The 72,089-nt window shown below is 37.4% G+C and overlaps 3 long non-coding RNA genes across 3 annotated transcripts; 2 read left to right on the top strand and 1 right to left on the bottom strand.

Annotated features, from left to right (window-relative positions):
- Window positions 1-38,208: 38,208 nt before the first annotated feature.
- Window positions 38,209-39,024, top strand: LOC133821580 (uncharacterized). The gene is made up of 3 exons (XR_009887683.1): window positions 38,209-38,360; window positions 38,451-38,658; window positions 38,758-39,024. It is a non-coding gene; the product is annotated as an uncharacterized LOC133821580 (long non-coding RNA).
- Window positions 39,025-39,800: 776 nt separating this feature from the next.
- LOC133821579 (uncharacterized) lies at window positions 39,801-40,256 on the top strand. Its single transcript, XR_009887682.1, has 2 exons — window positions 39,801-39,889; window positions 40,085-40,256. It is a non-coding gene; the product is annotated as an uncharacterized LOC133821579 (long non-coding RNA).
- A 21,466-nt stretch (window positions 40,257-61,722) lies between these two features.
- LOC133821578 (uncharacterized) lies at window positions 61,723-63,214 on the bottom strand. Its single transcript, XR_009887681.1, has 3 exons — window positions 62,755-63,214; window positions 62,311-62,677; window positions 61,723-62,231 (listed from the first exon to the last, which is right to left on the bottom strand). It is a non-coding gene; the product is annotated as an uncharacterized LOC133821578 (long non-coding RNA).
- Window positions 63,215-72,089: the final 8,875 nt, after the last annotated feature.

Here is a 72,089-nt window from a genome sequence, read left to right as displayed (position 1 = left end):
CCCAAGTGATGCCTCTTGCATCTAGGGCACTCAGGATAAGACTTCCAAGCTTCACTACCCCCTGGACGACCCATAGAAAAACCACGGGGCCTCTTGTCAGGACCTGGAACTAGGAAGGTGTTAGGAACCTTCCTCTTCTAATCACTAGGTCCTACACCCTACCTGAACCCACAAATGGAGGACCTGGCCTCTTGAATTCCTTTCTGGCTGCACTGTCACGCAAGTTCCTGTTCTCTGAACTCTTAGCTGTGAGTGCCTTCTCAACCACCTGTGCATAGGTAGTAACCCCAGCCACAGTGGTGATACGTACATCTCGGGCTAACCTAGGTTGTAGCCTCTGCAAGAATCTCTCTCTCCTGGTCCCATAAATGGGCACCAGTTCCATGGCAAACTTTGCCAAACGATCAAATTTCAAGGCATACTCAGTGACTGATAAGTTCCCCTGAAGTAGCCTAATAAACTCCTCGGCCTTCGCCGCCCTGATCACATCATTATAATATTTTTCATTAAATAGAGTTTGAAACTTTTCCCAAGTTAGAGCATTAACGTTCTTGGTCTGGGTAATCACTTCCCACCGAATCCGGGCATCCTCCCGAAACATATAAGTGGCACAGGCCACCCTCTCATTACCAGATACCCTCATAAAATCAAGGATAATGGTAATCATGCTCATCCATTGTTCAGCCTTGGCAGGATCTGCACTGCCCTCAAATACTGGAGGTTGTTGCTTCCTGAACCTTTCATAAAGAGGCTCCCATTTATTTCCAACCTCAGGCAGCTGCCCAGCTGCTGGCACTGACACAGGAGGTGCCTCTGATCCATTGGCTACTACAGGCACTTGCTGTTGTTTCAGGAGACATAGCTTTTCTCCCTGTTTTAATATTGTAGCCTGCATATCATTGACTATCTGCTGCCAGTTTATAAGAGCTAGTTGTGGAATCAGAGACTAGTCATTTTCCTGACCCTGGCTATTATTATTATTTTGGCCCTGATCACTCTGGCCAGCTGAAGTGTCTGTCTGTCCTAGATTCATATTTCTATCACTGATACCTTGTTGAAATAATGATCAATACGACCAGTCAGGTAGTAATAACTAAACCTCTTGCCGCCTTACGGTCCAAGAACAAGCACACAATTATCACATTCCATAGTCATACAACATATATAGGCAGATACATGTCTATAGCATTTAGCACTCAGCATGTATCACATAATAGTTCACAATCAATCATACTTATAGGTATGTTCCAGCAATCCCAGTACTAATAAGCACACACTTGCTGAGGATGTAATATTTCAGGGCACAGGTTTAACATGGTGTCTCATGCATACAGGTAAAGCATTTATACCACATTTAAGCTGTTATACATATAACTACATAAATAGTTACCCAAACCATGAGTCGAGCTTGACTTCAGTGATGTGTGTACATGCCCAGCCAGTCTGCACGAACCCTAACCTTGGCATTGCTCTGATACCAAGTTGTAACGCCCTGGTTACCCCAGAACAGTTACGGTGATCGGTGAACCAGAAATTTGACCCGCTACCCGAGTCTTTTGGTTTAAAATGTGTTCTAAGTGTTATTAACAAGTTAAGGTGAAAAACAATAAAAAGGAAAGGATGTATTTTTCATTATAAACTGCTCCAGAGCAAATCAAAACATTTACAAGTTGTTCTCAGTACAAAATGGTCATCACTGTTTCAAATTTACAATCCCGCCGACCTAAGCGGAAAAAATAGGGTAAACCCCATAGTTCCTCTGAGAACGCCTTGGCCGTGGTGGTCAAGCGGCCGCATATGTACATATCACCACCTAAGCTCTCCACTCAAGGTTGGGCGAGCTTTTTTTTCCCTTTACCTGCACCACATAGCACCCATGAGCCAAGGCCCAGCAAGAAAAAAAAGTAAAGCATGATATAATATCAACAATGATCATAATAATCATTCAGAACTATCAGTCCAAAACAGATAGGTGACAATCGCAAAAGTCACTAAATTGGGAACAACTCCCTTCAGCCTTGTGACGATAGGGTCATTGGGGCTCAATAGGTAAATAAACCTTTCGTTAGCTTAACCAGGGTAGGTGCATGGTGACTGGTCACCAACATAACCTTCCTCATGACCAAAGAGTCATAACCCTGGAACATCGTTCCCTAGCCATGTGACAAGCAGTCACCTGGGCCTTATGCCCTGGCTCTCAGTAACTAGCCTTAGACTAACCAAGCGCTTATAACTTCATTAACCTTAGGGTTGGTCCAGTGTTAATGCCTTAGAGCCATTCAACACTAATATCGATTAGATCTAATCTTCATTCGGCCCTGCGTTCAGGACGCTTTATGCCGTTCCTGACTCTTAGGTTAGTGTCCCTGACTAGTCAGTGCCATATACAAGTAATCAACATTCAGTACCATTTAATATGCAATCCATGTCCACATTTATCAATCAACATGCCTAAATAACAATCACGCATGTTATATACATATACAGGGTGCAATTGTATTCTTACACTGTTTTCTTACCTCAGATTCGAGCTAGAATGATTAAAAGAACGACCCTTGAGAACGATCAACCTTTAGTCCTTTAGCGGTCACCTGATCATAACCAAACACGGGACATCATTAATAATAATGATCAACATAGGTTTCCAAACCAATATCTATCCTCCGGGACAACAATCCAAACTAATCCAAGTAGTAGGAACATTCCCGAGGCCTATAACTAAGTACCCGGGGTCAAAACATGCAAACGGGGTGAAAACTAAGCAAGGGCTGCGGCCCTAGCTCCTTGGGCTGCGGCCCTAGCTCCTTGGGCCGCGGCCCCCAGAACTTCTTGAAGCGAGGGCCGCGGTGCCTAGCAGGCCCAAAGAGCCCCACCTGCTTCTTCATGTGAGGGCCGCGGCACCCCAAAAACAAGGCCGCGACCCCCAACTTTGGGCCATTCCAAAACACGTTTTGAACACTACAAAGCCTCCAAAATCAAACCTAAACATTCCCCAATCATCAAATCAAAGTTCCCAAGCTGCCCAATGCTCCAAAACCCATGGTTCGAACGAACCGAAAACTCAACAATTTACAAAATCTAATTCAAAGCTTAGAAACTCAAAAAACTCAAAACATAAACTCCGATTACCTTCGATTGGGTTGTTTTCCGTCAAATCCTTTGGTTAAGAAGCTTCTAATCTTTCCTAGGATCGCTATGCCTCAATCCTCGCTTGATTCCTACTCCTAGAACTCGAGATTTCTTCGAAAAAGCTCAAACGGTAAAATGAACAGACGAAAGGGAGAACGAGGGTTTTCTAACATACGTTCTATCCGATAAGCTACTTCAAGCTTAAGTAACCTCAAATAAAACCTAGTACTCGGGGTCCCAAAAACCTCCCCGAGGACATTATAGTCAAAACTTCCAGAATTCCATCCTGATCTCAAATATTCCCAATTTATCATCAAATAAACATTCCTATTACCCCATAATTGACCCCGTTATGACAAAATCGCTAATCCATTATATAGGACCGTCTCATTCCAAATAGCTTGAATATATCTCCATAATAATGGGATCTCATTTGCAAATCACAATATGCACCCAAATATACAAATATACCCTTAACGGGCCAATTTACCAAAATATCATAATATTCAAATGTGGACCCACATGCATGCATATAACATCATATTATATTATAATATAATTCATATAAACATGCATATTATCATTTAATGGCATAATTAAGCAAGTAAGGCCCTCCCGGCCTACTAATCCCGCCATTAAACAACATCGGCGGAATCAGGGCATTACACTGGGATATTGGGCCAGGACAAACTAGAAAATAACAAAACAAGTCAAAGATATACCCTTGATCACAATAATAAGTAATTTTTCATCAAGGAAAGATAACTTACAATGAGGTTCATCCCTATAGCTGACTCCAAGACATTCTCCGGGCTGCGCTCCTCGATGGTCCTTAGATCCCTCGAGTTGGCCTTGTAGGCGTGCCCCACCATATGGCTCGTCGTCTCATAAATGATGCCCCGAAAAGCTTCTGGGATCTTTTCCAGATCCTAGGGATCTACTGAATTAGAATGGTGGGGGTTAGAGGATCAGCTTGTAGTACTTAGTCTTTAGGAGGCGCGAATCAAGGTGGAGGAGGAGGAGGAGGAACCCTAGCGGTAACAGTACTCACCCAAACTGATTCTCAGGTTGAGCTCGCGTCTTTTGCCTTGGGAAGGGATCTAGAGGTGTTACCCACAGCATGGGGTTTTCTTTGAGATCCTGAGCCTCTCTACGGCGGGGCCCAAGCCAGTTTTCTTTGTCTGAAAGGCGGTTTGGAGGCCAGGAGCTCTGGGTTGTTCCATCTCTTTGCCTGAATAGAATAAAAAGGAATTAGTTTGCAAATAAGGTTGTCAGAGATACACAGAAATAAAGAAAATAAACAAAGATCCTACCCTCCGGGTTGGGGGAGGAGTTTATTATCACGACCTCCGGCCTTGGAACTAATGGAGGAGTGGGAGAATCTATGGTTAATATTTCTGGGATCCTAAGGGGCTCAAGCTCAGGTCCTTCCTCAGGGCTATATTCATCTACATATTGTCTAAATCCAGGGGCAAAGGCACCCTGGAGCAGAGAGGACCAGATCCTACGGTTGGTTCCATGCTCCTCAAAAATGGCAGATCTAAAGTTTAAAGTATTGTCAACAACTACTATGACCTTAGGGTAACTACTGTCATGGCGTACCACTAGGTGTTCTACACATTGGAGCAAGGTTACATTACGATCTGGGTTATAAGGATGATGATGGATGAGCTGATTTGGGTTAAATCAAGCAAACCTAAAATCGGGAACAACCCTATCTAATTCCCTATAGGGGTATGGGTTACCTTGACCGGAGGGGCCGGCTGCTGCACATAACGCAACTCGTTCTAAGTCATGTTCTCGAGCAGCCTCGGGAGCCCAACTTTTCCTCACAAGAGGCACCTTGTCCTCTTCATCCTCTTCGCCTTCGGTGGCTGGCAAGGCCTTCTCTTGAGAGGATGAGAACTCCTGGATCACTGGAAGGGTAGCCCGGGTCCTTAAGGCCAACATTTGACCTTCGCCAATCGATTTACATGCCAGGATCATGACATAATTCATAACCTGGCGATAGTCCTTCGCGTTGGGTGGAAGCCCAAATAATTTCTCGTATTGACCCCCGAGGGTCATAGACTTCTCCATCCTCGTAAATATTCCTGCATGAGAAACAAATTCAGTTAAGACATGTACAAAAGAAAAACCTTGAAAGGAATAAAAAATGTCACGAGCTAAGATTTCGAAACCCATTCGACATAAAGAACAGTCTTTGTAGTCGTTGGGGTGACTAGGAAGCTTGATGACGGGAGCAGTGTTCGAAAATCTTGTCAGATAGTAGAACCCGTCACCTAACCCCCTCTATTCCGGGCTAGCTTTAAGGCCGAAGAAATATAATATATCTGATGGAGTGGGGACCTCCCCCTCATGCTTCAAAAGCAAGTATTTCAGTCCCGCCAAAAGCCTATAAGAATTTGGGGGGAGCTGTAATGGAGCCAACTTCACATAGTTTAAGAAGTTAGAAAAATATTGGTTCAGGGGAAGAAAGGCCCCGCCTTCAAGTGCTCGTCGCTCCAAGCTGCAAAGTCATCTTGAAGAGGGGAGCAGCTCCATTCCCATTCGAATGCAGGTCAGGCAAGGAGAGTTTCGGTCCCGACCTCTATGTTGTGGCTCAATATGATCTTGTTCACTCTCCCTTGGGTCATGATCTTTCACACAATGCGTTCAGCCTCGAAGTAGGCGTTGGGGTCAACCACCACCTCATTCTCCACCACCAGATCAAAGTGGGGGATGGGAGACTCTGGGGCGATCTTCTTCCCCTTGTTCTTTTGCTGAGCGGATGAACTTGAGGCATTCTTCTTGGGGGCAGTTTTCTTGTGAGGAGCCATCAGATAGCCTAACGAGTAGAACAACCTAGTTAGTAGGTGATCTAAGAGGGTTTAAAGACTGACGCAGAAGTACAAAGGGGGGAAGTTTTACTTTTGTTATACGAGATGAGGTTAGCCTCAACCCCATTGCATGATGCCACATGATACCCTAAGTTACGCGCCTCGGTTTCCTAACAGACGCCTGATATTTAGGGATCCGTGTGTCAGATTTCCAGACCACTACTTTCCTTGGGAGGCGGTTTATTGCAAAACCACCCAAGAAGCATGACCCCTAAGCTACTTGGTTTGAACCCTAAAAACCCTTCGTCTCCTTTATCGTGAATGTGTATTCTTTAAATTAATTCACCATAGAAATTACCTAGATTTCCCCAGATTTTTCCCAGTTTTATGAATGTCTTATTTCTAAAGATATTTTTGAACTCACCTGTTGAACCTATGTCGAAGAGTATTCGCTAAAAATTTTAGAAATATCTTAACAATGACTACAGTTAATATTACAGATGAACATGGTGAAGAAAAAAGTCTAAAATAAAAAAAATAAAAAATTCTTCAAACCATAAAAGAGAGATACTTACAGTATGTTCTTCGATGGTAAGACTTAGTCTTTGCAAAGGGAAGTTCTTAGAAAACTTCACAGAAATTGGGTACAATGAACGAGTTTTGAGGATTTATGGGAATGAAGGAAGTTTCAGAAGTGCAGAAGAGGAAATTTTTTAAATGAAAGGTGGTGAAGTCTAAAACTTGGCCATACCATTTATACGTAAGTTGTGTAAATTAATCTGGGCCATCCATTTGGGTTGGTTGAAGATCCAAGGGCCAAGGTTAAATAGACAAAATGACGGAAAAAGGTGACAAGACAATTATTGCAGTCCTCAAAACTTGAGTAGACGCCAATTGTAGTACACCACGTGTCTAGTACTGGAGTAGTTGGCAAGCATGGTTTTGTGTAACAGAAGACTAAAAGCCCCTACTATGTAGGTCAGAAAATGATGACGTCATACACGAGCAGGAGCTTGGGGGCCAAATGTTGTACCCTAATTTTAGCTCGAGTCATTCACTCAGTTCGGGTACTACTGACAAATAAATATACGGAGAAATAACCAAGGGAATGATATCTGCTTATTATCCATGTAAGCAACTCTAGTTTCACATGGGCACGTGTGGTGTTCAGCGTCTTGGGTTTAGCCCGAGCTACAGACACGAAGGTTGTGAAGTGTGAGCTCATAATATTCAAACGGCGTTCGAAATACGAGCTTGGAGGAGATGTTCAGCTTGTGCTAACGTGAATGTATTGCATACTCAAGGATCCCTGGAGACTCGGAATCCCATTATACGAATATTTATGACTAGGCTGTCGTATTTAATGTCCCAGATATTACGAGAACATTTACTGTATAATCAAATCATATCCCATTATAAATGGAAAATATACATATTAAATGTAATAAATATGTTTTTGCGTGATTGACTCACGCAGTTACCCAAACCTGTCCATGGAATTTCTCTATAAATACTTAGAATATTGGACAGGAAAAGGGAATGATTATTCTGTAATACTAAAACTCTGCCAAAATATGGAGTAAAACAGCAATAATATAGACTCGTTGACTAGGTTGATTTTAACCACTGAACCACGTAAAATATTTGTGTTCTTGTGAATTTATTTCATTTCCCATTACGGTTTATATTATGCACTAATCTACCTTTTTATTTCTTAATACACTGTTGGCGAAAAATCGCGTCAACACCATTAATAGAGGATTAACGTTGTATGTAATGATTAGATCAATGGACACTTTATTCTTAATAAAGTACTCAGTAAATATATGTCTATAATTATCAAGAGTTCAATCTCATATTTTTAGTGGAGTAATCATGAGATTAATAAATGTGAGTATTTAATCAAAGAGCGTTGATTAATAATGTAATATTTATTAAAGCTTGCTATTATAGGTTCATAGGTCCCCAAGGTGGCTCTATCAACACCATATCAAGGTAAGAGTTGATACAAGGGTATAACTGTAATTTTGGAATTTGAGAAGAATTTTATTCTTCGGGTGAAGTATGCAATTATATGATAATTAAGGTTGAATAATTAATTTAGAATTAATTATTAAATTTTGAAAATATATTTATTAATTTAAATATATAAATTTTCGAATTTCGTATATATAAATAAATAAATAAAATTTTGAAATTAATTATTTTATTCGAGTGAGAGAAAATAAAATTGGTATGTCAAAAATAGTTATTGATTTATTTAATCTTATAAGATAATGATAATGATGATCATCAATTTGAATTTAGAATTTATAATTTATATTTTGAAATATAGTTGTCATATTTTCCTTAGAAAGATTAACACCTTATTTTGTGGGAGATTGATTTTAATTAAATAAATAAATAAAATAAAAATGCAAAATCCCTGAAAAGGGAATAGCAGTACACGCCTGATGCAGTCCAAGGACTATGCCATGCATGTACCACATGTACCGATATTGTATCAGTATAGTTTTTATTTTATTTATTTAATTATTTAATAATTTTAAAATGGTATTTCAAATATGGTATGTACGATATTTACCTAAATCAAATCCAATCGTCATTATATTATTATTATTATTATTATTAGGTAATTGAAGAATCTCTATATATAAGATATACAAGAATAAGAGAAATATACTACAACACACAAGAAAAATACACATAACCCAAATCATTCAGAGCTTTTTGTCAAACAAAAAGTTTTTCCTTCTTCTTCTTTATTCTAGTCATTCTCAGATCACAATCCAATTTCTCATGTGTTGAGAAATACTTGTGATTCCTAAAATACAATCTCATGTTCTCTATGTGCCCACACACATCTTGAGGTGTAGAGAACACTCCAGAAGATCGTGGTTTGAGTGCTCAAAGCTTTGGATAGGAAGATCGTTAAAAATACGAAAAGACTCAAGGACACTTGATAGGCTTCACGAGGTAAAAGTTTAAGTTCTTGATTTTTTGTGTTTATATATTTTATATAAATATATTGTATTTATATAGATATATATATATATATATATTTGTTACATGATTAATTGTATTCTATGATAATGTTTCTAGATTGTTTTCTTGGTCATATATATTGTTTATATGATTAATGAATTTTTTTTTATTGTTGTTATTCTGTTGTTTATAAACAAAACAAATGGGTCCACCACACAAAGTTTTCGCTGCATGCTCTGAATGGTTTTGCAACAATTGGAACCAGAGCAGGTTATTAATTTATACATATTATTAATTTTTGAGAGGGGTTATATGCATTTTTCTATTATATGTGATATATGTTTGAATGGATGGATGTTTGTTTTCATGATGATAGATTCTTAAGGGTTGTTTATTATGGTGTTTTTGGGTTCAGGAATTGTTCTTATATTTGCTAGATGAAATGTGTAAGCCAATTTGGGGCATAGGATTTTTGTAATTTCTTGTTTCAAAATTCTGTTGTGACCCGAGCCAGAGCTGGAGCCTGAGCTCGCTGCCGACGCATGGACGGCGCCCCTGCGTGCTACCTCAGCGCACCAGCCACGCGCCCCTACGCCCAGGCACACTGCGCCAGGCTCCCTATTGCCCAGGCGTACCTCTTACGCACCTTAGCCACGGGCCGCCCCACTCCCAAGCAGACCTCCAGCTGTCACCGCCCCTTGTTACAATACCTAGTGTGTTGTTACCATAAATATACTTTTTTAATTATTTATTTAATTAAAAATAAGAACTTGAAATAAAATGATTTTAATTTGAAAATTTCTTTAATTTAAATAATGGTGATTATTTAACTTAATTAAAAATGTTTTAATTGTTATCTTCCATAATTAAAATTATTTTAATTAAAATGTCCAAATTAAAATTATCTTGAATTTTAATTTATTAAAATTAAATTATTTAATTTTATTTTTGAATTAAATTACCCAAATTCAAATTGGGCCTTAGAAACTATTGGGTGTTAAACCCTAAAGTTTAATTATTTTAAATGTTTGTTTAAAATAATTAAAAAGTTGTACAATTCAAAATGGATATGGAAAAAGGGTGGCATTGGCTCAACAAGACTACATCTGAAGGTTCAAGATCAAAGTATTCTTCATCAAGCCTTAATTAGTCTAGGTTACATTTTGCATGTATATTTTTGCAAGTGTTGTAATTTTTCTTGAAATACCAAATCGTTACCATACCCGCTTTTATTTTATTTATTTATTATAATTGTTTGAATGTGATTAAATTTTTTAGAAACATGCTATTAGAAATGTCCTATATTTTTGTTATATGTTTATATATGATAATTCATATAATAATAAATTTAGTCTTAATTAGTTAAGATGGTAAATCAAAATTAAAGGTTTTTAATTTGTTGTGTTTAATGAAAATGTTTTATTAAAATAAAAATGATATTCTCTTACTTAAAGAAAAATTAGAATTAGAATTAAGGGCCCAATTTTTATTTTGTGTTTTGCTTAATTATATTAGTAATTAATAGAATATCATTTGGTAAAAATAATTAAATTTATTTTTCCAACTAAATTAAAAAAAAAATTAATTTTGTAAAAAACACACTTTTTCCAAAATAGTGAGTGGGAGAGGGAGTTATGACAATCAGTTTCATGGTCTCCATTAGTGAGTGAGTGGAAGGGCCTCGTGTCGCCTCCGTTTGTGGCCTCCCTAAGGAAAGACTTCCGAATATGTTTATTTTATCTCAAGGTTGACTCTCTTATAAGAATATAATTAGTGATGTATTTCAAGTTTGACTAATGCTAAGGCACACTCTTGAGTTAAGTCATTCATTGAAAATCATGGGTTACACTCCAAAGGTGTATCTAGGATTTCGAGCACGAAATGTCAACTCCAAAGGTGTATACACTCCAAAGGTGTATCTAGGCTTCCAATGGTCGTCAACTCCACAATGAAAGTATTCTCCTTTCAGTGTTTTCTTTTTGGAGTTCTTTGCAGAATTATTCTTCTTGGAAGACTTGTTGGTCTTCTCTCTTTGTTTGTCCTTTTTCTTGCCCTTTCCTTGGCCACCCTTCTTCTTCTTTGAATTACCATTTGCAATGGAAGGCTTGGATTTAGGAACATTTTCTTCCTCAACTTTAGTGGATCTTTTGTTTAGAGATTCAAAAGTTTACAACTCATTCAGTAGTTGGGTCATATTGTACTCCAACTTGTTCATAACATAGTTGGCAGTGAATGCCGCAAAAGCTGGTGTGAGAGATTCAAGTATCACACTTACTTGAGTTCTCTCATCAATGGTCACACCATGGATTTCTACATCGTGCAATATGTTGATCATGTCTAGGACATGTTCTCTGACAGAAATATTTTTCTTCATTTTCATATTAATGAAGCTTCTAGTAGCATCATGTCTGCACTGATCAAATTGATGACCAAACATGCCTTGTAGAGATTCCCAAATCTCATAGGTTGTTTCAACAGTTTCAAACTTCTTTCTGAGCACATCGCTCATACTAGCAAGCATATAACATTTGGCCTTATTGTTAGATAAGATCCAAATGTCATACTTCTCTCTTGCAGTTTTGGTAGCAATGAGAGCTGGAACCTCAGGACATTCCTCAGTAAGGACAAACATGTGGTTTTCACATATCAAAACAATGTTCATGTTTGATTTCCATTTCATGGAGGTATCACCAGTTAATTTTTCATTAGCAAGTAAAGCAGTAACAAGGTTGGGATTGGACATATTGCTGAATATTAATTAAATAAAATATAATGAATTAATGCATATAATAAATATCAATTTATATTTGGAATATTAAATATGATGCATGAATGTAACACATAAAATCACACACAAAAATAGTTACTACTCCACGATAGAATAATTTGAATATTAATGGACCGCCTTAGGGTAGGTCATACTAATCACAAATTAATCTTGAGACAATATCTCAACGCTATAAGTGAAAACTTAAGAACTTATTTTTTTTCTTTTGACTTATGAATTATCGTTAGTTTGGTCAAGATGCACTAGTCACGCTCGAAAGCCTAGATACACCTTCAGAGTGTAACCAATTATTTTTCGATCAATGATTTAACTCAAGAGTGTGCCTTAGGGCCAGTCAAACTTGAAATACATCACTAATCTTATTCTTCTATGAGAAGTCAACCTTGAGATAAAATAAACATATTCGGAAGTCTTTCCTTAGGGAGGCTGCAAACGGAGGTGACACAAGGCCCTTCCTATGCCTCTCGGTGTTCAACCAATAATGGAGACCATGGGACTTATTGTCATAATTCTCTCTCACACTCTTTATTTTAAAATTGTGTTTTTCTCAAAGTCAATATTTTTTAATTTAATTGTAAAATAATTAAATTAATTTTACCATTTGATATTCTAATAAATTTGAATCCAATTATGCAAAATAAATAATCGCGCCCTAGATTTTATTTTTCCTTTTTTAATAGAATACCATTTTATTTAATAAAACAATTTTATTAAATAAGAAAATAAACAACTTTAAATTCTTTTTACCATCTTAACTAATTAAGACTAACTTAATTATATGAGTTATCAAATAAAAATATATAATCAATCCTAAGCATGTTTCTAAAAAATATCCATGCTTATATATGTACTATGTGAGTAATATTTATGGCATTTTATTATGAATGAGAAAGTATTAAATAATTAAATCATGTTCACGAAAATAAATAAATGCGGGTTTGGTATTTTTGGTATTTCTAAAAAATTACAACACTTGCAAAAAATACACAAAAATAATTAAACTAATTAAGGCCTAATAAAGAGCAATTCCATTGATCTTGGACATTATCTTTTAGTCTTTGGGTCATTACCATTTTAATTAACCATTACGAATTAAATAACCTTTTTAATTATTTTAAACAAATTTAAAATAATTAAACTTTGGGATTTAATACCAACAAGTTATTGAGGCCCAATTGGAATTTGGACTCACCAAAATTAACTCAAAATTATAATTAAAACATTTTTAATTATATTGGGCTCAAATAGGATCAAATAGATAATTACACATCCATTAGGGTTTGCAAGACACAAACCCCAATGGGTGCGTCAATGGTGGTCAGCGTCTGGCAGGGGTAGTGGCTGGTAGGGGCCCAGCTGGGCAGAGCTCGGCATTGGCGCGGGTGCGCAGGGTTGCTAAGGCCACAAATATGTAGGAGTGCTGAAGCCAAGGGGTGCGCACGGCTGTAGGGGCAGCGACTTGGGCCTCAGGATTTGTGCTCGGGGCTCGGGCCATTACAAATTTTTTTTCAGAATATAAAAAAAAATTACAAAATTCCTCTGCCCTGAAATGACTTTTCCTAACCCAAAAACACCATGAAAGCCAACCTTTAAGAACATAAATGATTCATACATATTACACATAATGTAAAAAATTCATATGATACCCACACAGTAATTAACATATGCAGGCATTAAAGATGGCTCTGATACCAACTGCTAGGAACGTTTCCTAGTGCACAGCGGAAATTGCGGTAATGATATCAACAAAAAATTTCATATAAACAACTTTATATGAGGATCCTTTAATATGCAATATGTTAATCAATATATATAATATGTATATGAAAAATAATACGAAACGATTTACCTCTTGTAGTCCATCAAGAATCCTTGAATCTTTTCGTATATATTTCGATCTTCCTATCCTTGCTAGAGTACTCACACCTAGATCTTCCAAGACGTTCTCTACACCTCAAGATGTGGGTGCGCACATAGAGAACAATGATCAATTTTGTGAATAAAAAGTGTTCTCAACTCATGAGATTCTTGATTATAGGCTAGAGAGAAAGGATTTTGTTTTGTGAAAAAGATGATAGTTTTTTTTCCCTTCTCTGTAAAAACTTGTTAAGACTTGTTTCTATTTCCTATCATATAGAATATATAGACATTATTATCATAATAACAATAGTAAATAAAAATTATCATCTTTAATAATAATAATAATGATAAAAGACAAAGTCTAACATTCCATTATAAAACCCCTTTGAAATATTTTATTAATTAATTAAAAATAAAAATAAAAACCAATATTTGATAACATCAGAAGTGCCACATGTTGGGGTTTTATGCCCTAATTAAAACCCAAATTCTGTTTGTTTTTATTGATCAAATAAGAGATTATACGCAACGGAACAACAATCAAATTGTTAGATTAATCCCATAAGATTTCTAGATCTACTTCTTCACACTCATATATATATTGAATCAAGGACATGAACAGAAAAATTACCTCAAGTCCTTCCTTGCTGCTATCTCTTCGTATGGCTAAATTCCTTGAGATCTCACACCAAGATCTTCCAAAATTTTCTCAGGCACACAAAGAACGAGTGTGGGCTCGCTATACAAATAATAGGCAATAACTATTTATCAGATGTTCTCAACACATGAGATCTGATAAAGTTTGGACCTAGGTTTTGTGAAGAACAATGACCTTTATTTTTGTCACTGTTCTCTTTCTCTGAGAGAGATTCCTAGATATTTTTCTATCCCTCAAAAGTTACGTTCTTTTAAAAATTGATATCCGATATTTAATATATCCAATATATTAACAAATTTGTTATTTTAAACAAATTCAAAATAACTGATCAGTTATCAGATTTTTGTTTTAAATAATAATAATTTAATCATATTAAAATATCTCATTATTTATTTAATATTTAAATAACTAAAATTGTGGAATCAAGAGACTCAGTACATCTCTTATGCGTGTGGCACAGTGCCTGTGCACTGTGCCACACGTGTACCACATGCCTGTGATGGCATGTGATTTTTCCCAATTTTTATTATTATTTAAATACCAAAAATCCCAAAAATAAATTAATTCAAAATTAATTATATTTTTTTAAAATCAAATAATTAATTAATTCTTAATTAATTAATTACACATAATTAAACAATAATTATGTTTGATACATAGAAAAATATTTTACTTATCACATAAGTCATTTTTGCCCATTTTTGTATTTGCCTTTGACAGTGATTGTTTGAGCCATTTTGGGGACCATGGACCTATAACATTAAATTCCAATAAATTGAAACTAAATAATTAAACTCTTTAATTATAATAGTTAATTTATTAATTCTGATATTACTCCACTATAAATTCAGAATTGCACTCTTTATGTTATAGATATACTTTTACAGAAATCTTTTTCTTAAGTCGTCCATTGATATAACCATCTTACAATAGTTCAACCCTCTAATTTATTAGTTCATAATTTAGAATGGAAGAATTACCATTTAACCTTTCTAATTTACTTCTTATTCCTTAAGTACCATTAATTCACTAGTGAATAATTAATCTATAATCTAATTATAGATTTGAGCTCAAAATCATTCAGTTCCAGAATTAAACCTTAAGGGAACTAATATACGATCCGTTAGGAAAGATTAGATTCCGTATTGTTGATACATGTTCCCAGCCATCCATGATATTAAATCTCCAAAACAAAAGTCATTAGCCTCATTCTTTGAAGAGACCTTAACGAATGAATCAAAAGATTTAATAAACATGAATAGGAGTTCATGAACACTCAGGATTTAGGTTGATCTATAAATGATCATCAATTATGATATGAATTACAAGTCTTTATTGTTAAATGGTTTTTGGATAAAGACTCTAATTCATATCGGTCCATGTCATATATAATCATATTATATAATGCACCTTTAACGAGATGTCTTTCCACATCAATAATCTGAATCTAGATTATTTGCATCATTAGGATACTCAGTAAACCGTACTTACAACTCCAATTAAAGAATTCCATAACTTTAATTTGTTGTTGTTGACTATTTTTATTCATTCATGTGATCTTAATTCTCTCATACTAATACAAGATCACATCCTCAATAATGAATATGGAATTTTTTCTAATATTTTAAAAATTATTCAAACAATAATTTAATAATCTAAATATGACAATAATAATAAACCATTGTATTTATTTATTCATAGAAAAAACAAATGTCTTTACATGCTTTTAGGACACACTCCTAACAATCTCCCACTTGTACTTAAAGCAAGTAAGACATTTATCTCAATCCCATATTACGTACATGACCCTCGAATTGCTTTGCTGGAAGCATCTTCGTGAACGGGTCTGCAAGGTTGTGTTCTGATACGACTTCAGAATGGATACATCTCCTCTATGTACGATTTCTCTGACTAAGTGGTATTTGCGCTCTATATGCTTTCTCCTCTTGTGGCTTCTTGGTTCTTTAAAATTGGCCACTGCTCTACTATTGTCACAGTATAGAACAAGTGGTTTCTCCACTTCTAGAACAACTTTCAGATCAGAGTAGAACCTTTTTGAGTCACAGAGCCTCCTTAGCTGCTTCACAAGCCGCTATATACTTGGCTTCTATGGTGGAGTCTGCAATGCTGGTTTGCTTAATGCTTTTCCAGAATAATGCTCCTCCTCCAAGAATAACTTTGATCCAGAAGTCAATTCCTGACTATCTCTTTCTGATAGAAAATCAGAATCAGTGTAACCAATGGGGTTCAGGTCTCCACCTGAATATACTAGCATATAGTTTCTCTAGTATTTCTAAGATACTTGAGAATATTCTTCACTACAATCCAATGACTCAATCTAGGATTGGATTGATAACGACTGACAATCCCTACTACATAACAAATGTCAGGTCTTGTACACACATGGCGTACATCAGAAAGCCTACTGCTGAGGCATATGGATACTGTCTCATGTCTTCCTTTTCCTGAGGTGTTTTGAGACACTAATCCCTGGAAAGGAATACTCCAGAATGGGTTGGCATATCACCCTTCTTGGAGTTTTGCATATTAAATTATTCTAGCAGCTTATCAATATAAGTTGCTTGAGACAGTGCCAAATTTTTGTTCTGTCTATCTCTAAGAATCTTAATGCCCAGAACATTCTTGGCTTCTCCCAAATCTTACATTTGGAATTGTTCAGCTAACCAGTTCTTTACATTTGATAATGTCTCTACATCATTCTCAATGAGTAGGATATCATCAACATAAAGAACGAGGAATACTACTATACCATCTTTGATTTGTTTATTGACACAAGGATCATCAACATTTTTGTTCAACAACCAAAAGTTTTTCTTGTGTCATCAAATCTAAGATTCCAAGATCTAGAAGCTTGTTTGAGTCCATGAATGGACCTAAGAAGCTCGCATACATTTTTCTCTTGACCTTTTAATTCGAACCCTTCTGGTTGAGACATGTAAATGGTTTTGTCAAGGTAGCCATTCAGAAAAGCTGCTTTTACATCCATTTGCCAGATCTCGTAATCCATGCACGCAGCTATGGACAAGAGTATACAAATGGATTTTAGCATGGCTAATGGAGAAAAGGTTTCTTCATAGTCAACCCCTTCTTACAGGAGAAAAGGTTTCTTCATAATCAACCCCTTCTTTCTGTGTGTAACCTTTTGGCTACAAGCCTTACTTTGAAAGTCTCTACTTTCCCATCTGCTCCTCTTTTCTTCTTGAATATCCACTTGCAACCAATGGGTTTGATATTCTCAGGTGGATCTTCAAGAACCCAGACAGAATTGGAATACATCGATTCCATTTCTTGGTTCATGGCTTCTTGCCATTTTTCTTCGTCAAAATGATTCATTGCATCTTTAAATGTTAATGGATCGTCTTTGTTTGTGTTGGACACAAGCATTTGAACTTCGTGTTCATAGCGTGTGGGTTACTTACTAACCTTCCCACGACGACGAAGTTCTCTACTATTCTGACTAGAACTAGCAGTTTCCTCTTGCCGTTTTTCATTGGTTATTGCTGGTGACTTTTGCAACTTCATTCGAGATCATCTCCTCCAGAACAGCCTTTCTGCGAGGTTTGTGGTTATTAACATAGTCATATTCAAGAAAAGTTGCATTTTTCAATACAAATGTTTTATTTTCTTTTGGACTATAGAAAACTCCACCTTTAGTCTCTTTGGAATATCCCACAAACATACACACTTCAGAGCGTGTTTCCAACTTCCCAGTCTTCCCTTTTAAGCACGTATGCACGACACCCCAAAATTATAAAATGATGTAAACTAAGTTTACAACCATTCCATAATTCTATGGATGTCTTTTGGATAGACTTAGGTGGAACATCATTTAATGTGTATAGAACACATTGAATCGTATAGCCCCTAAATGACAGTGGTAATGATGAGAAGCTCATCATTCATCTAATCATATCTAATAACGTTCTATTCCGTCTTTCTGAAACATCATTCTACTGTGTTGTTTCAGGTGTAGTGAGTTGGAATTGAATGCCATGCTCACGTTGGTGGTTCTTGAATTCACAGTCCAAGTACTCTCTTCCTCGATCAGATCGAAGTGCTTTTTAGTGATTTACCTAATTGCTTTTCAGCCTCTGCTTGAAATTCTTTGAACTGTCCAAAAGTCTCAGATTTTCTTTGCATTAATTATAGGTAACCATATCTTGAATAATCGTCAATGAAAGTGACGAAATATTCACAACCTCCTCTTGCTTGTACATTAAGTGGACTACTAACATCCATATGTACTAGCTGAAGTGGTTTTGTGGCTCTTGAACCTTTAGCAGAGAAAGGTCTCTTGGTCATTTTGTTTTCTAGACAGGATTTACAAACAGGGAGAGATCCAATAAATGGTTCTCTTAAAGAACTATCCTTTAAAAGCCTTTTTATTCTGTCTAGACCAATATGGCCCAATCTCAAGTGCTACAGATATGTTTCACTATTGGAATCAGTTTAATAGATTTAGGATTAGCTGTTTTTAAATAATTCAATATTATAAAAAATTTGTCATTCATTATAAGTATGTAAACTTTGTTTATCCCAAAGCATTTGCATAACAAATAAATAGATAATTTCTTTAAATAATAACTACTTTATTAATAAAAGAAATAAATGTCATGCAAAATAGAAATAAGTTTCCAAACATTAATAATCAAAATTATTAACAATAAACTAAATTTCTAGACTGTAGTTTTCATTGTTTAATGAAATCTAAAATTTCTAAAACAAAATAAAGAAATTTAAATTGTTCAACTAACAATAAAATTACGAAATAAAAACTACTGCTCTCCAACTTCTCCAGCTCCTTACTTGCTACCAAAATCCTCATCAGTCTCTTCCTCCTTTTCAGGGTTCTGATTCTGCAAAAGGAAAGACAAAAGAAAAATAGATTAGTGGCATATATTTTTGAATCTACTATCCAAAAATTTGAATCTAATATTCATAGTGTTTGAATCTAGTATTCAAAGTTGAAAAAATATATGTAAATCTTATTCACCTTTTTCGTTTAAGATAAACGATGACACTCAGCATAGACTTCCTCTGTCATTGCTCACCACATCTCATGGGCTGAGTCATAGTGTATATATTTTTCCTTTATTTCGTCAGGCATGGTGGAAAGCATGCAATATCGTGCCATACGATCAGATTTCATACAATCTGCATATTTTTCTTCTATTTCATAGCTAGTAGCCAGAGGTGGTTCTGTTGGAGGTTTTTCACAGACAGTTGACATCATCTTCTTATAAGAAAAAATAGTCAACATGCCTCGAAACCAGTGTTGCATATTTCCAGGTTCAAAAACCAAGGATTTGAGAAAGGCATCGGTGTGTAATTCACCAATAGACATTTTGCTGGTAATAAATAAGGACAAATAAATATTATTATATTTAGAATAATAAATATCAAAGTTTTCGAAAATTAAACGTGATGCAAGAGCACAATTAAAACACATAAAATAAAGATTAATTTCCACGATAAAATTTTCTAACAATTAAAGTGCCGCCTTAGGGTCGATCAAATTAATTTTAGAGAATTTATAAGACATTTTTATCTTTATTGTTTAATACTTAAAATAACTCTTTATTTTCTCTTTTAAACATTAAAGTACCGCTTAGTTTGGTCAAGTTATGATTATCCACTGCACGAGCTTAATCATAACTTTGTGAGTGTAACCCATTATTTCGGAGTTCATGACTTAACTTAGGACATGCCACCTTAGGGTCGGTCAAGCCTAAAATACATCATTAGTTCCTATCTATGTAAGAAATATAACCTTGCTGTTGATATGTCCAGACACCTTCCTTAGGGGGACAAAAACAAAGCCGTCGCGAGGCGCTATTCATATCTCACAGTGTTATATTAATAATGGAGACCACGGGTTATGTTTGAGATATCAACCCTCTCCCACTCACTATTTTGAAATAAGTGTTTTTAACCTAATTAATTCCAAATTAATTATAGTTTCTTTAAACTTTATGAACATAATTAAAATTGGAAAGAAAGCGAGTTTCTAGGTCCATGTCCAATTTTAAATTACCAATCATGTTCATCTAAACTTTACTAAAAAAATATACTTTTTAAAATAAAGTTGGTTTAAAGAAATAAAGTCATAAAGACTTTAAAATTTGGTGTGATATTTTACCAAGTTTTCAAAATAAAAATAAGTAATTTACATGCAATTGATTTGAAAAAATAATTCATATAAACATATAAGACAATCCTAATAATCATGTTTCTACTAATGAGATGCATGATTATGACTGTGTGGGTTTTCATGTATGGCATACAATGCATGAACATGTTATCAATCACATTAATCACATGAAAATAATTATTTAAATAAATAAACAATAAATGTTGAACCAGGTGCTTTTGGGTATTTCTAATTTTACAACCACTTTATAAAATTAAAATAAATAAAATAAAACTGCCTTGATCTCCATCGGGCTTCTTTACTTTACTGTCGGTAGGATATGTGGCATTGTTGGTCCAGAAATTAATAAGAAAACAATTTTCTAATTATTTTTTATTAATTAAAACAAACTTTTAAATAATCATTATTTTTATTTTTCTTTTTAAATAAAACAACTTTTAATTAAAACTGAAATGAGTTTAAATTAAATTATGTTATTTTGAAAAAATAAATTTTAAATAAGATATTCAAAAATTGTTAAGACAATAAAAATATCTCATTATTTAAATATCAAATTTCAAAAATAGGATATTTAAACATTTTAAAATTAAAAAAAAATAACAGATTAATTTCAGAAAAAAAATATAAAAAAATAAAAATTCTGGACCAGTCAGGCGGGGACACGTGGCGTCAAACGGGGCCGCCGAGCTGGACTGTACAGAACCGTACGGACCCGTCCGTACGACGTCCAGCAGTGGCTTGGAGGTCGGCCTCGGAGGTGCGGTGGCTTAAATCTGAATCCCGGGCTCCGTGCTGACTTTTGTGTGATCGGAATTACAATTTTATGGTATCGAAAACCAAATAAAATTACATAAATCCTATGCCCTTTAATGGCTTACACAATGATCTAATTATAAACAAATCCTAACCCAAAAACACCATATAATTAACGATTCAACATTCCCACGCATTCAATCACATTAAGCCATCCATTCATTCATCAAAATAAATAAATGCATAAAATTAAACCCACACATATTCAATACATATATATATGTGAAGATGGCTCTCGTACCATTTGTTGGTTTTTATTGATCAAATCAGAGATTATACGCAGCGGAAAAACAATCAAATTGTTAGATTAATCCCATAAGATTTTTAGATCTACTTCTTCACACTCATATATATATTGAATCAAGGACATGAACAGAAAAATTACCTCAGGTCCTTCCTTGCTGCTATCTTTTCGTATGGCTAAATTCCTTGAGATCTCACACCAAGATCTTCCAAAATGTTCTCAGGCACACAAAGAATGAGTATGGGCTCGCTATACAAATAATAGGCAATAACTATTTATCAGATGTTCTCAACACATGAGATCTGATAAAGTTTGGACCTAGGTTTTGTGAAGAACAATGACCTTATTTTTGTCACTGTTCTCTTTCTCTGAGAGAGATTCCTGGATATTTTTCTATCCCTCAAAAGTTACGTTCTTTTAAAAACTGATATCCTATATTTAATATATCCAATATATTAACAAATTTGTTATTTTAAACAAATTCAAAATAACTGATCAGTTATAAGATTTTTGTTTTAAATAATAATATTTTAATCATATTAAAATATCTCATTATTTATTTAATATTTAAATAACTAAAATTGTGGAATCAAGAGACTCAGTACATCTCTTATGTGTGTAGCACAGTGCCTGTGCACTGTGCCACACGTGTACCACATGCCTGTGATGGCATGTGATTTTTCCTAATTTTTATTATTATTTAAATACCAAAAATCCCAAAAATAAATTAATTCAAAATTAATTATATTTTTGTTAAATAAAATAATTAATTAATTACACATAATTAAAAAATAATACAGAGAAAAATATTTTACTTATCACATATGTCCTTTTTGCCCATTTTGGTATTTTCCTTTGGCAGTGATTGTTTGAGCCATTTTGGGGACCATGGACCTATAACATTAAGCTCCAATAATTTGAAACTAAATAATTAAACTCTTTAATTATAATAGTTAATTTATTAATTCTGATATTACTCCACTATAAATTCAGAATTGCACTCTTTATGTTATAGATATACTTTTACAGAAATCTTTTTCTTAAGTCGTCCATTGATATAACCATCTTACAATAGTTCAACCCTCTAATTAATTAGTTCATAAATTAGAATGGAAGAATTACCATTTAACCTTTCTAATTTACTTCTTATTCCTTAAGTACCATTAATTCACTAGTGAATAATTAATCTATAATCTAATTATAGATTTGAGCTCAAAATCATTCAGTTCCAGAATTAAACCTTAAGGGAACTAATATACGATCCGTTAGGAAAGATTAGATTCCGTATTGTTGATACATGTTCCCAGCCATCCATGATATTAAATCTCCAAAACAAAAGTCATTAGCCTCATTCTTTGAAGAGACCTTAATGAATGAATCAAAATATTTAATAAACATGAACAGGAGTTCATGAACACTCAGGATTTAGGTTGATCTATAAATGATCATCAGTTATGATATGAATTACAAGTCTTTATTGTTAAATGGTTTTTGGATAAAGACTCTAATTCATATTGGTCCATGTCATATGTAATCATATTATATAATGCACCTTTAACGAGATGTCTTTCCACATCAATAATCTGAATCTAGATTATTTGCATCATTAGGATACTCAGTAAACCGTACTTACAACTCCAATTAAAGAATTCCATAACTTTAATTTGTTGTTGTTGACTATTTTTATTCATTCATGTGATCTTAATTCTCTCGTACTAATACAAGATCACATCCTCAATAATGAATATGGAATTTTTTTCGATATTTACAAAATTATTCAAACAATAATTTAATAATCTAAATATGACAATAATAATAAACCATCAAATTTTTTTATTCACAGAAAAAACAAATGTCTTTACATGCTTTTAGGACACACTCCTAACAAATTCTTTGTAATCTCATTTTATTATCAATAAAAGAAAATAAATCATTTTTTGACTTGGTCAATCACTTTGCACACATGTTTTATTTTCATAATTATTTGTTTAATATAAACTTCTATTAAATCCCGAGCATATAGCTAATCTTATTTATAGTGACGTAATCACAGTGGAATATAAATATGATTATATGTTCAAAATAAGTTAGTCATAAGATTAGTCAGTGCACAGGATTTACACTGACTTGCCAATCTACGATATGATCTACTTACACATCGCAGTGTTATGTTCTTTCCATAATATTAGCAAAGTAGATAAGATTGGATGTATTTGTTACATCAGACTGGACCGATATTGAAAATAGATAGGATAAGTAAACATACCATTATTTATCTATTATAGTAATATCATCTAGATAGTCTCAATTAATTGATTTAATTATCAATTAGAATTATCAAAGTTGACCAAGTCAATTTTGGATAGTTTCACAGAGTTATACAATTTAGAGAAGAAAAGAGAAATTAGGCAGATTTATTAATTAAAATAAATTGGAATCTAAATTAATAAATAAGTTTAAATCAATGTTGAAATTATAAATAATTAATTTGATAAAGGATTTTAATAATTATTTAATTAATTAAATCAATAGAAAATAATACATAACTTGATTTTAAGTCCAATGGGCTTATAATTAAATGAGAAATTTCATGGGATATTTTCAACCTAGGGCTGATTCTTGGCTATTATTTTATTGATTTTTTAATTAAATAAGTGACCTAATTGAGTCTATAAAAGGAATGCTAAGAGAGAGTTGAAAACATAAGTTGAATCACAAGTTTCTGATAGGTTTTAGATTATCTCTACTACATATGTCCTTTTCTAAGCCTCATTACTCTTTTCTCTTATTCTCTCTGTATCTATCTCATGTGTTGAGAATTGCCCACCTTAGTCTAGGTGATTCTAAGGATAGTTTCGAAGGCTGTGAAGAAAATTGAAGAACGGTTCAGTTTCTTGGTAATACTCAGCGATAGAAAGGATACAAGGGTTAGAGAAACTGAATGAATGACTTTATCATTCCGCTGAGTATAATGTAAGTATTCTTATCATTATTTCTCTTCGAATTCAATTTTAGAACCATGTTCTAGGTCATCTCATATTAACTTGTTTAATATTAGGTCTACATGAAAATAAATGAAGATCATGTATAAGTTTTCCAACACCACACGCATAGAGCACTCCAAGCCCTATGCGTGTGGCCTATCCCTGAAAATGGGATTTGACATTTGTTATTGTTTTTATTTTAATTAATTAATAATTAGAAATTCAAATAAGGTATCATATTTTTATGGAAAAGATAACAACTTAAATTTAAAAATTCAAAATTCAAAATTTGAATTTCCATTATCATCTTATTATTAATTAAATATATATAATAATAAAAAAAACAATTTTGCCTATCCATATTTATCTATTCAGACTTAAATAAAATAATTGATTAAAATAAATTTCTTCTATTTCTACACAATTTTAAAAATTGCACAAATTCAATAATAAATTGTGCAACTTCAATTATCACATAATTACACATTTATCCCGAAAAATAAATATTCTCTCAAATAGTCCATTCATATTTTAACCCTTGTATCTACTCTTACCTTGATTAATGTTGATAGAGCTGCCCCGGGGACCTATGGACAAATAATTCCAAGCTCCAATAAATAAAAGATTATTAACCAAAACTCTTTGATTCATTAATCATATTTATTAATCTCATGATTATTCCACTATAAATATGAGACTAAACTTTTGAGAATTAATACATATATTTACTAAGTACTTTATTGTAACCATAAAGTGTCCATTGATATAATCATTACATACAAATTAATCATCTATTGATGATTCATAATTGAGTGAGAATAAAATTACTGTTTTACCCTTTTATTTGTATCTTGATTCCAAATGTACCATTGACTTTACTAGTGAAGGTTAATTCATAATCTGATTATGAATTTGACGTCAATAACATTTTCAGTTCCAAAAGGCAACCCAATAGGGAATCATCATTCAATCTATACCAAGGTATAGATTCCATGTCTATTAAGCTATATACCCGGCCATATACATCATTGAGTCCCCAAAACAATAGTTCTTAACCTGATCATTCTGACAAACCTTAACGCATAAATCAAATGATCAAATGACATATATAGGGGTTCATAGTAACATCAGAATTAAGATCAATTTGTATATGATCATCAATTTATGTGTTTTACAATACTACGAAACGATATTTAAACAAGTATTATTAAATCACATTTGGTTCAGTTCTACTTACTCTCAGCATGAGAAACACCTCCACTAAAGTGTCCTACTACACTAGTAACCCAAATCTAGGTCACATGTATTAATAATACTAGTGGACCGTACTAGTAGTAATTAATCTAAAGATTCCATAACTTTATTTTACTCCGAACTATTTAAGTTCATTCTCTCAATCTCGATCCTCTCATACCAGTATGAGATTGAGACCACATAGATGAATTTGGGAATTTTTGATATTTACTTAATATTATTAGCAATAATATAGTACATAAGCTACATATATACAATGATTCAATTCATTCATTTATTTTATTAAAATCATTGTCTACTACAATTGCTTTAACGTCTCCATTCCCAACAACAAATGGTGATCAAACATTCACAAGCATTAACACACAAATTGAATAGATCACAAGTATGAAGAAGAAATCATAACACCTTCATTGAATAATATTAGAGTATGAAAAGACTACATTAAAACCCTAGAAAAGAAAATTAGTTCATCGAAAAGAATAGAAAAGTAGTAAGAGAAGTAAGAAAGGAAAAGAGAGGAAATAGAGAGAGCTCAAGAAGAAAGAAAGAGGTATCTAAAATAATCTAAAACATTCTTTTTATAGTGATAAGGTTTTGAAAAGAATTTTCTAGATGTTTTCTACTCTATCCTAATTTTATCTCGAGTCATTCACTCAGTTCGGGTACAGCAGGCAAATAAATATATGGAGAAATAACCAAGGGAATGATATCTACTTATTATCCATGTAAACAACTCCAGTTTCACATGGGAACGTGTGGTGTTAGGCGTCCTGGGTTTAACCCGAGCTAGAAACACGAAGGTTGTAAAGTGTGAGCTCATAATATTCAAACGATGTTCGAAATATGAGCTTGGAGGAGATGTTCAGCTCGTGCTAACTCGAATGTATTGCATACTCAAGGATCCCTGGAGACTCGGAATCCGATTATACGGTTATTTATGACCATGCTGTCATATTTAATGTCCCAGATATTACGAGAACATTTACTGTATGATCAAATCATATCCCATTATAAATGGGAAATATACGTATTAAATGTAATAAATATGTATTTGCGTGACTGACTCACTCGGTTACCCAAACCTGTCCATGGAATTTCTCTATAAAAACTGAGAATATTGGACAGGAAAAGGGAATGATTATTCTGTAATACTAAAACTCTACCAAAATAGAGAGAGAAACAACAATAATATAGACTCGTGGACTAGGTGGATTTTAACCACTGCATCATGTAAAAGATTTGTGTTCTTGTGAATTCATTTCATCTTTCGTTACAGTTTATTATTAAGCACTAATCTACCTTATTATTTCTTAATACATTGTTGGCGAAAAACCGCATCAATAGTTTGGTGCTTTCAATGACAGGGAAATTAGTGCTTTCATCATAATCCCAGTGAAATCTCATCATGGTGCTCACTCACTCAATGCACGACAATGAGATAAAATAGCCTTGTGGGCAGGAGGCCCATCATACCATTATTTCAAGCGAGCATGGCCCTGAAATCTAGCAACGTCCGTGAAAGCAACCGATGGGTCATGGCGATACTGGGAGTTCGGCATCATTGCCACCGAATCCAAACTCAGACTACTTTACTACAATTGAGTTGGAAAATATGCAGTTAAGAAGCCATCTTGGTAAGGCAAACAAGAAAATTGAGGAGGTTTTGGCTTAGTTACTCCTTCTTGAAACTGACGTTAATGTCAGAAAGAGGCAAAGTAGGTCTCATAAGTCCCACGGGAATACCGATCCAAACACAGTCGGTCAGTCAGAACGGCCATCCCAAGTTATGTGCCTACAACGCGAGTTCACCAAAATGCTTAACCTAGTGGCCCTCATAGGGGTCATCAGCATGTTAGTCAATTAGCTAGAACTGCAACCCCAAGTTCGGTGCCTCCTTGACAAGTGCCTAGGAATGTTCCAGCAAACCCTCCTCCATCACGATCGGAACGTCAGGCGCAGAGAGCTAGAAATAATGGGGCAGAACAGAGGTGGGCCAATTTAGTTCACCCTGATGGGACAAGGATTGCCTGACTAGTAAGGCATCCCCCATCACCTATTAGACATCCAACACCACCTCAGCCTACACGAGACATTCTTGCTTATGGAGACAGTAGGAGAAATCCTCCTCCGTCTGTCCCTACCTATGTCCCACGGACACGTGTTGAGAATCCGGATCCTCAGCCTCAACTGTGAGTTGTAAGCTTCGCAAGTGGAAGTTATTGGACTGAAATTCATCGAAGTGGTAGGTCCAAGGGTGATTTAAGAAATCATCTAAGTTCAGTACAAAGCCCTTGATACGATCCATAGCCTGATTTGCGTGATCATCTGAATTCACAGAGAAGAAATTCAGCTGAGGATGAGGATGTTAGTTAGACTCGTCGAGAGGGAGGTCCTTCCATAGTACGTGATAATGGGAATGCCCCACCAAACCAAGCTCGAGCTTGGAGGGACAATAACCCATCAAACGCGTACGATAGGATGGGAGCTGTTGAACAGCCCCAAAATAACCTAGGGACCAGGGACTAAACCCTTGAGAGGCTAGCTCAGATGGACGAGCAAATGAAGAAGCTTTTATCTTGAAAATATAAAGACGATTGTGACTCAGAGGATGAGCTCGAGCTTTTCACTCCAAATATTGCACCGACCACATATCTTATGGGCTTCAGAATGCCACACTTGTCAAAGTTTGACAGAGATGGGGATCCGTTTGATCACCTTGAGATGTTTAACACCATGATGATGGCCCACAACGTCGTACTCAATCTAAGTTGCATTTTATTCCCCTCAACTCTGATTGGGCTAGCCAAATAGTGGTTTAAACAGTATAAGAGGCATTCAATTAGCTCGTGGAAGAATTTTTCTGTTTATTTCAAGAGACCATTCAGGGCTTCCCAGACAGCTCAGGTTAAGGCTGATTCATTAGCTAATGTAAAGCAGCTGCCTGGCGAATCGTTGAAGGTAAGTAGGTGTTCGAATGTCGTTGCACGAGCTAGAGATGTCGACGATAGCTCTAAGCTCATGGCAATGAGGATGAGAATCCTTGTTGGAGGCGACCTGTGGTAGGAATTACAGAGAAAATGAGTTAATAATGTGAACGAGTTCTTGGCATGAGCTCAAAGATGGGTTAAACTGGAAAAGGCACGAGCTTCTGTTGCTGGAACCATCCAGATCCCTGTCCAGCCCGTTGGAGCGGTAATGGATGTTGCAGCTATGACTCAAACCATTATGCAGAATAACCAAGGGGGAAATAACAAGAGGAAGGGAAATGGCGAGGGCGACCAGAGCAGAACAAAGAAAAATATGTCCGGGGAGAAATTCAAGCCTGTTTACGCAAACTATATCGACCTCCCGGATGCCAGAGAGCGCATCTTCCTACCCAATTCTACTCGCCTTCCATGGAAGAAGCCAGAACCATTGAAAAACCAAAGAGCGATGAAAGATCCATTGAAGTTCTACCGATTTCACAATGATATCGGTCATAACACTGATCACTGTAGACAAGTCAAGGATGAGATTGAGACTCTCATCAGGGCGGGACCTTTGGCTTAATATGCCCAAAATTGAATGGTCCTAAGTCAGCCCACTAGACAAAACCCTCTGTTAACTCCTGAAGCTTCAATGAATCAAGACAAAACTCAAGCGAATTAGGACAACCCTCCTCCGATAATCGAGGAGGACCTCATCTGGCAGGCATGAGCAATGAGCACAAATGACCAGAAGAGGTACATTAACGAACTGAAATCCCATAATGAAATGGAGTTCGTCCCGGAACAACGGTTATCAAAACAACAACGATTGGAAAAACAACCAATCATTTTTATAGAAGAAGATGCTAGCCATGTCCAGTTCCCACAGAACAATCATTTGGTCATAACTATTCAGCTCACTAACCGGAGAGTACGGAGGACACTAGTAGATAACGGGAGTTCTATGAATATACATTTTAGGTCCACCTTGGAAAAAATGGGGTTGTCTGTAACCGAGCGGAAGGCGACCTCAATGATTTTATATGGGTTTTCTGGTGAAGGGTCGGCTGCCATCGGAATGATCAAATTAGTGGTAACATTGGGAAAAGGTTCAAAAATTGTCTCCAAGCTGCTTGAGTTCGTGGTAATCGACTGTCCAGCCGCATACAATGTGATTTTGGGTCGTCCTGCGTTGATGGAATTTGAAGCCATAACCTCTATCTTCCACCTATCAATCAATTTCCCCTTGGCTGCGGGAATATGCACTGTCAGAGGCGATCAGCTCACTGCCAGGGAATGCTATAACATTTCTATGAAGGGAAAATCACAATCAAGGCAGCAAGCTATGGCCATAAGTGACGGAGGTGAGGAGTCCCAAGAAGTGGAAGTTACTTGTGGGATGGAAGAACCTCAAGAAGCAAAGGATAGCGACATTGTCCCATGTGATGACATTAACCCATGAATGGGAGAGGACAAGTTAGATCTCCAGGCCATTGAGGAGCTTGAGGAAGTAAGTATAGACCCCAAAGAAGCTTCAAGAGTTGTTAAGATTGGATAAAATCTTGATGATGAATGGAACAAGGAGCTAATAAATTTCTTACAAAAGAATCTAGACGTCTTCGCCTGGTCACATGAGGACTTAGTGGGAATAAGCCCGAGTGTGATTATGCACACTCTAAACTTGAACAAGAACGTACCTGCAAAATCCCCAAAATAGAGGCGTTTGGGAATAGTCCGAGCTGAAGCACTGGAGAAAGAATTAGCTAGACTATTAAAGTGTGGGTTTCTTCATGAAGTAAAATACCTGATCATGGTTTCCAATTCCGTGCTGGTCCCAAAGCCAAATGGGAAATGGAGGAGTTGCATCGATTTATCCGACCAGAACAAAGCTTGCCCAAGGATTTCTTTCCACTGCCAAGGATTGATTAGTTGGTAGATGCCACGACAAGTCACAAGCTCATGTCCTTCATGGTTGAGTATTCTAGGTATAATTAGATCGCGATGAATCCTGTGGACCAGTAACATACTAGCTTCATGACCCCAACAAACGTATACTGTTATAAAGTCATGCCCTTCGGGTTGAAGAATGTCGGAGCTACATATCAGCGATTAGTCAACAAAATGTTTGCTGATCAGATTGGGAGAAATATGGAAGTGTATGTCGATGATATGCTTGTCAAATGCAAGACTGCCGATAACCATATATCCAATTTGAAAGATTGTTTTGAGATCTTAAGGAGGTATGATATGAGGCTGAATCCCTAGAAGTGTACTTTCAGAGTGGCATCAGGAAATTTTTTTGGATTCCTAGTCAATACAAAGGGGATAGAGGCGAATCTTGATAAAATCAGATCATTGTTAGAAATTCCATTGCCTAGGTCGCGTAAAGAAGTTCAAAGCCTGATTGGAAAGGTGGTAGCTTTGAATCGTTTTATTTCAAAATCCATTGACAAGTGCTTGCCATTCTACAACTTGCTCAGAGGAATCAAGAAATTTGAATGGACTGAGGAGTGTGAGCAGACATTACTCATCCTAAAAACGCACTTGGCCAAGCCCCAAGTATTGTTTAAGCTTATGTCTAGAGAACATCTATTCCTTTATTTGGTCATGACAGAAAATGCAGTCAGTGCCGTATAGTTCAAGAGGATTAATGAAAAACGAGAGGATTCGCAGTTACAGCTCACCCATTATCAACAAAAAATCCCTCGTTACTTTAATTCTAAAGTCAATATGCATAGGTTCGGATTGGGCGACCTTGTTCTCCGAAGGTCCTTTCTTGCGAATAAGGATCCCAAGGACGGTGTCTTGGGCCTGAACTAGGAGGGACCGTATCAGATCGTGGAGATTTTGCATGAAGGAAACTTCAAGATAGCTCGACTGAATGGGGAGATAGTCCCACAGACCTGGAATGCCATGCATTTAAAAAAGTATTATTAGTAATACCATCACCCATGTAAGGATTAAGTATGAAAGCCATTTGATTAAATAATAGATGGATTTTTTAAATAATTTTTTTTGTTAAGGTTGTATCAACTCGCGTATTTAATGTTTGTAAAAGCAACGAAGAAAGTTTCTACATTCTGGTTTCTTGGGGGGCATATAAGCCAAGATGGGTCAGAGTAAGATCACTGGATAAGTTGAAATTACTTAAAACCGTGGATACAACTAGATCTGAAACTTAGAAGCTTGGAAAATTGATTATTCGACTGCTTTTTAAGAGCTCGAGATGTCAATAAACCTAGCACGAACTAAGTTTAAATTACTTGAAACCCTGGATACAACTAGGTCCGAAACTTTAAAGTTTGGAAAATTGAGTATTCGATGGCCTTTTAATAGCTCGAGATGTCAATAAACCTTGCATGAACTTAGTTTTAGTCAATTAAAACCTTGGATACAACCAGGTCCGAAACTTAGAAGCTTGAAAATTTGAGTATTCGATGGCTTTTTAAGAGCTCGAGATGACAATACACCTAGCATGAACTCAGTTTTAATCATTTAAAACCCTGGATACACATGGTCCAAAACTTGGAAAGTTGGGAAAATTGTTTAAAATCAAGGGCTTTTTAAAGCTCGAATTATCAATAAACCTAACACGAACTAATTTTAAATTATTTAAAACCTCGGATATAACCGGGTTCAAGGCCTGATTCTTAACAGGTATGATATAAATTAATACATAAAGTTCGGATATAACCGAGCTCAAAACATCTATCCCGATCTAAAAATTGATTCCTAAAATCTCGAATGTACAAGTTTAAGGAGTCATAAACATGAGAGATAATAAAGGAAAGATAAATAGATAAGTTAGATATATAAATTAAAATAAAATTATCCCGAGGAGAAAAATCTCGAACTTAGCCCAAAGGCAATTGTTTACAAACAAATAAAAAAAAACCAAAAGGAAAAATAAAAAAGGGTGTCACTGAGCTCCTCCAGGTCGCTCTAAAGATGTATCCTCCTTGCCATCCTCCTCGCCTACCACAGAAGCATCCCCAGATTCTTACGGTTGTTGCAAAATTCAAACTTTGAATTTTTCAAGGTATGGATCCCATAGCTTGGGAGCCATGAAAGAAAAGTTCCCATCCTGGTTAAAGGCCCAACAATGGTACAAAATATCCTCCATGGATGACAATGAGGCCGCCCTCTCTTTTTTGACTGCGGCCTCGGCCTCGAGCAGTTTAGATTTGGCTCCATCAACTCCGGCCTGAAATTGTGCTTTCTGAGTTTGGTGGGCAGTCAAGGCGGTCTTCGCAGCCACCTCTCTTTCTTGGGATAAGGCAAGATCAGCCTTGGCCTCGTGTTCATTTTTATGAGCAGCCGTCAAGGCAGTTTTGGCGACCTACTTGGCTTTTTGAGCGGCTGTCAAGGCAGTATTGGAACCGTTTACTTTGGCCCGGAGCTCATCATTTCTAGCCCTAGCGCAGGCTTTACTACGATATTTAGCCAAGACAGATTGCAAAATAACAAGGCATGTTAGATATATCCTTAGACAAAATAAAAAGAAAGATGTCACCAAGGAAGGATAACTTACAGTGAGGTTCATCCCCTTAGCTAACTCCAAGACATTCTTCTGGATGCGCTCCTCGATGGCCCTTAGATCCCTTGAGCTGGCATTTCCTGCTGTTGGAGGGGCCTTCTTCGTAAACCTGGGCTGCTTCACAAAGGAGCCCGAGCCGGTTTTCCCGGTCTGGAAGGCATTATGGAGGTTAGGAGGTCCGATTTTTCCATCTCTTCGCCTAAAAAGAATAAAAGGGGATTAGTTCACAAATAAAGTAAAAAACATATGCAAGGAAAGAAAATAAATGAAGATTCTACCCTCCAGGTTGGGGGAGGATTCTATAATCGTGACCTCTGGCCTTCGGACTACTGGAGGAGAGGGAGACTCTATGACTAGTATTTCTAGGATCTTATGAGATTCAGGCTCACGTTCCACCTCAGGACTAGATTCCTCTACACATTGTCTAAATCCAGGGGCAAAGGAACCCTGGAGCAGAGAAGACCAGGACCTACGGTTGGTCCCATACTCCTCAAAAATGGAGGACCTAATATTTAAAGTATTGTCGACAACAACTGTCCCCTTTGGGTAACTATTGTCATGATGCACCACTAGGTGGTCTACACATTGGAGCAGGGTTATGTTACAATCTGGGTTATGAGGATGACGATGGATGAGTTGATTTGGGTTATACCTAACTAACCTAAAATCGGCAACAACCCTATCTAGTTCACTGTAGGGGTATGGGTTATCTTGGCCTTAGGAGCCAGCTGCTGCCCCTGATGCATCACGATCAAAATTAGGTTCCCGAGCAGCCTCGAGAACCTGCCTTTTCCTCACAAGAGGAACCTCGTCCTCTTCCTCATCCTCACCTTCGGTGGCTGGCAAGGCCTCCTCTTTAAAGGATGGAAGCTCGTGGATTACCGGGAGGGTAGCCTGGGTCCTTAAGGCCAACGTCTAGCCTTCGCCAATCAACTGACATGCCAGCATCGTGACATCATTCACGACCTAGCGATAGTCCTTCTCACTTGGTGGAAGCCCAAACAACGTCTTGTATTGACCCCCGAGGGTCATGGACTTCACCGTCCTCGCAAATATGGCTGCACGAGAAAGAAACTTAGTTAATACATGTACAAGGGAAATATCTTGGAAAGAATAAAATTTCACGAGCTGAAGTCAGAGAATAAAGAACTTACGAGAATGGTTGAAGTATCTGTGTTCGCAATTCCGGAACCCATTCGACATAAAGAACAAGTCTTTATAGTTGTTGGGGTGGCTGGGAACTCAATGACGGGAGCAGAGTTAGGGAATCTGGTGAGATAGTAGAACCCGTCACCTCGACCTCTCTGTTCCGGGCTAACCTTGAGGCATAAAAAATAGAGGATGTGAGCCGGAATGGGGACCTCCCACTCATGCTTCAAAAATAAATATTTCAGCTCCGCCAAAAGCCTATAAGAATTTGGGGGGAGCTGAAATGGAGCCAACTTCCCGAAGTTAAAAAAGTCAGCAAAGTATTGGTCCAAGGGGAGAAAGGCTCCTTCCTTCAGATGTTCATCACTCCAGGCTGCAAAGTCATCCTGGAGAGGGGAGCAGCTCTGTTCCCCTTCAAAAGCAGGTCGGGCAATGAGAACTCCAGTCCTGACCTCAATATTGTGGCTTAGCATGATCTTGTTCACCCTTCCCTGGGTTGTGATCTTAGATACGATGTGTTCAACCTTGAAGAAGGCAGCGGGGTCAACCACCACCCCTTTTCCACCACCAAACTGAAGTGGGGAACGAGAGGCTCAGGGGCGACATACTTCCCCTTGTTCTTTTTCTGAGCAGATGAACTGGATGCCTTCTTCTTGGGAGCCATCAAATCGCCTAACGAACAGAACGACCTAATTAGTAGGTGACCTAAGAGGATTTAAAGATTACGACGTGGAAGTACGAAGGCACTACTACAAAAAAGGCTTTTCTCTGTGGTTTTTTTACTTAATTCACTGTGGTTTTCAAGAGTATCGAAAAGCGCAGTGTATTCGACTGCAGAGAAAAGTGGTACATGAACCACGGAGAAAAGCCACACTTATCACAACTGCTGAGAAAAGTGGGCTTTCATAAAAAAAACTTCAATTTCGATTTTATATAATATTTTGAATTCTGATTATATATTTTTATAATTATAACCTAGTCTTTTTAATAAAAAAAATTAATTTTCAATTTTAATTATATATAATTATTTTCAATAGTATAACGTAATTTGTTAAATTGTTATATATACATTTCATAACTAATACAAAATAACTAGCTAGTAATGAATCAATGAATTTAATCTTTCTAACCAATATAAGTTAGCAATCTTTCTAACCACAAGAACACCGTTACAGAAAGAAGAAATATACAACAGCTAGGGCAAGGGAAAGAGCACCACAATGTCCAATTATATTGACAGGTGTTGAAGTAGCTGAGCAGTTAAGCAAAGTGACTAATGACTTTGGAAAGGGAAAAAAGAGGAGTCGTGGTATAGACACAGAACAAATCTGGAAGAAGCATTCTATTTTTTGAGGCTGCCTTATTGGGAAATAGTAGTTGTTCGTCATAACCTTGATGTTATGCATGTTGAAAAGAATGTTTGTGAAAGCATACTTAACACATTTCTCTATTGCAAAGGAAAATCTAAAGATCACTAAAAATCGAGATTAGATTTGACAGAGATGGGCATTATGCCTCATCTCCATCCATATGAAGAAAATGGTGTTACTCGTCTTCCTGCTGCAGCTTATACTCTATCAAAATCTGATAAGAAGTTGCTTTGTGAGAGGCTATTTGACTTGAAATTTCCTTATGGATATAGCTCTAACATTAGAAACTGTGTAGATGTGGAGAAACAGAAGCTGACAGGACTTAAGTCTCATGATTGTCATGTGATTATGCAACAACTATTGCCTATTGCTACAAGGGGTTTAATGGAAGAAGATTGTAGAGAGACAATTCTTCGGCTCTCTAAGTTTTTCCATGGATTGTGTCAACATGTGGTTGATAAGGAGGAAATTATGAAATTGGAACTAGAAGCCTTTGAAATTCTTTGTCAACTAGAAGAATATTTCCCACCTTCTTTCTTTGATCCAATGATTCACTTGGTTGTTCATTTAGCACGAGAAGTTAGACTTTGTGGTCCGGTGCAATTTTGATGGATGTACCATTTTGAGAGATATATGAAAGTATTGAAAGGATTTGTATCAAACTATGCACGGCCAGAAGGATGTATTGCAAATCGTTATCTTGCTGTTGAATGTGTACGCTTTTGTGGAACATTTTTAAAGCAAAATGATAATCAAGATAGTACATTACTAGAAGAAAATCCACTATCAGCAGCAGAGTGCATTGAGCTTGACCGATTGAACTTGGCAGTAGCGCATCGGTATGTGTTGTTTAACTCGGATATTGTAGAACCATTTCTCAATGTCCATATGGATGAGCTGAAAGAAAGACACTCAAATTTGAATAACAATCAAACTTTGTTGTGGAATCGACATTCTAAAGGGTTCCCGTTATGGTTTTATGAAAAGGTTGTATTCTATTGCCAAGATAAAAGTTTACGTTTTGGTTTAGTGTACAAATTTCTTACAAGTATATTTTTATTTTCAGATTTCTAACATGAACAAAGTAGATGACATGTTAGCTTAATTGGCTGAAGGTCCAAGTCGCGGTGTCACTTCCTACAAAGGGTACATGATTAATGGAATTCGATTCCATAAAAAAGGAGCTGAAAAAACAACTCAAAACAGCGGTGTATACTTGGAAGCACATGACAGTGGGCAATTGAATGATAAAGAAGATTATTTTGGTGTTATCAAGGATATAATTATGCTTGATTATCGTAATTTTAAGGTGCCATTGTTTTGGTGCGATTGGGCGAATATTCGAATGGGTGTTAAGAAGTCGGAGTTCTATACGCTTGTAAATTTTAATATAGGACAAGCTCAATCCATTAGGGATCCATTTGTATTAGCTTCACAAGTGAAAAAAGCTTTTTATGCAAGGGTGAATGAGTCAAGTAATTGGTATATAGCTTTAAAGGATTCAAATAGAGGGTGTTTTGGACTTGAATCCAATGACGAAAATTGAGTTTCCTGTTGTCTCTTATGTACTTTGACTGAAACAAATCTGCTTACACTTTTTGTATGTAATTTTGGTGTATTATTACTCTTTTGTTGAATGAAACAAATGTGGTTTTATTACTCTCTACGGTGAACTTTATGATTTTATTTTAATTTGAATGAAATAATTCTTGTTTTATGGTTTTGGTGTATGTTTATTACTCTTTGGTGATCCGCATTTTTGATTTATATACTATGTTATCTTTCTTTTTATATTGCAGCAATTTCAACTTGAAAAATGAGTACATTACGAAGATCTCCAAAAAAACACCTATGTCTAGGTGCTTTATGCAATCTTGTGGCCAAAAAGCGAAAAGCGTCATTGAAGACTCAAGCTGATTGTGACGATATGTTGCTTGGAAGCCCTGTTTTAAAGAAAAAGGGTGCTCTTCGTAGGTTTTCTGCACCTGTTAGAGTTGTAATTGATTCACCACCCGCTCTTAGTACTAGAGCAGCAACTCGTCGTATGGTCTATGATACTGAGCTAGATGCAAATGATGATGTGGAAGACATGGAGATGTCACTTGGAAGTTCAAAAACTAAACGATCTCTTAATTATGAAGTAGATAAGGTAGTTGATAGTGTTTGTGAAAAGGGAGTAAGGGAGGAACATGAAGAGATAGCTGATGAGGAAATGGTTGGTGTACAATTTGAAGGGGCTGTTGCACAATGTGAAGAAGTGCCTGATGCAGAATGTGAAGAAGTGGCTGAGATTGAACTTGAACAACCTCTTAGAAAATCTGTTAGATTACAAAAAACAACTGATGAGGCAAATCAAACTGAGATTGAAGAAATACCTCAAGATGTAGATGCGAATGTAATGAACTTAGCCAAGAAGACAAGGGGAAAAACTCTATTGGAAAATCTTACCAAGAGGAACAATGACTTAAGGATAATAAACTGGAATGAAAAAGGGCAACCAGTTGGTACTAACTCAGTGCAATTTTCTTCTTTTGTGGGCGCTCTTGTGCGAGAGGTTGTTCCTTACACTATTTCAGATTGGAGGAAAGTTTCACCAATGATGAGAGATGTTCTTTGGGCATCTATTCAGGTAGAATTACAAGTTTTATGAGTGTATTTTTTTATATATATTCAGCTCTACACTTAAACATATAATATGTTATTCTATATTCTATTGTAGGCACAATATGACTTACATGATGATTGGCAAAAAAAGATGTGCTTTGAAATGATGGCAGAACTATGGAGAGCTGGGAAATCTAGACTTGTAAAGGATATTATCAATGCAAAAAATGAGAGTGAACGACTAGCCTTAAAGCCGCATTGCATAAAAAGTGATGTAGAATGGAGAGCATTTGTTGCCAAAAAAAATTAGTAAAGAACATTTGGTAAGAAATATGATGTAAGAAGTGATGTTGCTGCCTCTTTTATCTCCGTTGGTGTTAAATTAAATATAGTTATGCCTCTTTTACTTATTTATTAAATAGGATATAAGGGCCAAATACCAAGAGAGAAGAAAGAAAGTTGTTCCACACACCTTAAGTCGAAGAGGATATGCTCGAACAATTGATGATATGGTAATAATTAAGTTTTATACTGTTTGTATTTTTGCTTCCATTATTGTAGTCTCTATTTTATAATCTCTATTGATGTATTGTGTAGAAGAAAGAAAATGAGGATGGTAAAATATCTAGAATCGATGCTTTTCGGAGAGCCCATACCAAGAAGAATGGTGAACCTGTAAACCCAACGACATCTGATATTTTTGTGAGTATTAGTCATTTAATTTTTGTGAGTTTTTACTTATTTTCCATAATGCATACATTAGTTATACTAATTTATATGCAGGGTTCATTAAATGAGGTTGTCCTTGAAGAACCAAAATCTGGAACTACAGACAACGCTGATGAGGATTCCTTGACAAAATTGTTTGGTAACCCAAAATCTGGTCGTTTAATCGGACAAGGAAGAGGCGTAACAAGGTCAAAGCTAACTGTTGTTAATATGTGTAATAGCAAGATCTCCAAGTTAGAAGAAGAGAAACATAATATGAAGCTCAAAATGACTGGAATGATGAATCTACTTAAAGAACACTTGGTGGTATTTCTATCTTGCACTTATAAATCTTAGTTTTGTTTTCTTCCAATGAAACTTATCTTGGTTTTATATTTAGGTTGGTGGTAAAGTGACACCAAGCGAAGGACAGTCTCACAATGTACCGCAATCAAACAATATTCAGTCCCCTAAGGTAAATTATAAAAGTTGTTATTGTTTTAAATTTTCATTTTAGAAGAATAATTACCGAAACTAATATATTGTCTTTAAAAAAAATTTGGTAGAGTATTGCAATAGAAAAAAGACATAACTTTACAGAAGGGAAGAATGCTTGGTACTTGCTTGACTTGGCAGATGCAATTGTTGCTGAAGGTCGTTGGGATTCTAGTGATCCAAAGATAACTGTACATGGAAAGCCTCTTGGACAAGACTTTATGCGAGTATGGGTTGATGTTGCTATTGTACCAAAATCTTACTTATTTCGTCCTAATCATGCTATGCTTACAATACAAGAAGCAGTTGGTTCCACAGTTGCATGGCCTTCTAAAAAAGTTATTCCAAGAGGTGCATTTTCATACTCAAAAAATAACTAATGTCTTATAATTTAGTGTTTGGTTTCTTTGTTTGATTTGGTGTAGTTGTGAATCAATTATTTTTTATGTGGTGTCCTTTCTTGGATATAATTTCCATAACATTTTTCTTGAAGTAATTTGTGATGCTAGATAATAACAATAAAATATTTCTTTGTTTATTTTGCAGATATGACAAGCGAAGTATAAAAGGATACTTAAGACTCCTTGAAAGTAGTAACTTTGTTTATTTCTTTGTGTTGAAAGTAGTAACTTTTAGACTCCTTGAATACTTAAAGAATATTTTGTTGTTGATGACAATGTTGAATGTTTTAAACTAAATTGTGGATTGTTAATTCAATGTAGAATGTTCTTACTTTTTGTAATTTGAAAATCAAGTTTATTTGATGATGCTAGTATATATTAGAAAGCTAATTTTAATTATATAAAAAAAATTAAAATATAATAGAATAAATTAGTGTTATATAAATAAAATATATGATGAGAATTTAAATATATCTAAATATAACAATAATACGAAAATTGAGTTATAATATATATTACAATAACACTTTTTATGCAAAAAATTATGTTATGCAAACTTCATTATATAACACAAATAATGTATTATACTAAAGTATAGGATAACACAAAAATTGTGTTATCGTTGACAGTACAATAACACATCTGTATAACACTGATAAAGTGTTATGTAAAGTACCCTGACCTACGATAACATAGTCGGTCTTAACACATCAGAAAGTGTTATCGTAGGTTTTGATAACACATTTTCGGTGTTATTAAAAGCATTTTTTCTTGTAGTGGATTTTACAAAGGGATGTTCTTGGAAAATTTTTGAGTAATGGGGTATAGTGAATGATTTTTGGAGATTTTTGAGAAAGAAGAGGGATTCGGAAATGTAGAAGAGGAAAAATTTCAAATGAACGGTGGTGAAATCTGAAAATTGCCTATCCTATTTATACATAAACTACGTAAATTAATTTGGGCCATCCGATTTGGTTAGTACAAGATCAAAGGGTCATGGTTAAATTGACAAAATGTCGGCAAAAAGGTGGCAAGACAATTATTGCAGTCCTCGAAACCCGAACAGGCGCCAATTACAGTACACCACGTGTCCTGTACTCAAGTAGTGGGCAAGCATGGTTTTGTGTAACAGAAGACTAAAAGACCCTACTGTGTAGGTCAGAAAATGATGACATTATACACGAGCAGGAGCTTAGGGGGCAAATGTTGTGCCATAATTTTAGCTCGAGTCATTCACTCAATTTGGGTATATCTTGCAAATAAATATACGAAGAAATAACAAAAGGATTGATATTTGCTTATTATCCATGTAAGCAACTCCAGTTTCACATGGGCACATGTGGTGTTAGGCATCCTGGGTTTAACCCGAGATACAAACACGAAAGTTGTAAAGTGTGAGCTCATAATATTCAAACAGTTGTCGAAGTACGAGCTCAGAGAGATATCCAGCTCGTGGTAACTCAAATATATTGCGTACTTGCAGATCCCCAAAGATTCGGGTCCCATAATACAGTTATTTATGACCAGGATGTCATATTTAATGTCCCAGATATTAGGAGATCATTTATTTTGTGATCAAATCATATCCCAGTATAAATGGGAAATATGTGTATTAAATGTAATAAATATGTATATGCGTGATTGACTCACGCAGTTACCCAAACCTGTCAATGGAATTTCTCAATAAATACTGGAAAAATTGGACAAGAAAAGGGGCCAATTATTCTGTTATACTGAAACTCTGCCAAAATAGAGAGAGAAAATTCAACAATATAGAATCGTGGACTATGTGGATTTTAATCACTAAACCACGTAAAAAATTTGTGTTCTTGTGAATTCATTTCTTCTCTCGTTATAGTTTATTATTAAGCACTAATCTACCTTATTATTTCTTAATACAATGTTGGCGAAAAACCGCATCAACATTTTCATTTGTTACTTAATAATGCCCCAAAATGTCTTCATTTGAATTTCAAATCCCGTAACTCTAGGATACGTAATCATGTAGATCAAATATCACCAAGTAAACATCTGAATTTAATGTTTCTTGTGAAACAAGCTTTTGTAGGGCTTGGAATAATTTTTCTAACGCTTCCAAGAACACATAAATCGGATATGTGAATAGGGATATATGGTCAAAATACCAAAACTATCTCAGATTCAAAATATGTGGTATTTTGTCCACCAATTTAAAATTGAATTCTCCTTTATCTTCTCCAATCAATTCAAATAAATATCTTCTATTGTTTTTCTCTTGATTGAAGATAATATTTCAAACAAACTTTGAAATATTTCTTAACTATCCATTTAACAACTGACAACCTGTAAAATACAACAACCACCCATAAAAAGAACTAAAAATATAAAATAATAATAAAACTAAAAAAATTAAGACTAAAAATTATTAAAATATATCATATCAATCATTAACTCCCATCGTCTAAGGTTTCTTATCGTTTCTCTTGTGACGTTTATACGAGTTTTTCCTTTTTCTTATTCTTGATGTGTTCTTGGAGTTTTATGGGAAAATGGCATTTTGATATATTTTTCTGAGAAATTTGTGGGAAAAATGAGTTTTTTTAGAGAAACAACGACATTTTTTAACTGTTGTAAGATGATGCAGTATAGGTATCGTGCAGTACAAGAAATAGGATTTTAAAAGTAGGGTTTACATGCATGCAAACCAATAATAACCCATTTTTGGGTAACTGCCCATTTTTTTCTAGAAAATCAGGGTAACCCAAATTAGAAATTAACTACCCACCTTATGTGGTTATTGCCTCGATACTTCGAGCCTATATTGGTTTGATTACATCAAAATTTTAACCTCTTTATTTCGAGCCTATTCAGGCTCGAATTTTCAAGATATTTTCTCAATTTATCCATCTTTTTAAACAATGGGCCTCAACTTTTTCTTTATTGTTAGATAATGCAGTCTTTCGAGAAGAATTAGTGGGGGCCCGACCTTGCCATCCCTTACAACCTCCCTCACCTCGAATAGAATTTCCATTCTCGTGTAATCAAAAAATGATACGTGAGTACAAAGAGCACACTGAACATGAAGCCATCAGTGCTCATTTTCAACATCAAGTTGTCGAGGTCAACAGGGTAAAAGAAGAAGGTTACGCCTAGCAATTCATCTCGACCCTGATTCTTGAATTCGTCCTATTCATTTGGACCCGAAATCCATTGTAACCATAGCCTTCCACCCCAATGAACTCCCTTTCAAGATCATGGAAAGTTCACCGAGCCAAGCCCGAAAATCCTCAGCCCCTCAAGTGTCTTCTTTCCCTTCTTCAAAAAGAGAATTTTTCAAGGCCAACAATTATAAGAGTTTGGTCACCTCCACTAACACAAGTCTTGGACATCCTGTCTTACGGTTTAAAGTTGTCCACTAAAATAGTGCTCTAAGCTCCCAATCCTGACGAAAGGAGCAGCTATGCACAAGGAGAAGACAACCCAAAAAGAACATACAAGCTCGCAGCCTGGAGTCATGAGCATATGCGAGCTGGGGCACATTTTCCCCTCAAAGATTACTTTAAGAGTTTTACCCACTAGATTGGTATCACCCAATTCCAACTCCAATCCAACTCATACATGGTTCTAGTGGCGGTGAGGTCAATGTACAATGATATGAAGTGGGAGGGACCCTCAGCATACGAGATCTATATCTCTTTTTCCTTAAAAGCAACCCTACACGGGCCAAATGTGGGGATGTTTTATACTATTTATCGAGCTGGCCCAAGGAGAGGAGGCTATTCGAGGACATCCCTCACCATCCTCCCAGCTTTAAAAAACAATTTTTCTAGACCAATGGCCTCGAGCCTTCCAAGCTCAACTCGTTTCAACGCATACGTAAGTTATTTGTCAGTATTTTTAATACCAAGTTTTGTCATCTTTAGGCTCGAATATTTATCTATATATTTTTATGTAGCCAATTTTGACTATTCGAAGACCTCCAAGGCAATTGTGGATCGTCGAGAATAAATTTTGAAGCTCTAATATTGCAAGTGGTCCTTACATTATTTACTTCACAAGGACAAGCTTTGCCTTTAAGGTCTCCTAGTGATGGCTAGTCCACGGATGACTTCAGGACTCGGAAATTTGCTAGATGGGAAGAAGTCCCAATCTCACCTCCTTCCAACCCTTCTAAGAATAAGAGGAATAGGGGTTTGAGTTCGAGCCAAGTCGTTCCCTCTAGCGAGCCCTATGGTTTTGGAAACGATGCTCAGGACAAAGCGTCCCAGAGCTCGATTGGAGGTAAAGTCATACTTGATCAATCAGTTTGGTCTCCCACTCCTTTTAAATGGGAGCACGATGTCTTAGTTTTATTAAAAGACCCCAAGAATAATTTTATGACTTGGTCAGGGGTAGACTTTATGGTCCTTAGGAATAATAGTTGGTTGTTTGACTTGCAAACCATGTATAGTATTAATGAAATGTGGGAAGGTTTAGGTTTCCAATATGGCTTGAATGATTGGAGAAATTTGTCTGAGTTGTCTCCCACATTTCGAGGTAAGGAATCAGAGTCGTCCAAGGAACCTACCCAAGTCATCAAGATCTCCTCGGATGACCTAGTAATTTCTTGGTCTTCTAGTTCTCCTTCAAGTTAGGTTTCCCCAATTGCTAACTTTTATTTTATTTATATGATAAAAATACTAACGTAATTTCCTGGATTGCATGTGACATGGACTCGGACTTGGACAGTCTCCTCGGGAAGCCTCCCAAATCCTCAGGTGGAAAACGAGGATGTGTTTCCTTAAAGAAGGATGGTCCGCCCCCTCCTGCTAAGATTACAAAGGTTACAGAAAGCCCCTTTCCTTAGACTATGTTGAAGCCTTCCATCACCTCAGAGCAAATTCCACCTCCGGCCCCTAAAATGTAGACTCCTCCCCCTCCTCCTCCTCCTCCTCCTCTCAGCATATTCCCCTCAACGAACAAAGGGAAGAAAGTCACTGACCTCACATTCTCGAGGCCAGCGGGTGCCCAAACTCTTAACGTGACTCGCAAGTTTTTCGCTTCGAGTCATGAACTAGAGTTTTTACTGGACAATGAGACTGGCCTTGGGAGTCAACCTCTCCTCGGACCTTCTGACTTTAGTGGGCCAAGCCTCCAGCAACCTCGATGCTTCGGTTTGGTGGTTCTTGAAGGGTGAATACTCCACTAATCTCCTTGACCAGAGTGTGGAGTTAGGAGTCTCGGTAAAGATCTTCCTCACACTAAAAAACGTAAATAACTTGTGTGGATATTTTACTAATACTTCGTTTATTTCAGGCCTTGCTCAGTGTTATGCGCCAAGGCTCTCTCTTGTCTACTCAAGTGGCCATAAGCCAAAAACTAGCCTTCGGCGTCAAGGAAGCTCAGACTAAAGCTGATGACGCCCTTAAAGAGGCAAAAGGTAAGTTGGCCACTTCTGAGGCCAAGAATAGGCGTCTAAAGACTGAGCTCGATGCCGCAAGGGCCAAGCTCGACACATAGAATTTTGACTTTGATGCTGCCAGGGTCGAGCTTGACGCCAAGACTGCCAAGATTAAACGCTTCTAGTTTCAAGTCTCCAAGATCAAAAATATTGAATGGTTTGTAGATTGATTTTTCCAGTTATTTCCTTGCTTATTATCAACTTCTTTTCCTCACCCATGTGTATGGTTTTAAGGTTAAAACATCTTTTGCAAGAAAATTTCCAACTTAAAGTGTGTTAGTTGGTTAATCTGGACTTAATATATAATCATGCTCATGCTTGGTTAATTGTCCTTGCACTTTGTTAAACATTTTTATTTTGATATTATATTTTTTTTCAAGCCTATAGTAATATTGGTATACCACATATTCCCCCTTAAACCCTATGATTGTAAAATCTTAGGTTGTTTGAGTGCTTAGTGCAAGCAAAAGAAATTATCAAAATAAAATGAAAATGATAATATGGTCTAAAATTTTCACGATTTCAAGCTCATGGGACAAATTCTCCATTTAATTGAGCTAGTTTGTAGACACCATGTCGAATGATGGAATAAATTAGGCAAGGTCCTTTCCAATTACGCCCGAATACACCTGCTGTTGTGTCTTGTGTGGCTAAAAATACTCGTCTCAGTACCAAGTTTCCTACTCCAAAGTGCCTGTCTTGAACCATTTTATTGAAGTACCTTGTGGCACATTGTCGTTACGCAACATTTTTAAGATGAGTTGCATCTCGTTTTTCTTCTAATAGGTCTAAGGATTCTTCGAGCTAGAATTGATTCGAGTCTTGTGTATATGCCTTACGTCCTAGTGTTGATACATCGACCTCAATTAGTAACATAGCCTCACAGCCATAGGCTAATTAGATGGGTGTGTGCCCGGTAGAAGTTCGAGCTATCATTCTATAAGCCCATGGTACTTCTGCTAGTTCATCAGGCCATTTTCCTTTGGCCTCTTCGAGCCACTTCTTTATCTAACTCTTCATTGTTTTGTTTATGGCTTCTGTAATGTCCTCCTAATCCAGGATCGTTACACTGTGTACTTAAAATTGTGTCAGACCTGCTAATCAGGTCATTTGGAGTAAAATGTGTAACTAAGGTTAGTGACAAGGGTTAGGGTTAAAAATTTTGGTCAAAGAACCATTGACTTTTATTTAAAAAGTTTCATATAAACATGGGATCCCAAAATATTACAACTAAACTGTAAAAATGGTACGTTTACATCAAAATTACGTTTAACCGGCCTAAGCGGCAAAACAGGGCTTCAACCCTAGTTCCTCTGATATAACCCCAACCATGGGGGTCGAGCAGCCGCATATGTACACACTGCCACCGAAAGCTCTCCAACTCATGGCTGGTCAAGCTTGCCCTTTCCCTTACCTGCACCACAAAGCACCCGTGAGCCGAGTCTCAGCAAGAAAACTCAACATATGCATGAATACATAATATAATCCTTGAAATACCCATTCAACATAATCAGTAATATCAACTTATAGATACTATCATTTAGATTCAAGTGAAAGATCATCGGATCAACATGGGGTCGCTGCCTTAACCACTTGCCCTCAGAGCCAATTTTCGGGCCTATGCCCTAGGTACATGACCATAAAGTCACCTAGGGCCCTCGTCCTTAGCTCTGTCTCCTTAGCCATAGAGCTAGCACAACCCCTTGGTTCACCATCGACCATTAATTCGACCAACGTAATAGTACGTTACTGAGTTAAGCCTAAGCCTTTCGACCAGTGTGCAATGCGCTACTGCGGTCCTTGACTAATAAGTCAATCTCTGATCCAAGATTACCGACTGCAACACAGAAACAGATATGGACACGCATATCCCAACATAACACGCACATATGCATGTTAATCGCACAACACCATCATTTATCATTCTCATAACACTATTCATACTGATCTAACGAGGCCTCTTTCCCTAACTACGAAATCCATACGATAGTCATAAAGCACATAAGCAATTATCAATCAATATGTAAAACAACAGCCTAAGCGTAAACGTTCTCGGGGCCCAAGCCCTAGTCATGATAATAGATCACAGTCGAGCCAAGCCCTAATCACATATAACACGGATTGGGTGCAATTTTCTTACCTCAGGTCTGAGTAAGCGTAAATAAGAACGACCTTCGAGCACGATCCCAATTCCAAGCCCCTACAATACCCTAGTCACAACCATAAAATAGGATTCTATTAATAACGAGCGAGTAAAGGCTTCCAGACCTAGTCCTAGCCTTCAGGGCCTCGAGTTTCACTAAACCGGGCAGCGGAATTGATAACTCTTGAATAAAGAGTTATTTCATGTGCTTTTGAGTTTACAATTGTGAAAAAATCATGGGTGATGTTAGTTTATTTTTAGTTTTTGTAGCTATCTTTGATGTTTTCATTATTTTAATTAAGTATAATTATTTTTAGTTTTTAATAGCTCTTGGGTTAAAGATAATGATTTCATGGATAGATATGTGCACAAAGGAATGAGTTAGCATATTAATTTATTGTGATGAATTTATGTGTTGATGACTGAATATTCAGGATTGCTGCAGCAAAACTGAAGCATTGTGATCAGGTGTATTTTGGAGGAGGGAACACGTGGCAGTCAAGAGATTTCAGCTGATGTGGCAATGGCAGTAGGAGTTAATCAGCATTTTGGAGAAAAGGACAAAAGAGAAAGAAGACTTTGTGTTTTGGGAGAAAAAGAGGGGCATTATGGTACTTTTGGGAGGAGAAGAGAAGACCTAATATACCAAAAGAATGCTCCAGCCGTAACATACAACCAGCAGCCATTTTTGGCAAAGAAAAACCAGTGAGAATATCAGAGAAAACGCCAGGAAGAAATAGAAGAGAGGTTCAAGGAAGAAGGAGGCCAACCCAAGAAACTCAAGCATCATTTGGATTTGTTTTTCTCCTCTTTCTAAACTCTATTGTATTAATTTCTGAGTTGGATTTTAACTGAATATTATGGGCTGTTTTGATTATGATTTAATGTTTATGAAATCAGCCATGAACTAATTTCTTGGTGGCTTGAATTGTTGATGAACCCTATGCTATAATCTATCCATTTCTTGCACTTTATTTTAGTAAAATCTCCCTTGATCATTCAAGTGTGCTTAAATTGATTTCTTGTTGTTGTTTGGCCAGCAATGGCAAGTTATTTTAATTATATTTAATGCTGGAAAGGTTGAATGTAATAGGAAAAGCTTGAATGACACAAGTCATAATCTAAGTTAGGTTATGTTAGTAATTAATATAGGGATATGTTAACTACCTTCTGTAACCTATGAAAAGTGAACTGTGATTGCATTCTTAAATCTGATTTTGCATAGGAATATGTTTAATTAGGTAGAAGAATTAAGGTCATAAGATTTGGGAAAGTTTTATGCGTGTTAAATGAACTTTTTGTTATCCTGGGAGTTTTGCTAGAATATTGCTGCAGCAACACATTCGCAATTTGTTCAGGACGAATAATATAGGGGAATTCAACAATTCAAGTCCATTTTGCAATTCATAAATTTCTCTTAATTTTCTTGTTCAGTTCAGTATTTAATTTCAGTATTTCCATTTTATTTTAATATTTTGCTTAGTCTATAAACAACCACTTGACTTTTAATTTTCTCCAATTGTTTAGTAATTGTTTTGCTTACTTTTTAATTTGCAATCCCTGTGGAGACGATCTTGAATACTTACTACTTTATTACTTGTTTTGTGACTATGTACACTTGCACATTTTAATCAAATTAATTTTCACAACACTTCCAGACCTAGTCCTAGCCTTCAGGGCCTCGAGTTCCACTAAACCGGGCAGCGGAATTGATCCCGAGCCCTAAGGAACAAGTTTTCATTTAAATCAAACTCCCTAAGGAAAAAATGCCCAGGCGAGTGGCAACTTGCCCTAATAGGTCGCGATGTGCCCCTCCAACCAGAGAGCCTCCTTGCCTCTGTCCAGGGGCACGGGCCACGACTTGCCCTAATATGTCAAAGCATGCCCCCCAAATAGAGACCTCCCAAGGTGCCTGGGCTTAGGCTGAGTCGCAACTTATCAAGAACAAAGTTGTGACTTGGCCACTCGAACCCAGAAATTCCTTCACTTTTAGCAGCCAAATCCAAAGGAAACTAACTCAAAATCACCCCAATACCATAATTCAATCATCACAATAACTCTAACACCTTCCTAGCAGCAAAACCCAACATGAATTCAGTCCTAAAACCCATTAAATCTTCAATTCTATCCTTGAGTTAAGAGGTTCAAAAAACCTAAAGAAACCATAGTTTCTACAAAAATTAAACCATAAAAGAAGGTTCAGATGATTACCTGAGCTATAGATGAAGTCCTTCTAGCCTCAATAAATCTAAAACCCAATCCCAAGCTTCAATTCTATGGCTTCTAGTCACTAAATCCCCTTAGCTTCAATGGTTAGCTTGGAAAAGCTTCTTGAAAGAAAGTCAGTAAGTTAAGAGAGAGAAAGAGTCGGTCCACAGCTTCTAAGTGTGTTCCTTTTGGTGTTTTTTCCTTTTATCTCCTTAAGCTAACTGACTTAAGTTAATCCCACGGCTCGGGGTACAAAAAACGTCCCTGAGGGAAAAATGGTAAATTTCCCCTATATTCCCTCCTAAACTCTCTAACTTCAAATATATCTCCAACTATTTATTTCCATGACCCGTTAACCCAATTAAATATCTAATACCCAAAATACCCCTCGACTCACCCCGAGTCGGGTATTGGGTCCTGTTGTGACTTTCCTTCAAGCTTGCTCCCTAGGATCGCCTCGTGCCGAGTAACCTAGATAAAACAACATAATAACGTGGTCTCCCACATATAACACATATATGCACATAAATATACAATTATGCCCGCAACAGGCCAAATTACCAAAATCGCCTTTCTAATAAGAAACGGGCCCACATGCATATTTAATACCCCTAAATATGAACAACTAATCATATTATCATATAATTCACACAATTAAAATAAATATAAAAATTAAGTACATAATTCCATATATTGCCATCCTGCCCACTAATCAAGGCCCTAAGCCTTATTAGGTAATTTTGGGACGTTACAACTATCCCCTCCTTACATAAATTTTATCCTCGAAATTTTACCTGAACAACTCGGGATATTAAGTTTCCATATCTGTCTCCAGATCCTACGTTGCTTCCTCAACCTTGCTATTCCGCCATAATACCTTAACTAAAGGTATCGTCTCGTTCCTCACGACCTTGTCCTTCCTGAAAAGAATCTGAACTGGTTGTTCTTCATAAGACAAGTCTGCCTCCAATTCCAGATCCTCATAACTTAATACATGCGTTCCATCTGACACATACTTCCTCAACATGGAAATATGGAATACATTATGCACACTAGACAACGCAAAAGGTAAGGCTAACCTATAGGCCACCTGCCCAATCCTCTCCAGGATCTTAAATGGTCCCACAAACCTAGGGCTGAGATTGCCCTTATTCCCAAACCTCTTCACCCCTCTCAGAGGTGAAACCCTAAGGAATACATAGTCACCCACCTGGAACTCCACGTTCCTCTGCCTCGGGTCAAAATAGCTCTTCTGCCTACTCTGAGACACGACCATCATAGCTCTAATCTTTTCGATAGCCTTAGTGGTCCTTTGAACTGCATCAGGACCCAAATATTGTCTCTCACCCATCTTATCCCAGTGTATGGGCAAACTGCACTTCCCACCATACATCTTCTCATAAGGTGCCACCCCGATGGTAGACTGGTACTGTTATTATAAGAAAATTCTATCAAAGGCAAATATTTACTCCAGGACCCTTCAAAGTCCATCACACAAGCTCTTAGCATGTCCTCCAATATTTGGACAGTCCTCTCAGACTGACCATCGGTCAGAGGATGATAAGTTGTGCTGAACTTCAGCTTTGTACCCATCGCCCTCTACAAACTTCCCCAAAACTTGGAAGTAAAGATAGGGTCTCTATCAGACACGATAGGCCTCGAAGTTCCATGAAGGCGAACTATTTCTCTCACATAGAGATCCACACATTGGTCAACTATATAATTCATCTTCACTGGTAGAAAACGAGTTGATTTCGTGTACTGATCCACAATGACCCAAATAGAATCGTGATGGCCCACTGTCCTGGGCAAGCCTACCACAAAATCCATCGTGATATCCTCCCATTTCCACTCTGGGATAACCAGAGGCTGCAATAGCCCTGATGGCCTCTGATGCTCAGTCTTGACCTACTGACAAGTTAGGCACCTTTCCACATACTCAGTCACATCCATCTTCATCCCAAGCCACCAATATAAAGCTTTAAAATCTTGATACATCTTCGTGGTGCCTGGATGAAGAGAATAAGGGGTAGTGTGAGATTCATCCAGAATCTCTCTTCTAATCTCGGTAAACATCGAAATGCAAATCCTATCCTTATGCCTCAGTAATCCCACAGTCGACAACGTATAGTCCTTAGCTACTCTAGCTAAGACGTCAGCTCTAACCCGCCCTAATGGTGGGTCATCTAACTGCCTCTGCTTGATTATTTCCATTAGAGTAGACTGTAAAGTGATGTTGGCTAACCGGCCCCCCATTAACTCAATCCCAGCTCTAGTCATGTCATCAGCCAACTTCCTCAATATCTGTCTGGCACTATATAACTGTCCCGGACCCTTCAGGCTTAAGGCATCTGCTACCACATTGGCTTTTCCAGGGTGATAAAGAATCTCGCAGTCATAATCCTTTATAAGCTCTAACCAACGTCTCTGCCTCATGTTCAGATCCTTCTGAGTGAAGAAGTACTTTAAACGCTTGTGATTGGTGTATATTTCACACTTCTCACCATACAGGTAATGTCGCCACACTTTTAGTGCAAAAACTACCGCTGCAAGCTCTAAGTCATGGGTGGGGTATCTCTGCTCATAATCCTTCGATGAATAGGCAATCACCTTTCCTGTCTGCATAAGTACACAACCCTGACCCTGCCTCGAAGTGTCACAATAAACCACAAACTTATCTTGATTTGTAGGAAGGCTCAAAACTGGTGCAATGATCAAACTCTTCTTGAGATTCTGAAAACTGTCTTCACACTTGTCTGACCATACAAACCTCTCATTCTTGCGTGTAAACTCAGTCAATGATGACACAACCTTGGAGAACCCTTCCACAAAGCGGTTATAATATCCTGCCAAAACCTAAGAAACTCCTGATCTCTGAAGCATTCTTCGGTCTTGGCCAATCTCTGATCGCTTCAATCTTCGCCAGATCTACCTTGATTCCATCCTTACTAACTATGTGACCCAAGAAAGTCACCTATGGCAACCAAAACTTGCATTTCTTGAACTTCGCATACAACATGTGTTCTCTCAACCTTTGTAATACAAATCTTAGGTGATGTTCGTGCTCTGTCTCCATCCGAGAGTATATCAATATATCATCAATAAAGACGATCACAAATTGGTACAGGTAGTCCTTGAACACTCTGTTCATCAAATCCATAAATGCTGCTGGGGCATTAGTTAATCCAAATGACATCACCAAAAACTCATAATGCCCTTACCTGGTATAAAAAGTTGTCTTCGGTATATCTTCCTCCTTGATCCTCAGCTAATGATAACTAGATCAAAGATCTATCTTAGAGAATACCATTCTACCTTGAAACTAGTCAAGTAGATCATCTATCCTTGGCATAGGATATTTGTTCTTGATAGTCAACTTGTTCAGTTATCTGTAATCGATGCACATCCTTAGAGAACCATCCTTCTTCTTCTTCTTCTTCACAAAGTGAACTGGTGCACCCCATGGAGAGAAACTGGGCCTGATGAAACCCAAATCAAGTAAAACCTGTAGTTGAACCTTTAGTTCCTTCAGCTCTGCCAGAGCCATCCTGTAAGGTGCCCTAGACACTGGCTATGTCCTGGTGCCAATTCAATTACAAATTCAATCTCCCTATGCGGAGTTAACCATGGTAGATCCTCTGGAAACACATCTAGAAACTCACAGACCAACCAAGTCTCTTCTGGTCCCACTGGCATGACCTGAGTGGTATTCACCACACTAGCTAAGAATCATATGCATCCCCCCTGCAACATGTCTCCAGCTCTAAGTATTGATATCATCTGTATACGGGGTCCATGCACAATGCCAACAAAAAGAAAGGGGTCCTCACCCTCTGGCTCAAAGGTTACCATCTTCTTCTTACAGTCTATCGATGCCCCATGCTTCTCTAGCCAATCCATACCCAGAATTATGTCAAAATTGGTCATCTCCAACTCCACCAAGTAAACTGATAACTCCCTGCCATCCACTGTAACTGGTAGTGAACTAATCAATCTCCTGGATACCACTAACTCCCTAGTAGGCAATATCATACCAAAACCCATAGAATGGAAATCACAAGGTCTACACAACCCATCTATAATCCTACTAGCAACAAAGGAATGTGTAACACCTAAATCAATAAGAATAGTATAAAAGGTTCCAGCACTAGAAAGTTGACTTATAACCACCGAGGGACTAACCTCGGCCTCTGTCTGGGTCAAAGTGAACACCCGAGCTGGCATCAGGCTGTTCACTTTCTTAGATTCCTCCTTTCTGGCTCTGGGGCATTCTATCTTCAAGTGCCCAGTACCTTCACCCGACATTCTCCAATATGGTGCCTCCTGCACCTAGCACACTCTGGGAATGCTCTCCATGTCTCACCGTCACTCTGGCGGCCCATCTATATGCCTCGTGGCCTTCTGTCTAGCCTTGAAGCTGAAATGGTGTCTGGGGTCTACCTCTTCTGATCACTGGGCCTCCACACCATCTAAAACCTGAAAAATGAAGGTCCCGGCCTCCTAGAATCCCTTCTGGCGGAATTATCACGCCATATCTTATTCTCAGCGCTCTCAGTTGTAAGCGCCTTCTCCACAGCCTGTGCATAGGTGGTCACTCCCGAGACAGTAGTAGTACGAACATCCCAGGCTATCATAGGCTGTAGCTCCTGAAGAAACTTCAGGTCCTATCAATCGGCACCAGATCCCCAGAAAACTTTTCCAACCTATCGAACATCATGGCATAATCGATCACTGTCATGTTACCCTGAAGTAGCCTGTTGAATTACTCATCAGTCATAGCTTTAACTGCGTCATTGTAGTATTTCTTATTGAATAATGTTCTTAACTCTTCCCACTCCAGGGTGGTAATTGCTCTAGTCTGGGATACCACCTCCCACCATATTTGGGCATCCTCTTGGAACATATAAGTGGCACAGGCAACTCTCTCATTACCACCTACCCTCATAAAGTCTAGGATAGTGGTTATCATGGTCTTCCACTGCTCAGCCTTCAGTGGATCAGAACCACCCTCAAAGACTGGAGGGTGTTGCATCCTGAACCTCTCATACATGGGTTCCCACCTATCTCCCCCTACCTGGGGCTGTACAATTGTTGGTACCTCTTGCTTTGACACTGCAGGTACCGCGGCCTGTAGGTTCCCTGCTGGAACCTGTTACTGTCTCAAGAGGCGTATCTCTTCTTCCTGCCTCTCCAACCTAGCTTGCATACCAGCAAGCACTTGTTGCTAGTTCTCTAGAGTTGGCGGTGGGGCCTGGCCCTGGTCATTCACTTCACTGCCCTGTAACTCTTGGCCAGCCAGTCTCTCTACTCTACGAGGATTCATACTGACACTCGCTTAACCCTATAAAGATCAAATCATCCATTAGGTAAGTGATAACTATACCTATTGCCATCTGACGGTCCAAGATCATCGGATAACAAACATAGGCAATGCTAATAAGCATGCCATCACAATATATATTCATTCATAGTCCTAATAAGCACCTCCCGATACCCATCAGCAAGTAACAATACACACAAACATATTCAAATGTTTCCAATGCTTCCAAGGGCCAGGCCCTATCAGATAATGTCATGCTTCCTAAACAAGCATGCAGATAAGACATTCATATCATGTTTAAGCATTTAAACTTATAAACACATAACAGTTACCGAACCCTAAGTCGATCTTGTCTTTAGTGGCGAGTGTACATGACTAGATAGTCTTCACGAACCCATAAACCTTGGCAGCTCTGATACCAAGTTGTAACGTCCTCCTAATCCAGGAGTGTTACACTTTTCACTTAAAATTGTGTTAGACCTGCTAATCAGGTCATTTGGTGTAAAATGTCTAACTAAGGTTAAAGACAAGGGTTAGGGTTAAATTTTTTTGTCAAAGAACCGTTAACTTTTATTTAAAAAGTTTCATATAAACATGGGATCCCAAAATATTACAACAAAACTGTCAAAAAGGTATGCATACATAAAAATTACATTTAGCCAACCTAAGCGGCAAAACAGGGCTTCAACCGTAGTTCCTCTGAGATAACCCCGGCCATGGTGGTCGAGCAGCCCAATTTGTACACGTTGCCACCGAAGCTCTCCAACTCATGGCTGGTCAAGCTTTCCATTTCCCTTACCTGCTCTACAACGCACCCGTGAGCCGAGGCTCAGCAAGAAAACTCAACATATGGATGAATACAGAATATAAACCTTGAAATACCCATTCAACATAATCAATAATATCAACTCATATATACTATATTTTAGATTTAATCGAATGATCATTGCATCAACTTGGGCCGCTGCCCTAACCTGTTGGCCTTAGAGCCAATTCCCGGGCCTATGCCCTAGCTACGTGACCACAGAGTCACCTGGGGCCCTCGCCCTTAGCTCTGTCTCCCTAGCCGAACCCCTTAGTTCACCATCGACCTTTAAGTCGTCCAATGTAATAGTACACTACTGAGTTAGGCCTAAGCCTTTTGACCAGCACGCAGTGCGCTATTGTTGTTCTTGACTAATAAGTCAAGCCCTGATCCAGGATTACAGACCTCAACATAGAAACATATATGGATAAGCATATCCAAACATAATTCGCACATATGCATGTTACCCACACAACACCATGATTTATCATTCTCATAACACTATTCATATTGATGTAACGGGGCCTCATGCCCTAACTACGAAATCCATACAGCAATCGTAAAGCACATAAGCAATTATCAATCAATATGTAAAACAACAACTGTAACGACCCCAAATTCGCTAATAAGGCTTAAGGGCCTTGATTAGTGTGCCTGGAGGGAATATTGGGATTTATGTGTGACTTTATTGAGTAAAATGCATGGTTATGATTTAAAGAATGTTATATGACTATTTGACTATTTGAGATGCATGACTATGTGTATTAGTATGCATGTAGGCCCTGATTGTGTTGGAGGGGCATAATTGTAATTTTGGCAATTTTGGGCATAACTGTATTGATATGTGTTGATTGTTGAGACCACATTGTGATGTGGATGTATCTGTGATTTGTGACTCGAGACGATCCCAGAGAGAGCAGATTAGTGGAAAAGTCCAGGTGGGAATTTATACCCGGCTCGGAGTGGGCTTGGGGGTATAAACAGGAATTTAGAGAATATATTGAGATTAATTTTGATAATTAGGAATACATATTTGGTGATTTATCAGGTATTGGGAAGCAACGGGAAAATATTAGAGACACTTGAGGAATTAGCGGGAATTGGGTAAAATGACTAAAATGGCCCAACATGGACAAAAGGGTTTCGAATTAATAGGGAGTGAATTTTGGTCAATTGGCTTCTTAGAGATAGATTAAATGAGGCTTTATATAGTGAGTGGGATTGTTAGAGAGTGTGAGAAATCTGAAGGAAAAGAAAGAAAAAGGAAGAAAAAGAAAAGAGAGAAAAACAGAGGGTTTTCCTAAAAAGGGGCGGTTTAAGGATTCTAGCACCATTTCTCTTCAAATTTCTTGGGGCAAAGCACACAGGAGAGCTAGGATAGGCTGAACATCAAGGATCCTAAGCTAGGCTTGAAGATTTGGCAAGGGATTAGCAAGATCACATCAATGTTTGTGGTAAGTTTTTAGAGTTTTCAGTTTTGGGTTTTCACTGGTTTGGGCTGTGTATCTAAGCTGGATTGATGGGAATCCTAGGGGAATTTCTGGGCAAGCTTTGAGAAGAGCAAGCTAAGGAGGTCTAGGAGTTGAATCAAAGTCAAAATTGCATCAACGGAATGAATTCTAAGCCTTTAACTTGATGTTTGACTGAATTTCTGGGTTTAGGGTTCATCTATGGTGAATCTTGAGACTTTTGATGCATGAGCTTGGGTTTTGAGATTTGGGGATGCTTGGGATGAGTGGAGAGTGTTTATAAGCTTCATTTTGAGTTTTGTGAAGATTTGGGGAAGTTTGGGTTGAGATTGGCTCAAAGAAATCGCAGAAAAAGAAAACTGGTGTTGCCTGCCTGCAACTAGTGCTACAGCGCTAGTCTTTGGGCGCTGTAGCGTTAGGCCCTGTTTCTGGGTGGTGCGGTTCTGCTTGTAGCGCTCTCTTTGGAGCACTGTAGCGCTACCCTATTCCCAGAAAGGGGTTTTTGGGTTATTTTTAAGGGATTTTGACCTAGGGTTCGGGGTTCGATTCCACCATCTTGTTTTGTGGATCTAGGACTTCCCGGGGGGCTCGGGACTGGTCCCGAGGCTAGGTTTTCGGACTTGATGTTCGGTGATGACTTTGGCCTATGGCTGTGTTTAGGAGTGCGCTAGGGCTCGAGTGGGATCGTGCTCAACGAGTCAAGTGATGAAAGCTATCAAATTGACAGGTAAGAAAACTATAGCACCCGTAGGACAGGGCATGGGCCCATAGTGTGATTATAGGGCACGACCCTATATTGCATTATATGTTAGGGTGCAGACTTAATTGAATTGATATCAGGGCACGGCCCTATATTGCATTACATGTTAGGGTGCAGACTTGATTGAATTGATATATGTTTGAATGTTATTTGAGCTATACTATTTGTGATTATAGTAAGAATGTATGGCAACAGAGCCGGGAACGGAAACGGAGCCGGGGACGGCAAAAGAGCCGAAACGGCAATGAGCCGAGAACGGAAAGGGAGCCGAGAACAGTGAAGGGCCGAGAACGGCAGCTGGGCCGGAAGTAACACTTAGCATGCGAAGTGCTTGTAGACAGGGTGGGACCCCAATGGATACAGGGGATATCCTTACGGTGAGGACCGAGACCCCAGGCTTTGGTAAGGCCTCTGGGACGGCATGGCGGTGTTTGTTTAGTCTAATGGAATACTTGTTTATCTGTGGATTATCTGATATGTTAACTATATAAATCGCATATGTTATGTACTATATGAGTTTTCTTGCTGGGCTTCGGCTCACGGGTGCTTTGTGTTGCAGGTAAGGGCAAAGATTGAGTCAACCAGCCATGAGTACGGAGAGCGTGAAGCGACGCGTACATGTTTGGCCTGCCCGACTGCTTTGGTTGGGGGTTTATTTGAGAAATGGCTGTAATAATCTGTGGTTTTAATAATTAATCGACTGTAAACTTATTTTAAGTTGTAAATAGTTTTCAAACCTTAATTTGGGATCCCAGATGTTAAATACTAGAAGTTTTCAATGAAACAACACATTTTTAAAGATTATAGCCTTAATTTTTGCTTAGTCACACTTTTGTTTTAAAAACCTTGGTTAGCGAGTTCATTACACATTTTTCGTTTTAAAACCCACCGCGTAACGGCTCTAAGGAAGTAGGGCGTCACAACAACCTAAGCATAAACGTACTCGGGGCCCAAGCCCTAGTCATGGTAATAGATCACAGTCGGGCCAAGCCTTAATCACATATAACACGTATTGTGTGTAGTTTTCTTACCTCAGGTCCGAGTAAGCGTAAATAATAATGACCCTCGAGCACGCCTGGTTCCGAGCCCCTAGCAATACCCAAGTCACAACCACAAAATAAGATTCTATTAAGAACGAGCAAGTAAAGGCTTCCGGACCAAGTCCTAGCCTTCAGGGCCTCGAGTTCCACTAAACCGAGCAGTGGAATCGACCCTAAGCCCTAAGGAAAAGGTTTCCATTTAAATCAAACTCCCCAAGGAAAAAATGCCCAGGTGGGCCTCGACGTGCCCTAACAGGTCGCGACGCCCTCCAACAAAAGAACCTCCTTGCCTCTATCCAGAGGCATGGGATGCGACTTGTCCTAAATGGTCGCAGCGCGTCCCCCAGGCAGAGACCTCCCAAGGCGCCTAGGCTCACGCGGAGTCGCGACTTATCAAGAACAAAGTCGCGACTTGGCCCCTCGAATCAAGAAATTCCTCCACTTTTAGCAACCAAATCCAAACCAAACTAACTTAAAATCTCCCCAATAACATAATTCAATCATCACAATAACTCTAACACCTTCCCAGCGGCAAAACCCAAGAGTAATTCAGTCCTAAAACACATTAAATCTTCAATTCAATCCTTTAATTAAGAGGTTCCAAAAAACCTCAAGAAACCATGGTTTCTACACAAATTAAACCATAAAAGAGAGTTCAAATGTTTACCTTAGCTATAGATGAAATCCTTCTAGCCTCAAGAAATCTGAAACCCAATCCCAAGCTTCAATTCTATGGCTTCTAGTCACTAAATCCCCTTAGCTTCAATGGTTAGCTTGAAATAACTTCTTGAAAGAAAGAGAGTAACTTAAGAGAGAGAAAGAGTCGATCCACAGCTTCTAAGTGTGTTCCTTTTGGTGTTTTTGCCTTTTATCTCCTTAAGCTAACTGACTTAAGTTAATATTGAGGCTCAGGTTACCAAATATGTCCCCAAGGGCAAAATGTTAAATTTCCCCAATATTCCCTCATAAACTCTCGAACTTCAAATATATCTCCAACTATTTATTTCCATAACCCGATAACCCAATTAAATATCTAATACCCAAAATACCCCTTGACTCGCCTCGAGTCGGGTATTGGGTCCCGTTGTGACTTTCATGCTAGCTTGCTCCCTAGGATCGCCTCGTGCCGAGTAACCCAGATAAGCCTAAATAATAAGTGGTCTCCCACATATAACACATATATGCACATAAATATACAATTATGCCTGCAACTTGCCAAATTACCAAAATCACACTTCTAATAAGAAACGGGCCCACATGCATATTTAAAACCCCTAAATATGCACAACTAATCATATTATCATATAATTCACATAATTACAATAAATATAACAATTAAGCACATAATTCCATATATTGCCATCCTGCCCTCCTAATCAAGGCCCTAAGCCTTATTAGGTAATGTTGGGACGTTACAACTTCGATCTGACTGTTTACTTGGGGATGATCTACTGAGGAGAAGATCTTAAGATCCCATTTCGTTCACAAAACCGAGTGAATAACTCGCTATCGAACTGGGTTCCATTGTCAGAAACTATCTTCCTTGGTATCCCATATCGACATATGATGTTCTTTAGAACAAAGTCAAGGACCTTTTTCAAGGTGATAGTAGCTAAGAGCTCAACCACAGAACATTTGGTGAAATAGTCAACAACTACTACTGCATATTTAACTCCACCTCGTCCCATTGGCAACGACCCTATTAGGTGTATGCCCCATACTACGAATGGCCATGAGGAGGTTATCATGCTGAGCTCAGTTGGTGAAGCTCGTGGTATTGATGCAGACTATTGGCATTTATAACAATGTTTAACATATGTGAATACATTGACTTTGAGCGTAGGCTAGAAGTATCCTTGCCTTATGACCTTCTTTGAGAAGTTATGCCCCCTGCGTGATCTCCCCAGAATCCTTCATGGATTTCTTCGAGGATTCTTTTTGCTTCACTTGGAGTTACACATCATAATAGAGGCATAGAATATCCCCTCTGGTACAATTTTCCTTCGAAGATAATATATCTTTTAACCTTGTACATCAACTTTCGAGCCTCATTCTAGTCTTTATGGAGATTCTAGGTTTCGAGGTAGTCGATTATAGGTGTCATCATGGTTGGTTGTGAATCAATCATGTCGATCTCACTTGTTTCTAGCTCGATGATACTTGGTTGTGGTACAAACTCTACTGGGACCATAATGAGTATGTCGGCTTCCCTAGCCGTCGCAAGTCGAGCAAAAGCATCAACATTCGAGTTTTGTTACCTTGTGACTTGTTCAATTGTGTAATATTCGATCTATTCAAATGTCGTTTTGACTTTTTATAGGTACACCACCAATTTGGTTCCTTGAGCTTGGTATTCACCTTGTACCTGGTTGAAACCAAGTTGTGAATCATTGTAGCAATGTATGGCTTTGGCTTTTAGCTCGGAAGCCACTCGAAGCACTGCTAGTAGTCACTACTACAAAATTGACATGGGACGATGGTTTTAAATCGTCGTATGGACTCTCGTACGTCGGTTCTAATACCGTCGTCCCATGCAATGTCATGCCATGTAAAGCATGAAACGACAGTTTAAATAAAAGTGTCATTACTTGTCGTACATGAAACGATGGTTCCTATACAATTGTTGTCTCTTGTGGTACATGATACGACAGTTTTTGTGCAAGCGTCATCCACTGCAGTAAATAAGACGACAGTTCCTACTCAGGCGTCATCCTCCTATAGTACATGAGATGACAATTTATGTGCAAGCATCGTCCCCTGCCATACATAAGACGACAGTTTTGTGGAGACCGACGTCCCATGTAGAATATGAGAATTTTTTTATTTCTCTATTTTCAACCTCTATATTCATTCATAATTTCCTGTGTAATTACAACATAGTTCAGACAGAATCAACAGACAGACAAAATCAATAGAACTCAGTATGTTCCAAATCTAAAAATTATAAGATCAAAATATACACTTGCAATAACTATGTAAGTGCTAACTAAAAACAAAAATTAATATATTTTTTAATTCTGATTTCAAAAGTTACTCTAGCTATGACTCATCCGCTCAAGAAGCTTGGTTGCCCATTCATTTCGAGTTTCATTAATTTCACCAAGTGTATATGTATTCTTCCCACCACACTATAAAACACAAAATAAAAAACTAAGTCAGAAATTAAATTCAATAGAATTGTAGTTCAATAATTATAAATACACTTACATTACTAGTTAGCCATCGCATGGGTGTCTCATTCAAGCAATAGTCCTTCATCATCCTTATGATATAAAAGCCGCACTCTACTGACGATGTTTGATGAGGGCAATTGACTATTTTCTACTTGTAATTTTTTTTTATTCCTTCCTATCTTTCACTTAATGTGTGAAGAGACACTATATATACATCAATATTAAGAGCATATTAATTTTTTATTTCCATATTAAATAACCATATTATATTCTAAAATGAGTTTCAAATGTATTACCTGTTCATAAGGTTCTTCAAATCATTTGGAGGACATTTTCTAAGTGGATTAAGATAGTAACAAGTATGGTCATCTGGATCAATGAACACTAACATCCGGTGACGTCTGCATTTAAAACCAAGTTATTAAAATAAACATCATAAGGTATAAGTAAAATTAATATTAAATGAAATTTTACTTACAAGAAATGGTATGTCATTAACCAAGGTTGACCCATCACTGTGTTATTGATACACTCTGAGATAATTTCAGCCCGATTATCCATATTTGCCCTAATTATCGATGACCACAATGGCTCAATGAAACCAAAAAAGTGTGATATCTCTCTATCGGACAACTCGAAACATATTATACTACACACATGAAAGTTAATGATGTTATATTTATACTTAAAAAGAAACTAATTTATATAATGTTTATTAATTTAAAATTTACCTGATATTGAATGAAATGCAAGACGCGCCGATTTCTTCCACAAGTCCAAAGTGTACTACATCCTCATGTGAGATATATAAGGTATATTTTCCGCCCATAATATATATAAGCGTTTTACTAGAAAATTTACAACATTACCATTGTTCTTGTGGTAAGACTGAGGAAAAAGAAAGAAAATTTAAGATGGCATTACTGTGTAATCTGTATACGAGCACAAAATGAAACAATGTCTATGATTTCAAAGCATGTACAATTTGCAACACAAGCGAATTTGCAATAACAATAACGAGAATAGAATACACAACCAATCACATAATATTTTACAAACACATAGGCATAGTTTACGTGGAGAAAATAAATTATTATCAGTAACAGCAAATACAATCCCATGGTCAATCCTTGGTAAGGGATACTTGTTCTTGATATTCAACTTGTTCAATTCTCGGTAGTCAATACGCATTCTCAAAGTCTAGTCCTTCTTCTTTACAAACAAAACTGGAGCACCCCATGGCGAGTAGCTAGGCCTGATGAACCCCAGATCCAGAAGCTCCTGCAGCTGTATCTTTAACTCTTTCAGTTCCGCCGGTGCCATCCTATATGGTGCCCTCGACACTGGCTCTGTCCTTGGCGCCAACTCAATAACAAACTGAATCTCTCTACGCGGTGGCAACCCAGGAAAATCCTCAGGAAACACATCCAAGAACTCGCAAACCAATCTGGTCTCCTCCGGCCCAACTGGTGAAACTCTGGTGGTATCCACCACACTAGGCAGAAAGCCTATACATCCACCCTGTAACAAATCTCTGGCTCTCAATGCAGATATCCTGGGTACGCGGGGTCCATGCACCGCTCCCACAAAAACAAAGGGATCCTCGCCCTCTGGCTCAAAAGTCACCATCTTCTTCCTACAGTCAATGGTAGCTCCATATCTAACCAACCAATCCATACCTAGAATCATATCAAAATCCTCCATACTCAACTCAATCAAGTCTACTGACAACTCCCTACCATCAACTATCATTGGCAGTGCTCTAATCCACCTCCTAGATACTACCAGTTCCCCTGTAGGCAAAATAGTCCCAAACCCTGAAGTACTATACTCACTAAGTCTACATAGTCTATCAATCACCTTATCAGACACAAACGAATGTGTAGCACCAGAATCAATCAACACAGTAAAAGGGATGCCAGCACTAGAAAGCTGACCTGTCACTACCGAGGGACTAGCCTCGGCCTCCGCCTATGTCAAGCTGTCCACCTTCCCTGTCTCTCCCTTCTTCATTGTCGGGCAATCTTTCCTGAGGTGTCCCATCACCCTGCACACATAGCAGGCCTTAGCCCAACACTCGCCCGGATGGTGTCTCTTGCATCTCGTGCACTCTGGATAGGTCCTCCATGAATCACCGCCTCCCTGACGGCCACCCTGAGTACCCCGACCTCTCCTATCAGGACCAGGAGCGATCGGAGCATCAGGAGTATTTCTCTTCAAATCACTGGGGCCTCCGCCCCTACCAGAACCAGAATATGGAGGCACCGCCCTGCGACCCTCCCTTCTCACAGCACTCTCTCTCCATAACTTGTTCTCCGCTTCCTCAGTGGTAAGAGCCTTCTCCACAGCCTGGGCATAAGTTGTCCCTCTAGGAACTGTGGTAATTCTTACATCTCGGACTATCATAGCATTCAGACCTCTAATGAACCTATCCTACCTAGCTGCATCAGTAGGCACAAGATCTGGTGCGAACTTCGCAAGTCTATCGAACTTCAGGGCATATTCTATAACTGTCATACTGCCCTGAACCAGCCCCACAAACTCATTTATCTTTGCTTTCCTGATGGCAACATTGTAATACTTCTGACTAAAGAAGTCCTTAAACCCTTCCCAAGTCAATGCAGAAACATCTTTGGTCTGCGATGCCACCTCCCACTAGATTTAGGCATCCTCCCTCAGCATATAAGTGGCACAGGCCACCCTGTCATGTCCTTCCACCCTCATAAAATCAAGAATGGTAGTGATCATAGTCATCCACTGCTCAGCCTTCAGTGGATCTGGTCCTCCCTCAAAGATCGGGGGCTGTTGCTTCCTGAACCGCTCATACAACGGTTCCCACTTGTTCCCGGCCTCAACTGGCTGCACTGGTACCACTGTCGGTGGCACAATAGGGGCAACACTCCCAAGTGGAGTCTGCCGCAGAATTCGAATCTGCTCATCTTGACTCTGAAGCCGAGCCTGCATGTCTTCCATTAACTGATGCCAGTTCTCAGGGACTGGCGGAGGGGTCTGGCCCTGCTCATCATCTCTAGCCCCAGACCTGCGGGCTAGTCGCGTGGATTTTCGTGAACGCATAACTATTCAAGTCAATCTGCAATCAACGACTCGGCAATTAGGCTATGATGACAGGATAATAATCCTTTCATGATCCATCATTGGAACTCCAATCATTCACAAGCAATCAAAGTATAGCAATTTATCCGGATATTCATTCACATGCACAGCAGTGCTAATAAGCACACCTCAATAGCATCATGCAATAGTCAAGGGCCAGGCCCTATCAGGACTGCTACACTGTGTGTTTATAAAGTGCTAGATTTGCTAATCAAGTCATTCAATTTAAAACGTGTTACTGAAACTGTAAAGGAGCTAAGGTTAAAATGTTTTGGTCTCACAGTCACATTTGTTTAAGAAACATTATCTGTTTACACAGGATCCCAAAGATAATAAGTTTAAAGATCGTTTACAAAAGTCATAAGGTTTAGATACAATAACAAGCCATATTAAGGCAAAACAAACAGTTAGGCAGTCCCTGTCCTGATCCACTCCTCGACCATGGTGATCGAACAGCTGGCTATGTACATTCAACCCCGCAGCTCTCCATCTCAGGATTGGTCCAACCTGCCCTTGCCTTTACCTGCACCACGTAGCACCCGTGAGCCAAGGCCCAGCAAGAAAACACAACAACAAAGCATAAGCAATCACCAGACAAATCAACATCTCATATCGCATCACAAGTTCTCAACCATATAAATATTCAGTACAATCAAGTATTATACTAGCATATTAACTCATATCACATAACATCACTCAAATGATAACCAGGGCTAGCACCCTCAGGCCGCTCCCTTCTTTATCCCACTGACTCCGGCCTGCTTAAACCGAGCTTAGTGAATGTTAAGCTGTCCTCGGCTACCAGTGGCCAAGCCGCGCCCTATGCGCAAATATTATGTTCGGCACTCTTAGGCCGCTATCACATGTCCCATGGCATGATACTATCATTGACACAATATAAGTATCGGGAGCACTTAGTCCCATCATAATCATATAATCGGGTGCAGTTTTCTTACCTTTCAATTCACTAGCTTTGATCCCTCGACTTCTTGAGCACGATCCCCCTCGAGCCCTAGCGCTCACCTAAACACAACCATAGGCCAAAGTCATCATCAATCCTCAAGTCCAAAACCTAGCCTCGGGGCCAATCCCGATCCCCCGTGAAGTTCTAGTTACACCAAACAAGGTGGTGGAACTAAACCCCAAACCCTTGGTCAAATACCCTTGCAAACAACCCTAAAATCCCTTTCAGAAGACAGGGTAGCGCTACAGTGCTACAAACAGAAGCAAAATCCCCTCAACATGCATGGCCTAGCGCTACAGCGCCCAAAGGCTAGCACTGTAGCACTAGTCACAAACAGGCCAACTCCGAGTTTCTCTTCCTGCGATTTCCTCGAACCAAACTCAACCAAAACTTCTCCAAACCTTCACCAAACTCAAAAAAAATCTTATGAACATACTCTACTCATCCCAAGCATCCCAAATACCCAAAACTCAAGCACATGCAATCCTAATCCCAAAATTCACCATAGCTGACCCTATACTCAGAACTCAACATAAACCAGTCAAAACACCAAAGTCTAGAGCTCAGAACTTCATACCTTTTAACGGAATTCGATTTCAAGATAACCTCTACACCTCCTTAGCTTGCTCTTCCTCAGCCTTTGGCCTGAATTCCATAAAGTTCCCATCAAATTCAACTTAAACACCATAGTTCAGAAACCAGAATCAGAAACTGAAGAACTCTAAAGTCTTACCTCAAGTGTTAGTGTGTTCTTGCTACACCTCTGCCAATTCTTCAAGCTTAGCTCAGAAACCTTATGGCTTAGTTGACCTAACTCCCCCCTGAAAGTTACTCCAAGAAAACACCCAGAAGTGGTGAAGAGATCACCAACCGACTCCAAGGAAAGCAGCTCTGTTTTCCCTTCTTTTCCTTCTTTCCTCTCTTCCAGACTTCTATTACTTTCTACAATTCCCCCTAACATAAAGCCTCAGCATATCTATCCCTTACAAGCCAAATGACCTTAATGCCCTCCCCTTTATTTCTAATCCTTTAATCAACTTAAGGGCATTCTAATCATTTTATCCAATTCCCGCTAACTCCTCGAGTGTCTCTAATATTTCCCGCTTAACTCCCGATACCTAAATAATCACCAATAATACTCCTCAATGTCGAAATAGACTCCAGTATACCCACTAAATTCCCATTTATACCCCTAAGCTCACCCCGAGCCGGGTATAAATCCCCGCCATGACTTTTTCGCTACCTTGCTCACTAGGATCGTCTCGAGTCACAGATCACAGATATATCCACATAATAATGTGGTTTCGACAATTATCACATATATCAAAGCAGTTATGCCCGTAGTGGACAAAATTACGATTATGCCCTTCTAACCTAATCAGGGCCTACATGTATGCTAATACACATAGTCATGCATCTCAAATATTCAGATAGTCATATAACACGCTTAAATCACAATCATACATCTTACTCATTAAAATCACACATGATTCCCATTATGCCCTCCAGGCACACTAATCAAGGCCCTTAAGCCTTATTAGCAAATTTGGGTCGTTACAAGATCAAATCTGGACAAATATGATATGGTTTACAAGACAACTCTAGTTGGCAGATGCATAAGGGATGAATATGCATATAGAAGTTATTGCTAGTTAACTTTAAAAAGTTTCATATTTTACTACGAAAAACATGAAACAAAATGTAATTTCATAATTCTTGCAAATACTCTCTATCACATGCAATAAATATCATTTGCGATAATGTACATATAAATAGACCTCTTGTAGTAGTTTGCAGCAGGAGCAAAAGTTTGGTTTTCTTATAGCATTTTGCAAGACACACACAATAACTTCACAAAGCAACAGACAAGACACATAAAATTGCAAGAAAAATTATTTCAAACTTATTGATGTTACTATACTATGCTTCCAATACACAAATCCTGAAAGGCATCTTATACTTACCAACTCTGGGGAAGTGTTGATATGTTATTGTCAGATAGATCAAGCTTAGTGAGAGAAGTAAGATTTTTGAATCCCTGCCATTGATGTATCAAACATCAGAAACGGAGGTCTTTCAACAGACAAGATCTATCAACCCAGAATTAACCCAATTAACAACAGATTTCAGATTGTGGGATTTTTCTATTCTAACCACCAAAGGCAAGGAAAAAGGTTAAAGGTTTTTAAAAGAAAATTTTATTGACCTCCCAAGAAAATACCCAACTACATAAATATGAAAAATGTGCTACGAGATACGATTAAATTGTGATCCCTTCCTTTCCTATTTCATCACAACTCATTCTTTCTACTTATAGCTCAGGGAAAGTAGATAGACTCTTTTGAAGCACGAGAAAAACCAATAATATCACTGCCATGTTTAGGTGTAAGATTCTACTATAATATCAAACTTTCTTAGATTCCTTTCCTAAATTACAAAAGGCCACTCAATAATGAAATGTAAAGAGAAACTACCAGTACTTGATCAAAAGTGCATTGAAATATGAAATCACTCAATTTCACAATAACGAAAAACAGAGCAAATCATTTCAAAAATAAAATCTAAGAAAAAATTGGGATAATTTCTTTTATAACTAGCTTAATTGCAACAACCTTTAAAGTGTTCTATGTCATTAGTTCTACTTCAGGGTTGTGAAAGGGATTTTTTAGCAATTTCATTTTGAGGTAGAAAACCTAGTATCATATATATCAACTATAAGTTACATTCACACTCACACATTAAAATGTGCACTGAACTCTTAGTAAGCTAACAAAAGAAACTTAATTATACCTGTAGAAGATAACATAAAATTAGTTGAAACCAATAGTTTAAGAGTCACCGAAACATATTCCACACAAAAATATATGCATTATATGAATTATTGTACACCCAGAATATAGGCATATTGAACCTTTTCCATTTGCTATTTGTTCTAGCTCACCTTCTAATATAACAAATAAGATTGGAGTGGGCAAGAAAGAGATTCAGTGGGGAAATTAATCAAGACCTTATATATATATAAATATATATATATATCTTACTTGAAAACTAAAAATGACAAGAAAATAACAGTTGTGATCTTGTGCCCACTTAAACATAACCAAATATAGCAGCAAGTGTAAGCATATAAACATGGCTGAAAAGAAAGCTGAGGATAAAGATCCAATAAATGGCAAAGACAATATTGAACTTACCTAAAAAATAGTGACATTTAAGCTAGAAATTGACAACCATTAAGCATCAGCTCCTTTGGTGATTATGAGTTCAAGAGTCCAGACAAGCTAAACATATAAACATGGTTGAAAAACATAGAAAATGAAAAGAGTCTATGAACTCTGTTTCCTTCAGAATAAATTCATGGCTTCAAAACCACAAGTTGAACCACATTTTTTTTGTAGTTAATTGCTTTTTTCAATAAAAAATTTAATGGCTGCCAAGGACAAATTTTAGAAACATGGTGAAGTACAACTAAACAATTGAAATTTGTAGGAACTTGTTTTGTCAAACTATGGTACCATTTTGAATATCTTCATCCACCTTATCCCACAAAGACTGCTTGAATACGTTATCATTTGGCAGTTAAAGCCCTTATTAAAAATTTCAGAGACCATAACACTTTCGATCTATTTCTCACATCTTTTTTTCTTCATTTTTGAGAAAAAACATGGTCATCTACAATCTACTTATATTTGCGCTAGAAAGTAAATATAAATAATTAGCACATCAAATAGAGTGAGATTCAAATCATTAATAAACATTAAGTCCTAACGTATGTCTTAAAAACCAATTCCATCACATCAGAAACTAATGTTTTTTTAATGGAGTATAGGTTGAATACAAAATAAATCACTAGAAAATGCATCCCAGTTTGAAACTTTTACATATAAAAGTCTTGTTATAATAGAATCGTAAATAATCCGCTTACGAGGGTTTGGAAACTTTTTCAAAAACATTCTAATTTATACTAAAAATATCAAAGAAATTACAACAAAAAAATACATTTTCACTATTTCTACTTGTAATATGAATTATATAACTAATACATATTTAAACTAATTTCTCAGATTAAAAGAATAGAAAATACAATCCCAAACCTAAACAAGAGAATAGAAGAGTTGACATTCAACTCAGCAACAATGAACCAAAAGGAAAAAGATCCCTCATTTGAAAAAAGAAAACCCAACAAAATTAATATTCTGAAAAGCACAATAATCTACCAAAAACAAATGCATCAAATAAATTAGAGCAATTACCTTTCAACAATGCAAATTGGATGAAGGCCTTAAATAATTGAAAGAGAAATAAGATATGTGTAAGATGGAGACAAGGAAAGACCGCAACAAGATGTAAGAGATTAACATAGCAGCAAGAGGAGACAATACATATGTATACGCAGAGAATTTTTTTTTAAGGAAACTTACTATATTGGAGAGTCTTATAAATATATCTGGATATAATAACTTTCAAATCCTTTTAACTTGACTATAAAGAACCCCACTTCTCTCTTTTATGTTTCTCTTTTAAAAAACAAACTTCTCTTTTATACACAATATTACATCGAACCACACCACATCTCCAAATAAATAGAAACCTATATCTTTTATCATTCAAGAATTCAATCAAACACCTTAATTACATTAACGACATAACTAAAAATAATATTTTATCAGCACTTTCATCCACTAAACACAAATGAATCACAAGTAATAGGTTTCACAGTTAAAGAAATTTCAACAAAACTATCAATATTTAATAAAAGATATATAGGTATTGTAAATACACACAATAAAATAAACACATATTTGTATATTAATTACCAGAAAACCATTGCAGAAAAATAAAACTCATTGTAGAAAAGGAATACCAAACTTTCATGGATATAAACTGCGAGGGAGACAGAGAGAGGCTAGTAAAGGGCGGTGACAAGGGAAGTAGGCCGGAGCAGGGCGGCTGAGCGGAGGCCGCACGTCGTCGTTCGCTGACTCAATAGATGGGCAGTGCGGGGGAGAGAGGCCAGGAGAGGTTGGGCGGTGCCAAGAATGGTAGGCCACACACAAGGAAAGGGGTGGGTGGGTGTTGGGCGCTGGTATCGTGGGGAAGACGATGAGGGGAAGGGAGGGATTTGGGCGGGTGACCTAATTTTCCAGATTATTTTATTTTTATTTATTTGTATTAAAAATTATTATTATAAGTTTTGGAAAAGAAAAAAAAATACTAATTAGTTTAATATAATATCTTAAATAACTAATATTATAATTTTTAAAATTTCTTTTTTACTTAGTAATATTACAAATTATTAGTTACTACTTTGACAAGTTTTATTTCAATATTAATGAATAGGTGATCAATTTTTTTTTTATTTTGATTCTCATAATTTAAAACATAAATCTTTAATTCTTGATGTTGACCCTCGATTTGGCCAACGACACGGAGTCAGAAATACGACAAGAAATGAGATGATAATCAAGAATGGAATCCAATGGTAAAGAAATGACATAGATGATTTATAGTGGCTCGGCCCCAATGAATGGTAATGACCTACATCCACTTAGTGCTATTATTGATATTGAATCTAAATGTCGTGATCAAAGAACTAGGGTTCTTGAGTTTCACAAGCCTTAAGAGAAAATACAACTTTTGGAGGATAATCGCACTATACGCTCTTTCCCTCAGTATTTAGAAAAAAGATTCAAAAGTCAAAAGTCCCCTCCTTGAGCTCTCTCATGCATATTTAT

The sequence above is a fragment of the Humulus lupulus genome, chromosome 3, assembly GCF_963169125.1.
Source record: "Humulus lupulus chromosome 3, drHumLupu1.1, whole genome shotgun sequence".
NCBI lineage: Eukaryota > Viridiplantae > Streptophyta > Magnoliopsida > Rosales > Cannabaceae > Humulus > Humulus lupulus.
Note: the sequence above shows the minus strand (reverse complement) of the source record. Positions and strands in the feature narration are given on the sequence as shown.